Here is a 72,089-nt window from a genome sequence, read left to right as displayed (position 1 = left end):
AGTCGTTCTCACGGCTTCACTATAAGAGGGTTCTCATGAGAAGCCAAACCCTTCAAATAAGAGAAATTTCAACTACAATATCTACAACATTGTTCATCATCTAAACCAACTACATGAAGTCTTATTTTAGATTTTTGGATGAATTTGAATCCTTTGATGATATACTCTATTGTTCTAAAAGCATATCTGCAAAAACTAATCAATATAAAGTTTTAAGTAGGTGCTGCCAAACTTCTAACCTATAGAGCATAAGATAAATTTTAAGTAAGTGCTGCCAAACTTATTACCAAGGATTGGGGTGTAAGGGTTGTGATTTATTAAAAACCGTAGCTCTTAATAGTAAAGAATTGCGATTTTTGAGCTCACCGCAACCGTTCACAAAAGGCTGCGGTTTTCTTAATAAACGCAACCCTTCACTTGCTTTTTTTGCGCGCATATACTCAGCCCTTCCTTCCCTCCCTCTCATCCCTAGCTGAACCCGCCTCTCAATCTCTCTTCACACCACGCCCTTCTCTCTCTCAGATTCTCACTCACACCCGTGCCGTGCTCCGTTCGATTTGTCGCGCGAACACTGCTGTTGAGCTTGTCGGCGCCGGAGCTCCGTTCTCAATTACCTTGCGGCTGAGGTACTTTCTCTCCCCTCTCTTTTTTTTCAATGCTTTTAAGAAGAAGAGACTATTCAGTGAGCAGCCATGACTGGTAAATAATCTTCTTTTTTTGTGAATTTTTTCTTGTTTCATGATTAGAGTATAATTGACGATTCAATTACTTTATACTTGATATTTCAATTTTTAGCAAGTTTAATTCCGAATTCGAGGGATTCTGATGCGATAATTAATCGCTTAATTTGATGAAAAGAAAAGCAAATGTTATAATTAATCGGTTGATTCTACATATATTTAATTACTTTATTCTACATATATTTGATTAATTAGACGCAAATATCTTAGAAAAGCAAATATTAAATCATTTTTGTTTGCTGTAGACTATTTGCAGGAGCAGGAGATGGAAATTAAAGCCCTAGAAGCCATCCTTATGGATGATTATAAAGGTATGTGCATTTTTATTTTTTCTGAAATTAGAAAGTTTAATTGCTGAATTTGGAGGTTGAATTTTGGTCGTGTGTTGGTGTTTTTCGTTTTTGTACGGAGTAATTTGATTGGTATATGAACGATGCGTGTTTCAGTTTCTTGGTTGCTGTAGATCTCATCAGTAGTTTGAGACTTGTGTATTGTATAACAATGGTTGCTTTTCCTACGCTTAGGTCTCAAAAATGACATTTAGATTCCACATTACTAACACTATCAGGATGCCTGAGTATATTAAGATAGAGTAGAACGATTTAGAAGGTCATTGTGCACTTAAAATTCTTAACCTTGGAACTGCTATGATCACAATTGTCAAATTGTTAAAATTTGTAAATTGTAACAAATGAAAAACTGACCCTATTTTTTCTCTTTCTTGATTCTTACGAAAGCGATTAAGAAGCAAAACTCATACTAATTTATAATGACAACTATTGCTGTCAAAAGGAGGTAAAATGACAACTACTCAAACCTACTGTAGTAATCTTTTGACGCACCTGATATTACGCCTAATAGCTTTAATTTGATCTTTTGAAAGAAAAGCATGCAATATGAGCTTAACTAGAACACTTGTTATACAATATTTTTATTTTTCATGGTTAGCCCTTGTTTCAGTCCTTTTCCTCGTATCGTTGCTTGTGAATTGAAGTTCCAATTGGAATAATCTTGTGCTGATTTATCTTTAACAATTTTGTATAGTTGATTGTCTCTTAATAGTATTGCCATTATTTTTAACAAGTTTACTTTTGAAGGCTACAGCGTGCAATCTATTTTTTTTTTGTTAACATTTACAGAACATTACTCCTTTGCGCACATTTATGCTCAAGTGATTGGAAATGTTAAGATTGATGCTCGGTAAGCCAAAAAGTACTATGCAAGTAAGTACAAGGATTTTATATCTTTCAGTTATGTTTTAGAAATTAGAACCCTTTTATCCGAAATTGATTGTTCGAGAATAAACCTTATTTATCCCCTTTCCCCCTTAGTTGAAGATGATTGTTCGAGGAATTAGTATGGGCATTTACCCCTCTGGGATCATGGTGCTGGTTCCGTTGAACTGTTTTTTGCCTTTTATTGCTTGTTTCATTCTTAAAGTTGGTGAATTTAGTTAGTTGTTGATTTTGTGGGATCACTTAGCCTAATATGTACTTAAGTGGTTCTTTTTAGGGCTTTAATTGCTTGATCTTTAGCTAAATACATGCGGTTCATGTAATTATTTATGGATTTTTGTGGGATTTGCTACCCTAATGTGCATATGAGTGGCTATTTTCACGACTTTTATCGCATACTTCATGCAAAAACATGGTGAAATCATTCATGTGTTGGTATTTGTGGTATTTTTTAGCCTAACAAGCATTTAAGTGGCTCTTTTCATTGGCTTTATTGCTTGATTCATGCACAAATATGGTGATTGAATAGATGTGTGTTGTTGCATGTGTGGAAATGCTATGTTCATTTGTATTAATCACTTTGAATGTGTGATTTCGAAACACACCATGAAATTTCAATTCTTTTTAGTTAGATTATGTGTTTATTTGCTATTTGTTTTAGATCTTGTAATACTTTTTCGAATTTGCTAGAATTAAGATCTAATTTCTCATGGGTTTTTAGTTTGAGTTGCTGCCATCATCTTGTTGTTTTTTCCAACCATTGTTGTATCTGCCTCTTAGATATGATGACTTATAGTTGTATGAAGGGGTGGTGGTGTTTGGAGGCACTAGGTCATGTATGTTGTATACCTTTGCTGTTACAAACTGTTATCTGAAAGTGTCGTGTTGATTTTCTTTTCTCACTGGGTCTAACACCTCAACCCAAAGAAGAGGCACTAGGTATTGTGTGGTGTATCCCTTGTTAGATTACAGCATAACACTATCTGAAAGTGTCTTGTCAAAGTTTTTTTCCCCTCTTTTTCTTGGGTTTAACACGTGAACCTTCAAAAGATTTATATGTATGTATCATTTGTAATCTGCCATTACGAGTACTCTAGAACTGTTTTTCTTTTCTTCCTTAACTACTTTCTTTCAATTGGGACATAGGAGCATAAAAATTGTTCGTCAGACTCAATTTTAAGGTTCCTTATGTGACATTTTGATTTTAAGGTTTTTTGTGTATATTTATCATAGGCTAACTTGTTATTTATCATTGTAACTTTTCCGGTATGGAATAAGTGGTAGGGTGTGAACCGCTGTGCCCTTCGTATGCCAAGCCGGTTTGGTTTCCTGCAAAAGAGAACACGTAAGCTAACCTCGGGGATTGATCCGAGGAACGCCCCTCCGATGCCTAAGTCAGTAATGGGTAAACCGACAGCTCTCAAATATAGCATGATTGTGTTTGTGAACGTACCTTACGACTCAGATCAACGGGGTATTTACAGGAGCCGGTAAGAGTCATTGTTCAAGTATGATTCTGCTCTTATTGGTTGGACGTGAGTATATTCCTTTGGGATATACTTTTATCCTCTATTCATGTTTATCTTTCGGCCCGTAGGCGCATTTAGATAGAAACTGGATCAAGCCCAGGCCCATGGGTAATGTCCCAAGGAGGGATACAGTCTTGGTATTCAAATGAACCCAGTATATCGAAGTCAACGGGTCTGTAGTAAGAGTATTGACCGTGACGATTCATCATATCGGTCTATGGGGACTAGTATGGAACTTAGTCAGCCCCATACAACTAGCCCCCAAGCCGGTATGTCTGGTGAAGACGTATCCAGCTTAGTAAATATTAGACCGTCATAGGCATGACTGACATGAAATAGCGCGAAAAGGTTACCCGTTGCCTGGGAATCCCAATTGTCGCCTCGATGCGCGTGGCTGCTATCAGAGCTCATTATGAGAAGTTGCCTCACAGCTGTTTCTGGGCATCACAACACGTGGCGTGATCAAGGACGGGAAGACGAAGAGTCACGTAATCCAAACCGTGAATTTTTCTATAAATACGTTGTGGGTGACCTCCGCTCCTCACTTCTCATTATCCTTCATTTGCTTTGATTCTCATAACGAACTTTCTCTCTCTAAGCTGACCCTCTGCATCTTGATGGTTTTTGATCAAATCTCTTCTTCCGGCTTTCACGTACATGCGAATACCGGTTATTCCCTCTTCAAATTCCTTCTTATAGGTATTTCCACAAAATCTCTCCCTGTCTTTTATACCGTCTTATTTATCAACATGTCTTTAAATTCGGATTCACAAAATATATCTAAGAGTCCTTCCGTTATGACCGATAGCGATATTAACTCTGATAGTAGTTCTTCTAGCTCTGTTGGATATGTTAATTCACCGGTAATAGACCACGCCAGGGAGCTTAGGATAAAAAGTCAAAATGACTGTTGTACCTCTGGTAGATGTGATGATGAACCGGCACTGCGCGCCTCTCCCTTAAGAGTAGTAGTGGGGATCGGAAACGCACTAGGGGTGTCGGTCTTCAGCCAATATGGGACTATGGTAGGTCTTGCTAAACGCTCCCCAAAACTGTTTTCCCCCATTGAACCTTCTTCTTCGAGACCGGTAGGAATAGTAGAGAAAGGTGAGACTTCGACTAGGCCGCCACTAAATGTGGCGGTAGTGTCGTCCGTAGATTCGGACGAAGTAGACAGTGTGGTTCGAGTCCTGGAGTCTCAGGGGGAGTCGACAACTTAGAGGCTTAGGAGGACGAGGACCCTCCCGAGGTCATCCCGGAGGAGTCTGATGAGGACGGGCTGGCCGATCTTTACTTTTCGCCCAGCGAGGCCGGTAGCGCCGCCTCAGTAAAAGTAGATGATAGATGGGCCGCTGTCTAAAATGAAAATAAATTTCTTTCTAAGGGACCGGTATATTTCGCGTTTCCTGAGGGGTATAAGTTAGTCTTGCCGGCATCAGGTAGTCGGGTGACCGATTGTCCTTGCCGGCATGTAGCTATTTATGCCCATATGTTAGATTTTGGACTTCATTTTCCTCTGGACCCTTTCTTTGTGAAAGTGTTCCAAGCTTGGAACATCTGTTTGGCACAGCTGACGCCGCTAGGATGCCGAAATTTGATGGCCTATGCCTGGACTGTGCATTACAAAAGGTTTCCCCTGCGTCGTCAATGGACCAAGCCACGTATTGGAATGGAGCATATCGGGGTTTAACACACCGGGAGAGGCAGGCTTTTGACTTCTTCGGGGCCTCGTCTATTTCGGCACTTAGAGGCAGCAAGAAGATACCGGTGCCGCTTATTTGGCTACCTCACGCCAAATATGTGTTGAGTAACCTGGCCCTATCCGCTTTAGGCTTCTGCAATACTGAGCCGCATGGTGGGTCTATATTATTCTTTGTTAAACCGTTATGGGTCTTGTTTGTATTAGTAATTCCTTTTGCTGACTGTTTGATACATTTTTTCAGGCCGGGAACATCTGATCCGCGAGGCCCTTCATATTGACCGGAACGATCAACCCATCAGCAACATGCCGCTCAAACTCGCCCGCCGTTTTACCTCCATCCCCACTAGCGTAGGGAGCCGGGGAGGCAAGCAGGGGCCCGGGACTGGTAGAAGCTCTAGCCCGGAAGAAGAGGCGAGGGATGCCATGCCCCTTGCCCTGCTTAAATCTTCGCTCCTGCCTCAAAAGAGGAAGGCGGAGGCCTCGTCCGGGAAGGACGCGAGGGAGCCTAAGGAGGTGAGGAAAGCGTCGGCTAAAGCTCTTGCTACCGCCGAACGTGGGGTGCAGGATCCCAAGGGCTTGATGAAGGGCCAGGTTGAGGAGTTCGGCACCTCCTCATTGCGTCCCATCATCTACAAGCAGCTTACTCTGCCCGAAATGTTGCCTGGGTTAGAGCACTTTGCCAGGCCTCGCAAGGTCGGTTTCCTGGAGCGCTCTAAGATTGCAATGCCGGAGGTGCTAAAGAAGCGGTGATGCCGGTCCCCTGTGAAGGACGGTGAGGTCTTTCAGCCCAAGCTCAACATCCTTGACGATGAGTCTACGTTGGTAGATCGTCCGTTGGAGGGCCATGCATCTCAAGTATGACATACCGGTGGACGAAGTCCAGAAAGACGGTGGCTGCTGTCCATGCGCATAACTTGACTGTGGCAAGTATTTAGTATGTGCACAAGTTAAGTGTCGACTTTTACTCCTTTTTTATCTGTACTAACGACTTTCTTGTTGCTTTTTGCAGGCGGCCCAATCCAGTAAAGAGCTCTGTGACCTTTATTGGTACTTTCAAACCTCCTATTTTAACTAGCTGGAGGCCCATAAGACTTAGAAGGGCCCAATGGCCGTAAAGGAGCAGGAGCTGAAGGCAGCACAGGACGAGGTGAAGGCCGCCCAGGATGTTGAGAAGAAGGTTCATGACGCCTTGCCTAAGGCCGTATCCGACCATTCTCTGGTCTTGGCGAACAAGGATGACGAGATCCGCCTCCTTAGGGAGCAAATTGCTGATGCCAAGACCCGGGAAAACGAGGTCATTGGAGAGTTATGTTGCTCGGGCTCTTCATTTCGACACTCGGACATGGGTGGGACTCTTGTACACTTTGTTTTGGGCTACAAAATAGAAAAAATTCCAAAAAATAGCCGAGTCGGACACTTGGACACGTACCCGTGTCGGACATGGGTACCTGAGTCTGAGCAACATAGTTGGAGAGTACTGGAAGTCCATGGACTTCGTTTCTCGTCTGGCCAACCGATACAACTACGGTTGGGCAGCGACTATGAGGGGTGCTAGGCACGCTCTTCCCAACTTGGATTGGTCTCAGGTGGAAGAGGCTCATAGTCGTCGGGACTTCGAGCTCCCGGTCGAGGGTGAAGTCCTTGACTATGGAGTCACTGAGGCCGACATAGCCAATGCTGACCCCGGGTTTGAATTCGAGGATTGCCAGGTTCAGGAGGTTGACAACACAGTTAACACTGCTGAAGATCCGGTAATTGTGGTAGACAATCCTGGAACCGAGGAGCCCAGAGAATAGGCCGTTAGCTTTTCTTTCTTCTTTTGCGGTCTTGCCGCCTGAAGTATCCTCTTGTTATCAGATCTTCGATGCCGTCTTTCATGTCCTTACAGTCATCGGTGATGTGACCATAATCCCTGTGGAACTTGCACCACTTTGATTTATCCCGACCCTTATAGTACATCTTTCTGGGCCGCTGCCACTTGTCGTCTTTCTTATGAAGCTCATATATCTCAGCTCGAGACAACGTCAGAGGGGTGTAATTCCGATATCGGTCAGTTCGCCCTTCCTGACCCTTCTTTACCGTATTACTTTTCTCTTTTTTTCGGAGTTTTTCAACTTTTTATCTTTTCGATACTTGTCTTCCTTGCGATCCTTCTCCTTTTCCTTCTCGTCTCCTGTCGGCCTTTTAGCAGTTGCTGCCTTGTCGAACTCCTCTCCATGGATGAAGTCGTTCGCCTTTTCTAAGACTTTCGTTAGGCTAGTCAGCTTTTTGCGACCCAAGTAGCTTCTGAAGGCAGTCCCTTCTTTTAGACCCGTCATCAATGCTAAGACTGCTACCTCTTGTTGCAGGCGATGGCTTCCGCATTGAATCGCCCCACATAGTCCCTCAAGCTTTCAGAGTCTCTTTGCTTGATGGATATCAGCTCGCCGATAGTCTTTTCCCTGCGCTTGTTACTGACAAAGTGGGTAACAAACATGGATGTGAGCTGGCGAAAGTCGAAGACGGTTGCCAATGGTATGCTCTTGAACCATGTTTTTCGTTTAGTATACATCATCTGACTGAATCTGTTGGTGTGCATTGTTGGTGACTGAATCCCTTTAATTTCTAGTGTTGAACATTTGAGCAAGTTTTATCATGTTTTCTATTAGACATTGTTGTTCGCATTGTATTGCTTGGTCTAAGATTTGGCATGATTATCACACCCTTTATCAACACATTTTTACGTTTCTTTAACTGTCTGACCATTGCCACTCGCCAACTCCATTGTCTATATTGTATCTGATGGATGACCAGTTTGGTTTATCAACACATGATGTAACTAAGTGATATGTTTCATTAAGTTAGAGATATAATCCAGCTTATCTCTGTTTGGTTTTTCCTAATTTTTGTTCTAATGCGTATTACGAAACCTGTAGTTACTCAATAGAAGTGACTAGGAGCCTAGAATTAAAATTGTAATTTCCGATTCTGTCTACCAATGATTTGAAACTCTTGCTTTGAAACAATGACATAGTAGCATTGTAGAGCAGTTTATGTGATACTTTGTTTTTCTATTCTTGTCTTTCACTAGTGGAAAAATGAAGAAGGGCTGCGCTGAAAAAGGCCTGTAAGGCTGCGCTTTTTGACAGCAGCCCTTTCAATAGCAGCCCTTCACATTTTAAGTAGGGCTGCGCTAGAAAAGCGCAGCCCTTCCTACCAAAAAAAAAATTTTTTTTTTTTTGACATTTTTTACTCATAATCTCACATTTTCTGAAATTATACAGAAGAGAAACAAAAATAAACCCAAAACAAAAAAAAGAACGAAACGAAAATGAAAAAAAGGAACAAAAACTAATATACAGAAGAGAAGAAATTATAGATCTGAAAATACAAGAACATTAATCAAAACGAAGATGAAAATACAAGAACATTAATCAAAACAAAGAGAAGTATAGAAGAACATTAAATCAAAACAAAGAGAAGTATACAAGAACATTAATCAAAACAAAGAGAAGTATACAAGAAAATTAATCAAAACAAAGATTAAGAAATTATAGATCTGAAAATACAAGAACTACCCCCAAACATTAACCTAATAATGTTTAAATACATAAAACAAAACCCTAATACATAATTAAGGAAAAAAAAATTCAGAAAAACTTAAAATGCCTATTTGGAGGCTTAAACGAACTCGGATGGCTTAAAAAGCCTAAACGTCACGGCGTAGCGATGTGTTTGACTCGTTGGCCCGTTCCGCTTCCATAAAGGTATCACAATAGGCAATCGGACTCCGTCGGCATGATTCGTGCAAATCATTTCAGGCTTTTTGTCGCGTTTGTCGCATTTTCTGGGAGTTTTTGAGAGAGAAGAGAGGATGAGAGAGAAGGAGGAAAGGGAGGAGGGTTGTGAGAAGGAGGAAAATGGATGAGGGACGTGAGAGAGGAGAGAGAAGGAGGGATAATATATCTGAAGCCCGCTCAATATTTCAAAGCCCGCAATTTTTTTATTTCAATTTTTTTTAAGAAGGGCTGCGCTTTTCTTCAAAAGCGCAGCCCTACTTAGTCAGAAGGGTTGCGCTTTTAGGAAAAACGCAGCCCTTCACTTAGTAGGGCTGCGCTTTTATAAAAAGCACAGCCCTACTAAGTGAAGGGTTGCGCTTTTATAAAAAGCGCGGCCCTTCTGTTATGTAGGGTTGCGCTTTTGTACAAAAGCGCAGCCCTTCCTACGCAGCCCTTCCTTTTTTTTCCCCTAGTGTTTGTTATCTATCCTTGACTTTCATGTATCAATTCATCTTTGATCAGACTGAAGACGTGAACAAAGTTAGCAAATTGATAGAAACCGTGTAATAGCCCATTAATTAGTATCTCAATTAGAGCATTAAAAAAAGTTTCCAAATTTATTGTGTGTAAAATGAGTTCAGCATTGTGAAATAGTATGTGAGGATATTCATGACTTTAATTTAGTAAATATTGTATTATGCGAAAAAGATCTACTAATGTACTTCCTCTATTTCAAATTAAATGCACCAATTTGGATGGCACATTCTCCTAAGCAAAATTTCTTAATGTGAGATTAAGAAAAGGTGAGGGCATAATTATGTTTAAGTGGAGAGAAGAAGCTGGCCATCACCATCACTGTCATTACTTGACACCACCACTCAAACCGCCATCACCACCACCACCACCACCACCACAACCTCGCTACTACCACGACCACCACTCTTGTTGCCATCACCGCCACCACAACGACTCTATTGCCATGACCACCACTGGCTGCCATTACCACCACCTTCTTCCTGCCATTACCACCAACTTCTTGCTGCCCCCACCACCACCTAACCACCACTGCAACCATATCTTACCACCACCACCATCAAAATCCATTACCGTACCTGCTGCTAATTTCACGAAGGAAACGACTCAACGAGGGGAGGGTATAAGGTGGAGCAGCAGGAAGTAGGGCGGCAGCGGGTCGTGGGTCTCTCGGTGGAACTTTGGCTTCGGCAGTAATACCGGAGCAAAATGCAAGAGAAAGAAACACAAAGGGAAAGAGAGCAGCGAGAGAAAGTGGAGAGCATGTGGTGTGTTTTGGGACCCCCGATGGGTGGCGCACAGGTCCACCAGTGGCTGGGAAATGACGGTGGCAGGGTGCTGGAGCGAAGGTGATGGCGGTGAACCGAAGGTGATTTTGGTTGGAATGAAGTTGTCATTGGTTTTGGGCTGGTGGGGGAGGATATCGAAGAGAGATGATGATGATGGTGATTGTGGGCTATGTTGCTCGGACTTGGGTACCCGTGTACGACACGGGTACGTGTCCAAGTGTCCGACTTGGCTATTATTTGTGGAACTTTTAATTCTTTGGCTGAAATTGAAATGTCCAAGTGTCTTACCAATGTCCAAGTGTCCAGGATCGGACACGGGTACTTGAGGTGAAATGAAGAGTTCGAGCAACATAAATTGTGGGTGGTGGGTGGCGGAGGACGGACGCCGCCGAGATTGATGATGATGATGGTGGTGGTGGAGAGAAAGTTGGTGATGGAAGATGGAGGAGAGAGAAAGATGGCTAAAGGATGGAGTCATCGAGATGGGAGCATGGAGGAGAGAGAAATAGTGGTGGCTCGTCGGGTGAAGGTGGTATTGAAGAGAGAGGGAGTTGATGTTTAGGTTGATTAATTTTGATTAGGTTTTAATTAATATTATTTGGATAGTATAATATGTATTTTAGTTTTTTAATAAGGACATTTGGGTAATTTTAGGGGTAAAAATCATACTAAAAATAGAAAGAAGAAAATTGTTGCATTTAATTTTAAATTGCCATTTAAGGAAACTATTGCATTTAATTTGGAACAGAGGAAGTATTTTGTAAATAAATGTATAAACTTAGTTTGGGTTTTGTAAACCAAATTCACCCACTCATAAGTCATACTCCCTCTGTTTCCTAAATATCTTCCCTCTTTCTGTTTAAGTGCGTTTCCAAAAGATCTTTCCTCTTTTACTTTATTCCTTATTTGGATTTTTTTTCCCTTTTTACCCTCTCATGTCCTTATCATATGGTCCACCATTTCATTATTAATTCAATTTTACTCCCTTTCTCTCTCCTACTTTAACCCCTTTTAATTTTTTTATTTATCTTAACCCCTTTCTATCTCCTACTTTACTCACCCCACACCCCACACCCCACACCCCACACCCCACACCCCACACCAATTGATTCTCATTGGTATTTGTAGTAACAGTAACAAAGAAGATTTTTAGGAAACGGAGGGAATACTTGTGGTAAAAGAAAAGAACCCTAAAAAAAAAAAATCACAACTTAAATTAACTCTAATTTCTATTAGTACATGAGAATATTTATTGATCAAGTTGAGCAAGACAACCAAAAAGTGACAAAAGTAAAAAATGGCTGGCCAAGAGCCGGCCTTGCTTTACTAAAATAGCAAATTAGCATATTTATACTGGTAAACTAAGTTAGGGTTAACTGAGAGATGAGAGAGAAAATTGTAGAGAGAGACAAACCCTTAACTCCTCCAACCAAAAGCCCCCCCCCCCTTCTAAAACCGCCCTCACGGCAACTCATAACCTCCTCCAGCGTCATTGTTCCGCGCCGCCGCCAGGTAGGGTCAACAAGAGTGCTTTGAGTCCTTCCCAGGTTGTTGATGTTGGTCATCCTTTGAGTCTTTCCTTTCGATCCAGCTTCAAGGATAAGCCCGAATCTTTTTCCCTTTTGAGCCATGATGGAGGTGGTCCTCTAGCCATCCAAAAGGATCATGTCATTGTTCCTATTTCTGATGAAGATTACTCGGCTCTGAGTAAGCCATGGAACATGGCCATAATATGTAAGGTAGTTGGGAAATCCTTCTCAAGAGAATTTTTGAAGATTCAACTGGTTAAATTATGGTCCTTGCCGGAGAACATTGATCTTATCGCAGTTGGGAGAGGGTTTTACGTGGTTGTTTGCCCATCTTACCAAAAAAGAGCTTCCATTCTTGCCGATGGTCCATGGGTCATCCAAGGAGCGCACATTTGGGTGCAATGCTGGGAACCGGGGTTTCGGCCGTCACAAGCAAAATGTAGCAAGGGTGTAGTGTGGGTTAATTTACCAGAACTACCCTTGGAATTTTATAAACAAGAAATTTTAGTAAAATTGGGTCGCACCATGGGAGAGGTGGTGAAGATTGACGCGAGAACGTTAGAGGGAGGGAATAAGAGATTTGCAAGACTCTGTCTTTTAATGGAAGGAGCTATAAAACCTCCTTCAGGTGCTTGGCTCGGGAAATCCTTTCAACCTCTTGAGTTCATGGAGGGCCAGTGGTTTTGTGAGAGCTGCAACGTTAGTGGTCATTCGGGAAACTTATACCGGAATAATAGAGCTCCGGACGTCGTGAAGGGGGGAAAACTCCTTGAAAATTCCGAAGCCACGTGGGGGCCATCTGGGTACAAGAAAAAAGTCAATACAAAGGATAGGATATCTGAAAGAGGAAAGTCAAAAATAAGAGGGAAATCCCACAATTCTAGGTGGACCCCTAAAAAGATGAAAGAAAAAGAAACAGGAGAGAGAGTCGAAGAAATAGAAGGCGGCGCGGGTCAGATTGAAATGTCTCATCCTAGGAAACCTGTCGCTGTAGAAGTAAACAATGATGAAAATCCCTTCACTCTCCTTCAAAATCTTTCGGAAGATTTCATGGAAAATCCCTCACCCCCTCTGCTGCCGAAACGTGGCGTTCAGGGTACTGCTACCCTGCTACCCAGAAATTCTGACGGTTCCTCGTCAGGCGTGTGTTTGAACCAGTCCCCAAAAAACAGCTTAAAACAGATAGAAACTCAAACCCACCCAAATCCTAAACCACAAAAAACTTCAAACACTAGCCCAGCTGAAAAAAGTTATGAATTTTCCCATGGAGATCGAAGTATCCTCCCCTCCACCTCTATCACCATCCTTAAGCCCACCCTCTCCAGAATCACCCCCTCGAGTCCACCACATAAAGTCGATAGCCCCAATAAGATTTTTTACCCCAGCCCTCCCCCTCAAACCGGAAACTTCTCCACTTTTCGTGGATTACATGCTAGCGGAGGATCACGGGGAAATAATCGAAATATCACTGTTCGAAGTGAAACAAATGATCCTCGACCCCAAGAATGCAGACCCACGGTTCAAGGGGCTGTTAATGTACATTTCGGGTGTGGGGTTCTTTCCCGCTCACCTTCCCCAAATTCAAAATACAAACCATCTTCCCCCTGTGGTTCAGATATTCCTAAAGTGGCTAATGAGGAGAGAGGACGGAGCCGACAAAGAAGAACGCGATCTTCTTCACAACTTCGGGCTGTGGTTGGACCCTCGAAGTCTACTGCCTCACCATCGCCAAAAAGCAAAACTAAGGTTAGAACCGGTTGTATTCAAGGCATTGAGCAATACCAACGCTCTCCTTCTTGCGAACCTTCTACCCATGCTAAAACAGATGAAAATAATGGCAAATTGGGACGAGGTCACAGGAGGAAATGGCCTGCGGGAAGCCGAGGTCACTCTAAAACCGATGAGGAACATGTGGCTTTACCCCGAGACGGGCGAACCGGTCTTGCCGTGGGTGGAAACCGAGAGTGTAGTAGTGAAGTCACTCAAAAACAAACCCCACCTTCCTTTTGATATGTCCATAATCATGTGGAATGCAAGGGGGATAAGCCGCCCCTCCTTTAAACCAAATGTGCGACACTTGATTATGAATCACGAACCTGACATCCTCATATTGGTTGAAACGCAAGTTCCGAGAGTTTCTACGGGATGCTTGGTTAATGACTTGGGATTTGACTCATCACATCTTGTTGAACTTACTGGTAGAGCGGGGGGGATTCTCCTTCTGTGGAAGTCAAATAAAATCAATATCCACATTCTTGGGGAGAATCGTCAAGGAATATACGCGCTGGTGGAGGTATGTTCTTCTAAAACTTCCTTTATTATTACGGCCGTATATGCGAGCCCTCATCATGATATGCGTATGAATTTATGGGATGATTTGTGTAAATTTTCTGAAAATTTAAATCATCCATGGTTAGTTATAGGGGACTTTAATGAAGTTACTTGTCAAAATGAAAAATTTGGGGGTAGAAGGATTAATTACAGATAGGTCAATATGTATGTGAATGCCATGAATTATTGCAAATTAATTGACTTAGGGTATAACGGGTCTAAATTTACTTGGACTAATAAGCGCCGAAATAACCCAATTCTCGAACGTTTAGACCGGGGGTGGGGTAACGGGGCTTGGTGTTCAAAGTTCCCGAATGCAAGTTTGTGGCACCTCCCGCGGGTTACTTCCGACCATTGTCCTCTGTTTTTAAAGCTTGATAACCCAACCCCTAGGCATGGCCCTAAGCCCTTTAGATTCGAACCCATGTGGTTTAGAGATCCATCCTTTGACCAAACTGTTGATAGAGCGTGGGAAAGAGAAAATACCAATGCGCAAGGAAGGTTAGAAAATGTGAAGGACTCTCTAATTGAGTGGAATAAGGAAGTTTTTGGGAACATATATCTTAGGAAGAAAAGGGCGTTTAGAAGACTTGAGGGCACTCAAATAGCGTTACATTTAAACCCAACCTCACCTTTCCTACAAAACCTCGAGGAACATTTAGAGAAGGAAGTTAAGGAAATTTTAGATCAAGAGGAGTGGCTTTGGATTATGAAATGTAGGGTGGATTGGATAACGGAAGGGGAGAGAAACGCAGCTTTTTTCCATCGAAGTGTCATAATTAAACGTGGCTCAAACCGCATTCTTACCCTTAGAAATGACGTTGGGGAAAATCTGACCAGACCGGAGGAGATTAGGAATCACCTTAGGAGTGCCTTCCTGAACCTTTATACTTCTGATCACTTAGTGAGCCAGAATGATATGCATTTTCAGTATGGTGACCTTAATATTACCCAAAAGCCTAGCCTTGACGAAATTAAACTAGCTCTTTTCTCAATGAAACCCCTTAAAGCCCCGGGGCCTGATGGTTTCCATCCTGTATTCTTTCAGAAAAAGTAGGAGGTTGTGGGCCCCAGGGTGTCTCATGACATTCAAAATTGGTTTGTAAGCGGGAGGATCCCGGATCAACTTTGCAAAGCCCTAATCTGTCTCATCCCCAAACAACCATGCCCGGAAATGGTAAAACACCTGAGACCTATAAGCCTATGCAACACTCTTTACAAGCTGGTCACCAAAATTATCGTCAATAGGTTAAAGCTTGTCATCCCCTAGTGGATTTCCCCGAACCAAAACAGCTTTATGAAGGGTAGGGGACCGGAAATTAACATAGCGGTGGCTTCTGAAATTCTTCATTCTCTTCACAAAAAGAAAGGAAAATGGGGTTGGTTCGCCCTAAAAATTGACCTTGAGAAAGCGTATGATCGCATGGAGTGGAGTTTTGTTAAAAAATGTCTGCAGATGCATAACCTTGACCCTGCTTCAGTGAACCTAATCATGAATTGCATTTCCAAGGCTTTGTCCTCTGTGCTTGTTAATGGCCAAAAAACTATGTCATTTGCTCACTCAAGAGGCCTTAGACAAGGAGACCCTATGTCGCCATACTTGTTTAATATCTGCCTTGAATACCTGACAAATCTTATCAATCAGGCCACTGAGTCTAAGACCTGGACCCCCTTTTGGGTGGGTAGGAAGAAAGTCCCGATATCTCATCTAATGTTCGCAGATGACCTTCTGTTATTTGGGAGGGTGGATGAGTCAACTGCGGGGGCGGTCAGAGAGGCTCTTCAGATTTTTAGTGCGGAGTCAGGGCAAAAAATCAATGAGGATAAAAGTAAACTAATATTCTCCCCCAATACACCTACGGTTCTCCAGGACCTTTTCCAGGAAATAATTAAGGTCAAGAGCTCTGAAAACTTAGGTCTATACCTAGGCCTTCCTCTGTCCCATAAACGACCAAAGAAAAGAGATGTAGAATTCGTGGTTGATAAAGTTAGGAAAAGACTAGCATCATGGAAATCAAATTTCTTGTCAAGAGCGGGTAGGTTAGTTCTTATCTCCTCAACCCTGAATACTATCCCCAGTTACTACATGCAAGCTAACTTTTTCCCTGTAGCTACCCTGGTCGAACTTGATAAAATCTGTAATAACTTCTTATGGGCTGAGACTAAGGGGAGAAATCGTATGCATTTGGTCTCAAAAGACAACACCTTTCTACCCAAGAAGCTTAGGGGCCTAGGAATTAGGAATCACCGAACCTTAAATACCTCACTCATGGCTAAGCTTGGGTGGAAAATGTGCCAGGGCCCTCCAAACCTTTCTCAGGAGTGTATTCTATCAAAATATGTCAAAAATTCGGGGGTCACCAATTTTAAGAATGGATCCCATGTATGGCAGAGTATTGGGAAAGGCTGGCATATCCTTGAGAATAGTTGTCAGTGGAAACTAGGTAATGGGTTAACAACCTCCTTTTGGGATGATGACTGGTTAGGTATAGGCCCTACCCGTACCTGTGTGGTTAGTCCCTTGTCAGAAAAGGAATCAGATGTGAGTGTCCGGAAAGTCTGGAACATGGGGGACTGGGATGGTATCACCTTCTCCTTGGACCTTCCAGAATATATTATGAATAACATTCACAGCTTTCACTGGCACCCAACGGAAAACCATGACACCCCCTTCTCTTCTCTTGTGATAAATGAGACCTTCTCCTTGAAAATGGCCTTCCAAAAACTGAAAAATAATCAAAGTGACAACACAAGGAGTACATCATGGGTCTGGGGAAGCCAACAACCACCAAAAATAAAGCTCTTTTTATGGTTAATCTGGCATGATAGAATCCCCACGCAAAAACTTCTATATAACAGGAAAATTGTCCCTAATTCGATTTGTAACATGTGTGATTCCTATGAGGAGGATGTTTTACACGTCCTGAGAGACTGTGAGCTTATAAGAGAAGTCTGGAGTGCAATCCCCTTTGAAACCTTTGGAGATACCACCGAAACTGAAAATTGGTTCATTAAGAACCTATCCAATCATGAAACTTTCAAAGGTATTCCGTGGGCCATCCTATTCCCTTTGATTTGTTATGCTATCTGGACATCCCGTAACAAATATCTCTTTGAAAGCATTCCCATCCCCCACCCCTCTCAAATCCTTCAGCGTGCCTCTGCTGCGGCACAAGAATTCAGAGCCATAATGCCTAATGTGTCTAACAAAACGAACCTTGATCCTAATCCCTCCCCAATTTCCTTACTTCCCCAGAATTGGTTGGTGCTCCACACTGACGCCTCCTTTATCTCACCTAAGGTCCCTGCTGTAATAGCAGGTTGTTTACGTACGAGAACGGGTATTTGGGTGGCGGGTTTTCAAAAAAGAATTTACACTCATAGTGCCAAAATGTCTAAATTGCTTGCAATAATTCATGGTATGAAAATAGCTATTGATAACAATTGTAATTTAATTCTGATATGCTCGGATTGTAAGGAGATTGTTACGTTACTGAACCAGGAGAAAGAGTCTACTGATCTATATGCCTATGCTTTGAGTGAGTGTAGGGAGTATCAACAGGTGTTCAGGAATGCCCGGTTCGTGTTCGTGAAGCGTGAGGGAAATCAAGTTGCGGATTGCCTAGCTAAAAGCTGTAGAACTAGTGATGATGGAATTAATGTATTGAGGAGACTTCCCTTTCCCCCTAATGTCTGTAATGAATTACTTATCTTGGATTGTAATGGGTGCTTTAAACCCTAACTAGACTTAATTATGTTATGTTATGCATGCCTTTTTAACCAAAAAAAAAAAAAACTAAGTTAAGGTTTTCAAAAAATTAAATCAGTTTTTTTATATTAAAAATTAAGTACTTTATTAAGACCAGCCATAATAAAGATTGATTGAATCAATTCCTAAAATCACGTCTTCTAATTTAGGAATGATTTTTGATTTAGGTGGTCCACTTGTACATGATTGAAGATTGTAATTGATTGAATTTTGCATGATTAGAGGAGTGGTTAAAATTTTCGGCCAATGCATTAGTGAAATGCGTGACACATGGCGATTTCTGCTAGTTGGACAATGCTTTAATTGATAAAACTGTCATGTAGGATTATTTAGGTTGAGAGTGTCGAATTTAAGGGGTAAATTGCGAGAGCAGTTTTTAAGGTAACAATTAGGACAAAAAAAAAGGTTTATTAGTATATACTTCTTGCGTTTCATAATACTCGCTACACTTTTCATTGCGGAAAGTTTCACATTACTTGCTACACTTCCTTTTTGGGCAATAAACTCTTTCTATCTCTCTCCTCTCACATGGATCCCTTATCTTTTTACTCTCTACTTCTCTCTTCTCCAAAAATTGCCTAGGAGAGTAGGAGTCCATGAATTGGGGAGTGTAGCGAGTAATATGAAACGGAGGAAGTATAAACATAGATATAAATATAGATGCACAAACGCACCTATGCAATTTTTCTTTGTTAAGCTTGGCATAGAACACGACAGTGCATTCATGAGTAAGTTACTTCTATATTAGACTCAGTAATCAGCATGAAGCCCTCAAAAGTGATTTTTTTACCGAACAATAGTAGACTGTAGACCACTTTGATTTGTGAAGCTCCAACAGATCATATAGAAATAAGAAATTGATGGAAGAAGGAAAGAAAGAAACAAAGAGTGTTGCTAACATTTGATATTGATGGAACCTTAATTAAAAGCACTGCCCTCAATTCCAACAACTTTCATCGTCAAGCTTTTTCCCATGCTTTCCTCCAAGTCTTTGGTATTGATGGCACCATCGATGCCATTTTGGTGTTTCATTCTTTATCTAGTTTATTCATTTACCTGCTCTCGAATTTTAATTAAAATTTTGGGCGTTGATCATTTTTGATAGGTTATGTTTATACAATTAAATAAATGTAGTATCTTTATGTGGATTATGCAGTATTTTGAGTAAGTTATGATCTATATCTATATGATAGTGTTCAAACGTCAAATTTGGATTCAAGATTATAATGTCATTGATCATGTTTATCAGTAAAAGATTTACTGCTTTAGTATAGGTGGTGTATTTCCTGCTTTGTAGTGCAATGGAGTAAATCAGATTTTTGGCTGATTTTTCCTGTTCTTTAGTAATATTTTGTCGAAATACGTAATAGCTTCTCTGTGATTCGAGGTTTAGATTTGTATAGATGATACTCCTATGTAATTCCTCATTATCTATTGTCATGATTTGTGTGAGAGGCATTGAGGTAATGGGGAATGGCATTGATATGGTTTTTACCCTCGAAAATTTTAGGGTTTTAAAACCGACGTCTAATTGTGGTTTCATTTTGGTTGCCTGTTCACTTTCATCAAGAAAGAACTACTTAACCTATGAGTTTGAACGCAAAAATTGTAATTACTGCTTTTCATTGATTCACTCAAGTTATTTTCAAATTATGAGTACTTCACTGTACTTGAACTAAGTTTGTTGTTCATTGGAATACTGATGCTCTTTTGCAGCATCATGATTCATGGTTCGACTGATCCTGCAATTCTTGTGAATACGCTTGTCCACTATGGGATACCTTTCGAGGTTAGCTATCTGTAGTGTTTTGGCCTCTTGTTATGTTTTTAATTTGCATTACATATATGTATGCTTTATTGGAGCTTATGATTTGCTTTGATCTTGAAGCCAACTTGTGTAATCGATAATCCTAGCCACTAAGTGAGAAATACTCTACTATGTCCTTTTATGTAATATGGCAATGTTAGAAAGTCACTGTTGTAAAAGGGGTATGTGACAAAGTGCGTGAACATAGAGAATTAGAAAGGAACTCCCCATTTCCTTTATTAATCAGTCTAACTTACCTTCGGTCGAAGCACATCTCAGGTGTCCAAACTTTCAATCAATCATCAATATACTCTGCATTTATGCTTTCCCTCTAATTTTGTGTGTGGAATAGTTAGAGGTATTTGTGGTGCTAAGGATAACCTCCTCAAAGTTTTCACTTAGAAGATAAGATGATGTTGCAAATTCAGTCTCTTCACTTGTAAATTGTGATGCGCAAAGAAAGGCCCACCTGTCATAGAGCTGCAGCTGGAGCTTTCAAGGGGGGAGGGAAGAGTTGAGGTATATATGCTGCGTGAGGCAATTAGTTTATGATTTTGCCACACTTAGTGTTGTGGCATAGAAATTGCTAATTTATTGACCAACCGCTACTTAGACATGGCATGTCTCATAGTTGGTTGTTGTTATGGCACGGGTTGACAAGTCAAGAAATACGACCTGTGAGTGTAAGATTCTCATTCAATTCTCCAATAGGAGTACATTACTAGGACACATTAATGGACATGAGCTCTTGCTTAGCTGAATAGAGCAATCTGATTGGTGAATGATCACATGCTAAGGGTGGCAATCCCATCTCTCAACCAATCCTGGGCTTTCTTGCTAGGTTAAGCACATGGAAAGAATTCACTCATAAGCTATAGATACATACACCCACTTTTTATGATTTTTCACACTCAATCTAAAACCAAATTTTCTCTCACATTTCCAAACCAAAACACTAACTTAAGCTTTGATCGGAAAGGGTGGGGAGGTTAAAACTAACTTCAGCTTTGGAGGGAGGGGAGGAACCAACCAAACCTCGGGAAATATATTGTATTTTAAGTATAGAAAAAGGAAGGTTGTAATATTGTTAGTGTAGTCTCTCAATTCATTCGTCTACTAGAAATCAAGAGGTCAACAAGTCCTTTGACTTCTACACTCGAGAACACCTAGGATGGTGGTTTCCTTGGTGAAATTAGGATATGTCTAGGATGATAGTTTCATTGGTAAAAATCTGATAGGATTTACGTAGCTAACCCTTTTTGTGATACTCGGGGTTGGGAAGGAAGAATATTGCTTTGTAGTGCCAATGCTAATTTTGGCTCAGTGTTGTAGTATTAAGACTAATATATTTGCTAGCTCGTCATTTCATCGACTACTTCTTTTGTCCTACTGCACAAATCGTTTATTCGTTTACGTCTATTTTAGTCATTCAATATTAATTCCATGTCTACATGTGGAGTGTGGACACTTCTCCACATGTACATATGCGTTTTTCTTCCGTTTTCTTCTCTCATAAAAGTTGCTACAAGAAAGCTCCTGGTGCTAAAGTCAAAGATGATTGAATTTGCAAAGGGTCATGCTAAAGACCTTGGAGAGGGTGTTGAAGTGCTTTCGGGTTTTGAATGTCTCCTTCAAGCCTTGTCGTCAAACGCAATTTTCTAGTTGCACCAGAGAGCATTGGGCACCTCATCAATTCCGATGCTGTTTCATTGTGTTTATGAGAGAAGTTTCTGTCCCTTAAATAATTTTTTTTTTTAAAAAAAAACACGAGTTAGTTCCACATACTTAGCGGCAGAATCATTATGTGTCCACGAATTGTGGCTACGGCAACTCAATAAATATCCTCATCTCTTCCCACATGATTGCTTTAAGCTTTTTTTTAACAAAATTAACTATTATTATCTATTAGTTGAGTAAACTTTCACAAAATTATTAGCACTAATATTTCGGAGTACATGGATTGCATTCACTTATCATTCGACCATTTTATACAATTATTAAAAAGACAACTAATTTTGATTTCAAAATCTATTTGCAATTGTTGAAAGAATACATATTTAAAGAACATGAAAGAATCAAACAAAGAGCTAATAAAAAAACATGTGCACATAATACTTGGGTAACAAAAAACTAGATAGTATCATAAAAATAAAATATAAAAGAACATGATATAATGGAACAAAGAATACCATATTGATTATAAAAGAATCGTAATTAGTAGAAACACAAATCTATAAACAATAACAATAATGAATAAAAACTTAAAAAAAACGTTATTTCACCAAATACCCCCGACAAATCAACAAATTCACAATATACCCTCAATGTTTAAAAAATGCACCATATACCACTAAGTTTTCGAAAACGTTCACCAAATACCCTTTTTGTAACTGTCGTCATCTTACTGTTAGCATTATTTACATCTTTACCATCGTTAAACCCTAACCTTAATTCTAATCTAACCCTAACCCTAATTCTAATCTAATCCTACCCCTAAACCCTTTCCCTAACCCTAACCCTAACCCCTTGGCAGCCCCCACCCAGCCCCCACCCCTCACCGCTCCCCCTCACCGCTCCCCCTCCCCCCTTTTCGTTCACCAGTGCAGCACCCCCACCCTTCCCCCCTCTTCGTTCACCGGTGCAGCAGCCCCACCCTTCCCCCTCCCCCATCCCCCTCCACCGCAGCCCCCTCCCTCTGCCAAGCCATCCCCTCTCCCCCATGATTTCCCCAACCCCGACCCCCGTGACAATGAAGGAGGAGAGAAAAGCACGTTGCAGGAGCAGCGTCGACGCGAGCAAGGTGGTACGCCTGGTGGTCGAGTGATGGAGCAGCAGCACAAACCAAAGATGGCGGAAAGCAGGAGCAGTGGTGGTGCTGCAGTGGTAGGAGAAAACAGCACGTTGTCGGGAAGATGGACCGGAGGCAGGCTAATGGGGGGAGGGGGGGAGGGGTTGCAGCGGAGGGGAGGGGGAGCGGTGCTGCGGCGGTGGGGAGGGGAGGGGTGGGGGCTGGGGTGGGGGGCTAGTGTAGGGGAGGGGGTGGGTTAGGGTTTAGATTTTAGGGATTAGGATTTAAATTAGGGGTAGTGAATAATGATGGCAAAATCGTAAATAAAGCAAACGACAACCTAACGTCCGTTAGAAAAATGGTATATGGTGCACAGTTTTGAAAACTCAGGGGTATATGGTGAATATCTGAAACATTGAGGGTATATGGTGAATTTCGCGATTTGTCGGGGGTATTTGGTGAAGAATCCGTAAAAAAAATTATATTATTAGACGTGTTATTTGATTGTAAATTATTTGTTCCCTTGACTTTATAAAAGTACATCATGTTTATTTTAATTGTACCTTATTCTACTATTTGTTTTCTATGATCCGTGTTCTTTTATAAATTAGACATGTTCTTTTTACAGAGAAAGTATGCTCTTTAAATTTTAATTGTATGTTCCTTTATAAACTAGACATGTTCTTTTATAAATTAGACATATTTTTTTCAAGATGTATGTCAAATACGGACAAATAGATTATATTTGAACATAGTAAAAAATACTTCAAATCTCAAGACAATGTGGATCGAAACAAAATTTGGATTTTGTTATGAAAATTGCAGAGGATGATGTTCTAGTAAGTGTTTTGTGCATCTTTTCTTTTTACCTAGACAATATGTTCTTTTGATGTAATTAGGTATGTTCTTTTACTTTGTTTTCCGTTATTTTCATTATGACATGTGTTCTTTTTATAAAATGAGATGATTCTGAACTATGTGTTCTTTTACCTAGAAAATATGTTCTTTTAACGTAATTAGGTATGTTGTTTTATTTTAATTTTTCATGTTATGACCTAATTCTTTTTATGAAATGAGATAATTTTAAATTATATGTTCTTTTTACCTAGATAATATATTCTTTTAAAGTGTGAGACACCCATCAATCTGTTTGGCCGACTACCTACTCGCCACTCCTAGCTGACGATATAGAAATGCCAAAGTCGTTGATCCCCATGAATAAGTATGCACTGAATCAAGGTCATCCAACTATATGATGTTATGCGGAACGAGCCTGGTACCACTGTTATCAGTGAACAGTGTACATCCAAGTGTGATGAGTAGAAAAGCGCGGATCTTCACATCAACGGGACGATCAACACTCCCGCCTCTGTCAAAGATCTCGCTAACAGTAACGCCACCGTTCATCCAAATCGATCCTCGGTCCTAAAGTACCTCATCACGACAACTGGAGTAGCTCCTCAAAGCGAACATACAACTCATTAGACGACAAACCACCCCTCACTATCCGACCATCAACAGGCACTCGTATAATCTGCCAAACGTTATGCAACATGATTGTCATCTCCCCGAAAGGCAAGTGGAACGTGTTCGTGTCGGGCTGCAACGTTCTATAAACGCTGAAATCAATGGGAAGTCCAGGTGCGAATACATGATGAACGGGAGATGGGAAATACAAGACACATGTATACGATATTGCGACTGGGGATCGAAGTTCCAGTTCTTCAAAGTATCAACCGCACCAGCACGGTTATGGCACATCATCACTGTAGCAGCATATGGATCATCATAGATACGTGCACTGAGGTGAGTCGGAAAACTCGGAATCACGCGCTGCCGTCTAGGCATAGACTCCGTAACTAAGCAGGAAGTATCTCTAGCAACTCTGGCCCTGCTCGAAGTCCGACTACGTGCGAAACTTGACGATTCCAAAACGAAACTCCTTCTTCTACCCTTCCTCACAGTCACACGGGAAGTGGCTTCCTCTACGCCACCACTCAGGGCGTTCTCCAACTCCTCCTCATCCTGGGTATCCCAACCCGGACTATGAGGCGCATCCTCTGGAATAGGTTCCGGCCTAACGCGCTCTTCTGCTCTCACCCTCCTACTCGAGGCATTGGCACCACGAGATCGAGTGTGTCGGGACCCAGATCCCTCAAAACCCACACTCTCGTCGCCTAAAGCCCTCGGCTGAGCATAATTTTCAATTTTTTTAATTAGTCACTATTTAATTAATTTACACTATTTAATAGTGATCGTAGCACATTCGTCGCTAATTTAATTATTAACATTGATATAACATGATAATTTCACAAAATTAGTAACATACTTCATCTAATTAATATAATTATCCATTATTAACATACTATATTTAATTAATATAATTATAAAATTATTAACATATTACATTTAATTAATATAATTATAAAATTATTAACATATTACATTTAACTAATACATCTTATAATTTAACTAATACATCTTATATGTTAATACATCCTAATTATTAACATATTACATTAACATATATAAAATATAACTACTTATTCAATTATTACCATACTAATAGACTAATACATCTAATAATTTAACTAATTACATTTAACATACTATTCCCTCTGTTTTCTAAAGATCTTCCTTGTTACTGTTATTACATATAACAAGTAAAAGGGGTTAAAGTAGGAGAGAGAAATGGAGTAAAATTGAATTAATAATGTAATGGTGGATCATATGATAGGGACATGAAGGGTAAAAAGGGGAAAAAATTCCAAATAAGGAATAAAGTAAAAGAGGGAAGATCTTTTGGAAACGCACTTAAACGGAAAGAGAGAAGATCTTTAGGAAACGGAGGGAGTATATCTAATTATTATATTAAAATTCTAACATAGTAATTAACATGTTAATATTACTAAATATTCGAAATTTAAAAAAACATTTCACAAAAAATTAGAAAAGAAACACATAATAATTACTAAATATTCGAAATTAAATAAAACATGTAACAACAAAAAAAATTTAAAAGCAACGCATCCAACAAACGCATAACCAAAAAAATTCGAAATTCAAATGCTGGGAAACGAGCCACTTTTTTGGTTCCTCCACCGAGGAAACGAAATAGAGGAAACGAAAGTGTTTCGTTTCCATGAAACGATACTCTTATTCGTTTCCTCCACCAAGGAAACGAGGATCTACTTCGTTTCCTCCATGGAGGAAACAAAAAAAAAAACGTTTCGTTTCCTTGATGGAGGAAACGAAAAAAAATGTTCGTTTCCTCGGCAGCCAAGGAAACGAAAATTACAAAGAAACGACCGGCGATGGTGGCCTCATTTTCCGACGAAATTACAAAGACAATAATGGGAATGGTTCATTACGTGGCTTGAGGATTCTCCAACTTCTTTCAACTTCTTTCTTGGACCCATGCTCCTCGCTAGCGTCCCGGCGGTGATGGTGGTTGAGGTGGTGTTCGTACTTAGCTGGATCTCCTTGCAATGGTGATGGTGTTCTGGCGATTCTGTTGGTGGTGGTGGTGGTGGTGCAGTGGTTGTGATGGTGGTGGTGGTGGTTGTAGTGGTGGTTGATGGGAGGTTGGAGTGAGGTGAGAGAGAATAATGAGTGTGAGTGAGCGTGAAAGTGAGAGTGAAGAGTGGAGGGGTGGTATAAGTAAGGGTAGTTTAGGAATGTAGTGAGTAAAATATGGACTATTTTTAGTATTATACGGGCGGTAATTATTATTATTATTATTTTTGGCCCCTTTTCGGGGACCTGTGGTAAGATGAATTATTTCTGGGCTACCCTCGCACAGGGCCCCTTCCCCAACAATATTCAAATTTTCTTTCACCAAGATTCGAACCTTTGTCTCCCATGTGGGAGATAGAAAGCCATACCATTAGACCCAATGATCCTTGGTATTTTACGGGCGGTAAATAGTAACACCCAAGATTAGAGTTTTTTTTTAGCCAGAAAGAAAACTAGGGAGGAACCCAGGAGACGGGCCACCCTAAAGCATCCTTACGGATGATTTTGGAAAAGGAATTATCCAAAGAAGTAAAATAATAGCACAAATTAGAGGTTGCATGCCCTTGATGGGCCATCCAGTCTGCAGCACAATTTGCTTCTCTATACACATGTTGAATCACGAAAGACTCAAATCTTTGAAGATCTAAATCAGCATCGTTAATTAAATTGAAGATAGACCAAGGAATCTTCCACACCCTTTTAATGGCTTGGATAACCGAAAGATTATCCCCTTCAACAATAATATTTTTAACTCCAAAAAACAAAGCCCCCCGAATGCCCTCCCTCAAACACCAAGCTTCAGCAACTAAAATAGATAAATTGGACGGAATAGAACTAGCCCCACTAAGTAACACCTTCCCTTCTTCATCTCTTAAAACAAACCCATACGCTGCCGAACCATTCTCCAGAACTGAGCCATCAAAATTAAGCTTAGCAAAAGTAGTCGGGGGACGCACCCAAGCAACCTCAGACCTTCCAGCTCTATGACCAATACCTGGGGAAGCAGGGATAAAATCCTCCCCACTCTTACCCTTCTCCACTTTATCCCACTTACTAATGAAAGAATTAATCATTTCCCCTACAGATCGAGGAGAAATAGAATCCTGGCGAAAAACAAGTTGATTCCTCGCATACCAGATAAACCACCAGAAAATACCTATAATCCGCATTTGTTGAGTTCCACAGACAGATTTTAAAGAACTCACATAAACTACAAACGAAGATGACGAAACTAAGCTCGGAAGAGAGAAGACCACACCCAAACGACTTAGAGACTCCTGCACATCTTTCCCAAAAGGGCAATCTAAAAAAAGATGATGATCTGACTCAGCATGAAAATTACAAAATACGCACTCCAGCGGTAAAAAAACATGGCTACACTCTAATCTCTTCTTTGTGGGTAACCCATTATGACAAATCTTCCACAGGAAAAACTTAATTTTAGGAGGAATGTCCAACTGCCAAATCCACCTAAAGGGAACTTTAGCAGGAGGGTTCAACCCATAACCTTGGTTAGAGCCACTCCAGACTTTACCGAATACTCACCATCTGCCGTTAGGGCCCAAAACACCTTATCAGGCACCACATTAGCTGGGACAAACATCTTAGAAATGACTGCAACTGTCGACTCAGGGATAACTTGGGCAAGCAGATTCTGATTCCACTTCACATGCTCGAGTAAAAAATGGCTAACTGTCAAATTCTCAGTGCCTTGAACAAGCTCATGAATACACGAGATAGGGAATTTAAATGCCCAATTATCAAACCAGAAAGAGATATCTCTTCCATCCCCAACTGCCCATCTATGCCCTTGCTTGAAAGGAGTTCTCAAGTGTATTAATTTACGCCATTGCCAAGAGACATTAGCCTTAACTTTATAAGAAAATAAACTATCCTGCTTTAAGTATTTATGTCGGACTAATTTAACCCATAGGTTGTCAGGCATTCTAATAATCTTCCAAAGGAGTTTCATTTGAAGAGCTTGATTTTTAATACGCACCTTACGGACACCTAGCCCACCATAGATTTTGGGTTGACAAACTTTATCCCACCCAATTAGATTAGGAGATTTAGAATCAGCAGGATTATTCCATAAAAAATTTCGATATGATTTGTCTAATGAAGAGAGAATAGCCGGGGGGAGAGAGAAACTCTGCATTTGAAAATTAGCCTTAGTAGCTAGACTAGACTGAATTAAAACTGTCCTACCTGCTTGGGAAAGAGAATTGGCCCTCCATTTAGTTAATTGATTAGTAACCTTCTCTTGAATCGAACTTAACGTTGAATTCTTAACTCTACCACACACAATAGGGCAACCTAGATAATTTCCTAATGAGAGAGAGTTGTCCATTTGGAGAATAGATTGAAATTCAAGCAAGAGCTCTAGGGGGGGGGGTTATTATCAGTGCATTGAAAAGCCGACTTATGAAAGTTCACAAGTTGACCTGACATAGAACAATACTTATTTAGAATTTCTTTTATAGCCTGACAACTCTCAGTTCTAGCTTTCGCAAAAATCATAGTATCGTCAGCAAAAGTTAGAAAAGGAATATGTACCCGAGAGTGCCCCAAAGAAACCCCTACTAATCTTTCCTCAGGTGAACTAGCTTGGAACAAGAGACGAGAAAGAATTTCTGCACATAATATAAAGATATAAGGAGACAAAGGGTCTCCTTGCCTAATTCCCCTAGTGGGGAGAACATTTCCACAGGAATACCATTAACAAGAACAGAAAAAGAAACAGTTGTTATACATTGTTTCATCCAAGTAACCCATTGTTCACAAACACCCAATTTTCGAAATGTTTCAAAAACAAAATCCCATTCCAACCTATCATATGCTTTTTCCATATCGAGTTTTATAGCTAACCAGCCTTCCCGACCCTTCTTATTTTTGAAAGAATGAAATACCTCATGAGCTAAGAGAATATTATCCTGTATTAATCTTTCAGGGACAAAAGCCCCCTGTAAAGGATGAATGATTTTACCCAGTACTACTTTTAATCTATTAGCCAATATTTTTGAAATAATTTTGTAGATAGTAGAGCAAAGACTTATTGGCCTAAAGTGGTTTGGATTCGAAGGGTTGTCAATCTTAGGAATTAATGTAATAAACGTATGATTTATCTCTTTGAGGATTTTGCCTGAATGAAAAAACGCCTTAATAGCCCTCACAATCGAATTACCAACCAAGGACCAATATTTTTAAAAGAAGTAGGGGGTAAAACCATCCGGACCTGGAGCTTTATCAGGTGCTAAATCAAAAAGCGCCTCTTTAACCTCTTCCTTCGTAACTTTTTCACATAGGGAAGCATTGTCCTGATCCGAAATTATCCTATTAAGTAATGAAAAATCTGAATCTGGATTGAAACAACAACTAGAGTTCGCAAGAAACCTTTTTTAAAAGCGCTTGTGAAGCATTCTTCTATCCTTTTAGGGTGCGTTATTATACTATTAGTAGGATCCATAATCGACGTGATAAGGTTACGATTACGCCGAATAGACGCACAAGCGTGATAATATTTTGTATTTGCATCTCCAAGCTTTAAATTATTAGATTTAGCCTTCACCTTCCAATACTTACTTTGAAAATCGAGAAGCTTAGTATGTTTATGTAACAAAAGATCTTGTTGTTTACATAATAAGGGTGATAATCCGCTTTCCACAATCTGGATTTGTAGTTTGCTTAATTTACCTTCCACTATCTTAATTTGTCGAGCAATATTACCAAATCTAGTGGTAACCCATTTCTTAGTATGTACTTTAAGTAACTTACATTTCTTTAGTAAACAATACATATTAGATCCCACAAAATGATAAGACCAAGATTTTTGAACAATAACTTCAAAATCCTTTCGAGAAGTCCACAACCTATCAAACTTAAACGGGGGGGATTTTAGAATATTGGGAAGCTGTAATTGAGTTGAAATGGGGTAATGATCTGAAGAGGTAAAAGGATGATGCTTTATTTTAGCACCAGGAAAAAGATTAACCCAGGATAGAGAAGCTACTCCCTTGTCTAACCGTTCAAATAAATTACTAGGACTATCCCGAGATCTACGCCAAGTAAAAGGATTACCTTGAAACGGAAGTTCCAATTCTTCCAAACAATCCACAGCTGCAAAGAAATTAGTCATATATGCAAGCCTGGAGAACGAAAATGGAGCTCCCCCTTTCTTATCTTGCTGGGAACTCAACTCATTAAAGTTTCCTAAAACTACAAACGGTCCATTAATATTATTGAGAAAATTAATTAGCTCATCCCAAAAAACTTGCTTAAGATTATAATTCGGAGGTGCATAAATAAAAACAAGAGTAAAGCTAATATTTAACGCCATAATCATAATATTACATGCCCAAAAACGAGAAGATTTTATAATAACAAATATTTTAAACGGATTACAAGGAACATCTTTCCACAAAATCCACATACCACCTGCTAAACCAACTGAAGGAATAAAATCATGATAAGTGAAACCACTATGGCGAATCCACCCTTCAGAAGGAGGGGTGGATACCTTAGTTTCACACAGCATCATAATGCTGACATTGTTTAAAGAACAAAAAGATTTTACTTCTTCCAAAACAAGAGGCCTTCTCGACCCTCTAACATTCCAACAACTTAGAATCATAATTTAACAGATGGTATGGAAAACAACCTTTACTTAAGGCCTGCTCCTCTTCAGCTCAGAACTGGCTGAATCAGCTTCAACCACCCCCTTCCTTTTTTTAGCAGAGCTAGATGAAGAGAGATGCTCAGATAGACTAGCCCCTGCAACCCCCATGCACTCAATGTGTTTCACAATTGAATGATCAGAGTAAATAGAATGGAATGAGTTATCAGGCTGGGAGGAATACTCCTCACACATAGCATCATCAACTGGCTCATCGATAGTATAAGTATCATCATCAATATCCGAGGGACCATGAACCTCAGCAAAAAGATCATTGCCTTCATCATCATCAAAAGGAGTAGCAGGCAGCATAGCAGAGGCACAAAGATCTTCAGGATACACAACCCTGAGAGGGGTGGGACTACAAATAGCAACAGAGGGGAGGGGCTTAGACTTGACTTCCCCTAGGGGCACTAATGAGTGCTCAGCCACAGGGGAAGGAGCACTCACAACAACATCAGAAGGGAGGGGAGGGAGCACAGCACAATTACTTGATTCATCATCAGAGGAGGAAACATCAACAACCAAATCCTCAGCCAAAATACCCTTACCTTTATCAGCAGCCAATGGGAGAGATAACATAGTTTTTTGAGACACAGTTTGCACTTTAACATCCGAAATAACAACACCTTTGGTACCAGGAGCCTTAGCAACAGCAGAGAAAACCTTTCCAGGAAATTTCTTAATACCAGAACCAAACACAGGACCAGGATGACCCAAACGAGGTCTTGAGACATGCCTAGGCCTAGCCTCCACCATATTTGCTTGCTCAGCTATGGTGGAAGGCATGGCTTGCCTATTAGCATTACCCAAAAACTAAGCTAGCCACTTTTTCTTAGGGTTTTGCAAAAGTAAAACCTTTCGATCAACTTTAGGAGGAGAGAGAACTGGACAAAACTCAATAGTGTGAGCTTCACAACCACAGAAAGAACATCCCACAGAAAAGTCTTCATACCAAATTAGATACCCACAATCAACACCACCAGCACGTTTAATCTCAGCATACTCAACAAGGGGGACTGTAATATCAACTCTAACACATGCACGAGCAAATCTAATTTTATGCCTTAAAAGAGATCTTGAATCAAGTTTAATCAAGGACCCAACATAATTAGCAGCTAACAGATTAGCTACAGATTCGAAATTAAGTAATTCAGTAGGAAACGGGGGATTCTTACCCATAGGTCAACATATTTGATTTCCTCCACAAAGGGGTCAAAATGAGCCCTCCAGGGATAAATGACAAAGAGCTCACCCATTACATGCCATGGCCTCTCAGACCAACAAGAAATAAATCACCAGGATTAGCAAACCTAATTAAAACCCAGTGGTTTCCCATATCAAGAAAGTCTACATCATCTTTACAGAAATCCCAATCTGCTCTTGTGTGAGAAATAATAGTTCTAAGATCAACAGGTTCACCAAGCATCTTGCCCACAAGACATGACTGAGATAAATCAACAATGTCACGCTGTACTTGCGGAAGATCATCTAAAACAAGCACCTCAGGGAAAGAAGGGGGACCAGGGGGGTCAAGAGAAATAGCATTTAGATCATCAGTACCACCCTCACCCACAGAAGCATCATAATTAGGGTTGAGACTGCTAGTAGCAGACTCCTTAACAGCAGGGGTGTTATTTAACACAACATCTTTGAAAGAAAGGGAAGAAGCCATGCAAACACTTAAAAAGAGAATAAAGAAAAAACTGGAAATTTTCACAAACTTAAAACAATATGGAACAAATAGAGAGTTTGAAAGTGAATACCCAAATACCTGAAGGAAGCCAAATTTATAGCCAAATTGAAATCTTGATATTTGCTGATAACCATACCTTTCTGAATTGCCACCACTGAAGCATCTCATCGCATTAAATGCTAATACTAACTTTATGGTTATAACTTTATGATTAACCAGCCAAGCTCAGCACGCCAAAATGAAACACCAAGAGAGAGAAAAGAAACCCAGCAGGACGAAATGATGAAAGGAAAACAAAAAAAATTATGAATACTCACACTCAATTGGGGAAATAAATGACCCATTACATCCCCAAAAAAATATTTAACCCTAACCCTAGCCCAAAATTTGTACTTGCAACCGAGATGTTGAGTCCACGTAATCACAAAAGGAACTCTAATCACCACTTCAGAGTACTTTAGAAGAGAAATTAAGCAACAGCTACAACCATAGCCTTGCCTATACTTAGGGTTATAATTACCCAGATAATTAATACTTTTCGAGCGATCAATACGCTGAAAGAAAAGAGAAAGCAGAAAAACCAAATTTTCGGATAATCGCAAAACTATAATTAATCCTAATAGCAGAGCTTGAGTGAAAAAATTGCATTTAGAACATTGATTTGAGGCTAGAAACCAGAAAAATTGATTTGGGGATTTTTTCTTGTGAGCTAGGGTTTTGCGGGCAAAGGGGCTAGGGAGCGAAAACTTTTTGACTCTCTCTCTCACTTTATCTCTCATCTTTTTAATGGTACTATCTATGTTCGCTAAGATGTCCCCAAGATTAGAGTATTTGCTTCAAACCTTGAGATATTTCGGAGGGTGAAAACAAATTTACCAAAAGTAACAATAAAAAAAGCAAAATAATTGGTAAAGAAAACTTGTCTCCTATTTTGGTGGAGGAGAAGTTAGTAGCTAAATTTCAGCGTATAATACTAGTGGATTTTAATCCATGTTACTGCAGACTACTAAACTTTCCTCTGCGTTTTATTCTTTGCATTCTATCGTTTGGGCCAGGTGCACACAGCTAACTGTGCACCTGGGTACACTGTCCACAGATTGGAATTGCTAATTTTGTTTTAATATTCAGGAGGGAAGATTCGTTTAGAGTTTGAACAATAATATGCATCAAAAGTTCTATTTTCTTATGTCTATATGAACATGGATCTTTTGATAAATAGATCAATAGAAAGTGGGAAATGGGAAAACCATCCATAGAGTGGTGAAGGGTGCCTGGATACTGATTGTGTGTTGAGTGCACTATGGTTCAAGCTAGTTTTGTGTGTTTAGTTTGATCTTTTCTACCCTGTGTATCGACTTTAGTTCAAGCTGGCGTTCTGTAAATATGTGCTGCCTGGTCATTATAAGGTTTAAACCCTAAAAAGATGCCAAGATCACCCTGTATTCCTTCCACTTTGCTTCAAGTGTTGGTTTCTTTGGCTGAAATTAGTAACTGTTGGAAATTGTAACTCTTGTTTGTTTCCAGGCAACTTAGGCCCTGTTCTTTTGTTGAACTGAATTGAACTGGACCGGAATTCATCTTTGACGAACTGAACTGAAATTAATTTTGCTAAACTCAATTCAACTGAAATTAGTGTGCTAAACGGAAGTTAATTTGCTGAATAGAAATTAATTTTGTTGAACTGAACTGAATTGAAATTTATGTTGCTGAATTGAAGTAAAATGTACTGAAATTAAGCTGAAAAGATTAGGGTCTTAGTTTCTTGATAGATGTTGCAAAGATGCATTGTAATCAGGCCACAATATGTGCTTCAGTTGAAGGAATTTGAATTACAGTAAAATTGGTTTTAAGAATTCTCGGAAGTTGTTGGCTTTGATCTAGTTTGCTGTAGAATCTCTTTTTGCTTTTGTCTTATTACTTCTGTTGCGACTTGCTATGTAGGTTACTGGCAACTTGGAAGAGATTGTATGGATGAAAATGGAAGGCTTGGGCATTGAGAGATATTTTAGTGTTCCACATATGGAAGGGTTAGTTAAGAGAACAGTCATTCTAGACTCTAGTTCTTGACCAGCTGACCTTTCTATGTGGTATATATGGTTTATGATCAGATTTGGGAGTGATCACATTGATCGAGGTGACGAGGTCACCTTGTCAAATTTGCAGCAGAAAGGGCTGAAAAGCTTTTTCCAGGGAAATTTGATTTGCGAGTGCATGTCGGAGACACGGTATGTAGAATATTAGTTCCCCTGAACATTTTGTTTGTTATGAACTTTCCTTTTAACTTGCTTCACAGCTTAAATAACATCCACGCTGTTGTTTCTGTTAAGATGCTCTGAAAATTTTGATCCATGACTCATCTTTCCTGCCACTTTAACCGTATCTTTTGCAGCCAAATTATATCCGAGCAGCAGAAGTTGGGGGAGCATTGGCAATAGGTGTTTGCACTGGCATCTTCAGGAAGGAGGATCTGGAGCAGGCTAGCAGTGGAGGTTCTGTCATTCTGCAAAATATTTCTATTAGTGAGAGCTTTGTAAATTTGCTGGGTCTTTGAAGTTGGTTCCTAGCTATTCAGTACTTGTTATTTGACATGATTGCTATCATACCTTACTTTATGTAATTAGTCTTCCCTAATGGATTTACTCAATATGCTTGGGTGGAGTTACAATTTTCAGATCATACAATAGAATGATATTGACTCCCATTTCAAAATTTTCATGAATTTTTAGCAACTTGTTCATGATCAGCTGAATAAAGTTAGTTGAATATGGTGAATCTTGAATCAATATCCGGAATTTGTATCTCGATTTGTAATACTTTGCAATTTCTAAGGTGGTGATGTGCTAAAAGATGCGAAAACAGAGTATGACAGTGACCACTGACCACTACAACACAACGCAGGTGATCAAAAGCTTTTTTGTGCACTATGTTTGCACTGTTAGAGGCCTTTTTAGATCAGGTTGCATGAAATTAGTTCGAGTCTTTTCACTTGTTCATTGTTGAACATAATCTTGCAAGCAATAAAGTGACCCTTCATAGTGCCAAAAACCAAAGATGATAAATGAAAAAGCAGTTTAAAAAATAGTATAGGAGCACTCAGTTGATGCAGTATCTTGACAATTGATTTATGGAGTAGTTTCAAGTCTCAATCAATCCTAGTTGTGGGTGTTCTATTAAATTATAAGTTAGGGGATAAAGTTTTCCATTTGCCATTTTTATAAAATTATTGTTCATTGACATCTCACAGCTACTTGTAAGTCACTAAACTGTATCTTCTTTGTATCCTTTTTAGATACTCATTTATCCCCTTTGATAGAAGTACAGGAGGCTAAAAAGTAAAAACTGTGTCCAATTGTTTTTTGAACTTCTTTATAAGACTATAAACTATAAAGTATCCATAAAGATACAAACGGGATTATGGAGTATCCTCAATGACTTTGAAGCTTGAATGTAATGGTAATTCTTGAATCTCTCCTTTGAACTGTTTCTGCATCTGTCACTCTAATCTATCTTGTCAGAGCCAAAAAGTCTGTTGATTTCACACTAAAGTGGCGGAACAAGGGAAGAAAGCAATGAAAAGAATACTGGTGACCTTTGACATAGATGGAACCATGATCCAAAGCACTGGGGCCAACTCTAACCATTTCTATCTAGCTTTCTCCCATGCGTTCCTGCAGGTCTTCGGAATCCATGGTACAATTGACGTTATACAGGTACTTTATTATCACCTAATTTTTGGGCATTTCATCTGCTTACGAATCATATATCCACTTTATGGCCGTTTTTGTTTTATGTATGATCTCGTCAGTTTTTCATTGTTTAATTGGTCCCGCCTTAATTTACTCTGTTAGTTGGGGTTGTACTGATTTTGATATATAGTACTTAGTTTAGAGTAAAAGGTAAGGTGCCAAGTTTTGGTGGGTGCTTTCTTTACATGGATTGTGTTAGGTTTGTTGTGATATGGTACATTTTACTGATGAATAATGTTGTTGCATTCCAAAGAGTGGTCGGAATTGTCATAACTGAAACGACTATCTGACTACATGATTATTTCCTACTTTGATCATTCCTGTAATGTTTTCCTTCCATCCTTCTAGGCATGTTCAAGTTGGAGGTGTTGGGGTAGAGCAACGAAATGTCACGATGTTGTGTTTCCCTTAAATTGCTGCTGGGTTTTGGTTTTACTCAATTGTGTTAAGGCACAACTTTGTGCCTGCTTACTTTGATCAGGACCGAATGATTAAAGTTGGGAACTTGACTGTTGATTGCTGTGGCCCTCTTTGCTGTTTGCGTACTTCTCCAACTTGTGTTAACTCATTACCTATAATCCTCGTTTTTTAGGATTACTGGCAGCTAATGACTAGTGAGTGTGTGTTGTTTATGGAATCCTAGTGTTTTTTTTCCAGGCTCATGGTTTGACTGATCGTGCAATTCTCGTGAATACGCTTGTCCACTATGGCATATCATCTGAGGTTGGTAGCTTTCTGCTATTGTGTTGTTATACGCTTTTATGAGATGTTCATAATATTATTACTTGCTTATTGTTGGCTGGCTGAGTGCTTTTGATTGATATTATCTTTGTTGGAACTTGGGTATTGTTTCAATGACAGTCTTTTATGTGATGGGGCAATCTTAGAGGGGTGTCAGTGTTAACTTGCTTCCGGTGGGTTAACCAAGTTTTTTCCCTTCCGGTGTCATTAGCTTTAATGAATTTTGAGCACTTTGGTTTAGAAGAAATCTCTAACTTTTAATAGCATTCTAGTTATGATTTCTCTGAAGGATTTATGTCCTCGACTTAAATGCAATTACTAATATATAATGGATCGTATTATAGAGATAATAAGTTCGTTATATTGGGTCGTCTATACGTCTTGCTAGAGAAAGCTATAGAACTTCGGATTAGTAAATAAATAAACCCGAAGCCCGATGTAACGGATCCTACAAGATCACACATTAAACTTGGATCAACAAAAGAAACCTAGAGCCCAAGAGGGCCCTAGGGTGGCCGGCCAAGAGAGGGGAAAAGGAGAGAATTCTGAGCTAAATATATCTATATATATGGGGTTAGGCAGAAAAGAAAATACATCAGATATCTCTTATTATTTTTTCTCTCCTATTATCTCTCTTCCAAAGTCACGTGATACTCCATAAACAAAGAAGAAGTTTTCTTCCTTTCCAACTAGCATTGGTGGAGTGTTGATCTGGGTTGGTGGACTAAGTAGAGGAATCACATCTGAGATTCTCAATCCGGGTTATTCAAGCTTTGTGGAAATCACGCTACAAAGGTTATTTCTAAACTTGTATGTGATCCTTAATTGTATATGCATGTGATCCTGATTTAAGTGCTTATGAATTTGATTCATGAAATTCTGCTTTATAGTACTTATAGATTCCTACAGTGGTATCAATTTTAGCATCTTGCATATAGAATTTTGGTCATAAAGTTTAGTTTATGTATGATTAATTTTAATTTGATTAAGGGGAGGAATTAAATTATGGATTGAATTATTAATTGAAATTTGTTAAATGGAGTTTTAATTACTTGCTTTCTCAATATTTAATAGCCGAAATTTTTCACCTCCTAAGCCCTAATTTTCGAAATTTATAAAATTCTGATTTTAGATCTTTAAATTTCGAAAATAAATTCATGTTATTAATCAAACTTTCATGCTTAAAATCGTTTATGTATGAAAATAAATTCATGTAAAAGGTGTTTTATATGAATTAGTGATTAATTATATGAATAATCTGAAAATTAATTAAAATAGAGATTTTAAAATTTAATTTTCTGTATTAAGCATAAAGAGTTGTGTTTAATTTAATCAAGATCACCTAATTAAATTTACAAGAGGTTGTAATATTAATATCTTTCAAGAAAAGAAAAGAAAAAGAAAAGAAAATTGAAGGGAAGAAGAGGAGCAGCCACCGTGGCTGCTCCGGTGGTCTTCCGGCGAAAAGTCGGGGTCGGTGAAGTTTGACTGTCGGCGAGTAGTCGGAGTCAGCGAGGGAGGTGGTGGCAGCAGCCACACGCGACGCACGTTTGACGTGCTGAGCAGTGTGCTGCTCGCCGCCGCAGGTTGAGCGCCGGCGTCCGACGTCGGCTCGCGAAAACCGCCGGTGAAGTTGTCGGTCAGGTGGTCGAACTCTTGTTTTGTCCGGCCGGTTTTCTGCGTGAATGGCAGCCTTGGGCTGTGATGCAGTTTCACGTTTTCTAAAAACAAAATTAAAAAAAAAAAAAAAATTTCTTTGAAAAGAAACGTGCCTCATATCAAGGCATCAGCGTTTTTTTTTTTAGTATTATTTTATTTTGGAAGTTTTATTTTGAAAACAGAATTTTGAGAAAGATAAGTAAATTTCAATTATATTGACTTGGTCATAGATTTCAATCCATAATCTGATTTTTTAATCTAATTAAAATTAATTAGGCTAGTTTTAAGGGATAGAATCTTTAGGTGATTAGATATTACTTAAAATTTTATTTCTTGCTTTAATTAAGAATATTTGATATTTTAATTGATTGACAAGATAATATATGATATTATTATGTGGCTTTTATATTATGATATATTTGCTATGTATGACTAGTATGGCCCAAATTAAGATAGAAAATACGATCTGCGTATCGTTATGTATTCTTGTAATTTTAAATACGATCTGCGTATCGTTAAGTATTTTTGTAATTTATTTAATTTAGTTATTATTTAAATTATTTTTGATACTTATGTAATCCAAAGAAGAGCCCATCAAGAGAAGGCCCATGGAAAAGTGGATGGAGATCCATGAAGAGTCCAAGAAGGAGCCTTGATGCTTAGTTCTTAGGATTAGGGGCCATACTAGATCATTTTATTTTCGCATTTTATTATTTTTAAAATGCTTATAAGTTTATTGTATGTTGTTTATTGATGCGCTAGAGTTCACTAATTCATAACAACATAATAAACTTAGGCCCCGTAAATATTAAGGTTTGCTTTTCCAAACATAAAGTACTTATAAACCCTTAATTAATAGTAATAGGTCATGCCTCCGCAGGTGTTTATCATTAATTTTGGGATATAAGGTAAAATTGCGAATTTTACAACTTAGTTTGGTTGTCCTTAACAAAATTATCAAAAGCGTTTTGAATTTTGAAGCAAGAGATAGTTAAACATGCGATGTTTATCCATCTAAACAAGAGTTATAAAGTGTTATAATTAGTAAAAGAGTTTACTTACCTTGATAATGTAACGTTAAGATAAGGCCTCCGTCTGTTAGTGTTACATGTTAATAGGATCTTGTAAAACACTTATTCATAGGGGACTTTAATTTTGAATAGGTGGTCAACCTAGAAACCTTTTGCATGTTTTAGGTTGCTTTATAAACATAAATTTGAACTTTGCTTATTTTTCTGTCTTAGATATCATGTCTAATAACAACAACAACAACTCCGGTTTCAACATTCATCCTTTTCTGAAAAGGACAGACTGAATGGTGAAAATTTCCTTAATTGGGAAAGGACCTTAAGACTCGTTCTGAGGTTTGAGGGTCGAGAGGACGTCTTAGATACCCCGCTTCCTGTAATAACTGATGAATCAACTGACGCTGAAAAACGTCGTGCAAAACAGGCTAGTGATAAGTCTATACCAATCACTTGTTTGATGGTAGCAGCCATGGAGCCGAACCTCCAAAAGAGGTTCGAAACCAAGGATGCCTACACGATCATGCAAGAGCTGCGGGCCATGTTTAAAACTCAGGCCCGAGTTGAGCGGTATGAGACTAAAGGGAGATCTTGAATGTCACTTGAAGCCGGGTCAAGCTGTTGGCCCCCATGTTTCGAAATGATGGGTTTTCGAAAACATGGAAAGACTTGGGTTCCCTTATAGGCTCGAGTTGGCTACTGACATTATTCTCCACTCACTGCCTGATATTTTCAATCAGTTCAGAATGACCTACAATATGAATGAGTCTGAAAAGACTTTGCAAGAGCTGCATGGATTGTTGGTCAATGCTGAAAGGAACATCCCTAAGGTTGAACCAAAGAAAGAGGTTCTGTTGGTTCAAAAGGGAAAGGGTTTCAAAAAGAAATGGGCAGGAAAGAAGGACAAAGGCAAGCAAGTTGCCACTGTCGCTGAAAAACCTAAGCCAACCGCCAAGCCAAAGGTCGCTGCGGAAAGCAAGTGCTTCCACTGTCACAAGATTGGACACTGGAAGAGGAACTGCCCGATATACTTGGAGGAAATAAAGAAGTCTGGGGCTTCACTTCAGGTATATATGTTATAGAAATCAATTTGACTTCTACTTCTTTATGGGTATTTGATACCGGTTGTGGTTCTCACATAGTTAATGATGTGCAGGGACTAAAAAGAAGTAGGAAGTTGGCAAAAGGCGAGGTAGAGCTACGCGTTGGAAATGGAGCACGTTGTTGCACTTGCCTCGGGAGCTATAGTCTACACTTGCCATCTGGGCTTATTTTAGAATTAAATAATTGTTATTTCGTTCCTACAATAACTAAGAACATAATTTCAGTTTCAGTTTTGGATTCTGAAGGTTTTTGTTTTGAAATAAAGAACAAATGTTGTTCCATTTTTACAATAATATGTTCTATGCCAGAGCTAATTGATAAATGGTTATATGTGCTTGATAATCATTACAGTCTATAACATAGATAGCAAGAAAAGAAATCAAATGATTCTAACCTAACCTATATTTGGCATTGCCGAATGGGTCATATAAACCAAAAGCGCATTCACAAGTTACAAAAGGACGGTATAATTCCATCATTTGATTTCGAATCATTTGATGTATGTGAATCATGCTTAATGGGTAAGATGACAAAATCACCATTTACTGGAAAAGGTGAAAGGGCCAGCGATCTTTTAGGACTCATACATACAGATGTATGTGGTCCTATGAGCACAAAGGCAAGGGGAGGGTTTAATTACTTCATCACCTTCACTGATGATTTGAGTAGATATGGCTATATTTACTTGATGAAACATAAGTCGGAATCTTTTGATAGTTCAAAGAATTTCAAAATGAAGTACAGAATCAACTTGGTAAGAGAATAAAAGCACTACGATCCGATCGTGGTGGTGAATATTTTAGCCAAGAATTTGATGATCATCTAAAGGATTGTGGAATTCTTTCACAATTAACTCCACCAGGAACACCACAGTTGAATGGTGTATCTGAAAGGACGAATCGAACATTACTAGATATGGTTCGATCTATGATGAGTCTTGCTGATCTTCCGATTTCTTTTTGGGGATACGCTCTCGAAATGCTGCACACACACTAAATAGGAGCCCGTCAAAGGCTGTAGAAAAGACTCCATATGAGTTATGGAATGGAAAACCTCCAAACTTGTCTTTTCTAAAATCTGGGGATGCGAGGTCTATGTAAAGCGGTTACTATCAGACAAACTCGCACCCAAGTCAGATAAATGTCTCTTTGTGGGATATCCAAAAGAGACAAGGCGTTATTACTTCTATAATCGTCAAGAGAACAAAGTGTTTGTTGCTCGCGATGGTGTCTTTCTTGAAAAGGAATTTGTTTCTAGAAAGACAAGTGGGAGTAAAATAACACTCGAAGAAATTCGAGATGAGCAACAACTTGACGTGGCTCACACCATGTCAGAGACGGCCCAACAAGACGAAAGTCATGTTGAGGAGATAACGTATTCAACGCGTGAACCTCCTACCGTCCCATTCGAAGTTGAATCAAGCAAAAATCTTCAAACTGTTGAAGAGAACGTTTCCTTGATGCTCAGACCCCGCTAGGTCAAGTAGACCAAGGATTCAAACAAAAGGTTGGTTGATTTCCTAATGACTGAAAATTCTGAAATTATGATTTTGGAAAATTCAGAACCTACTACCTACAAACAAGCTTTGACGAGCCCAGACTCTGAGAAATGGCTTGAGGCCATGAAATCCGAGTTAGACTCCATGTCTGAGAATAAAGTTTGGACACTGGTTGACTTGCCTGTGGGGTTAACCCTATTGGATGCAAGTGGGTGTTCAAATTGAAAACAGACAAAGATGGAAATGTCTATGTCTACAAAGCAAGACTGGTTGCAAAAGGATTCAGACAAGTTCCTGGTATAGAATATGATGAGACCTTTTCTCCAGTAGCAATGCTTAAATCAATTCGGATACTTTTAGCGATTGCTGCATTTTTCGATTACGAAATTTGGCAGATGGATGTAAAAACCGCATTCTTGAATGGGTTCTTGAATGAGGATGTGTACATGACGCAACCTGAAGGTTTTGAAGATCCAGAAAATCCTAAAAGGGTTTGCAAGCTTCAGAGATCCATTTATGCATACTGGGAATAAAAATTGGTTTCATCAAAAGCGAAGAAGAGTCTTGTGTTTACAAGAAGTTTAGTGGGAGCAGCTTAGTCAAGGAATGGTTAAAAGTTGTTTCTCTATGAAGAACCTTGGAGAAGCTGAGTACATACTGGGAATAAAAATCCATAGAGATAGGTCTCGAAGGATGATTGGGCTAAGTTAAGAAACTTATATTGATAAGGTTCTTACAAGGTTCAACATGGAAAACTCAAAGAGAGGTTTCGTTCCCATGTCACATGGCATATCGCTTAGCAAGAGTCAGTGCCCGACTGAGGCTGATAAGTTAAAGCGAATGAGTAGCATTCCTTATGCTTCGGCTATAGGGTCTATCATGTATGCCATGATAAGTACTCGACCAGATATTGCATATGCCTTGAGCATATGTAGTATGTTCCAAGCAAATCCAGGAGAAGCACACTGGACTGCAGCTAAGAGCATCCTTAAGTACTTGAGGAGGACTAAAGCTATGTTCTTAGTATATGGGGGACAAAGTGAGTTGGTTGTTGAAGGTTATATTGATGCAAACTTCCAAATCGACAAAGATGATTACCGCTCTCAGTCAGGGTATTTCTGTTGTCTAAATGGAGTAGTAGTGAGCTGGAAGAGGTCAAAGCAAAGTTTATACGGATGAGGACGTGGCTGATCCGCTAACTAAAGCACTACCTCAACCCAAGCATGAGTGTCACGCTAGGGCTATAGGCTTGAAGCAAATGTTAGAGTGGCTTTAGATTGTACTAGGTTTAGAGAAACTTATTACAATGTAAAGACATGGCTTTGCTATTTATGTTTATGATAATAAAATTTTGTCTTATTTAATTTTGGTTTGGTATTAAATAAAATGTCCAAAATATATCTTGAATTCTATGATTTTGTCAAATATGTGATTTGATGAATGAAACACCATAAGTGAACAGAATTCATAGAATGTTGAAGTTCCTAATCTAAGTCATTAAACTGGACATAAATGACTTAATAAAGGGATTAGCATATAAGATTGATTGATAGCGTCGTTTCATGGGCTATGGAAACATAGAAATGTTTAATCAATCATATGGATATGTATAGTTGATACATAGTCGAGCTTGACCTACTTAGAAGTTTTATAACTTCGAAATATGTTAGTAGATTCCTGAGGCATGAGTGGAACATTACTTAGCCCAATGATTGGTATAACTTTGATACTGTCAAACGTCATGCCGTAAAAGGGGACTATAAAGGCAGCATTCAGGTTGTGCTAAAAATTGAGTGGGAGTATTGGTTACTACAAGATTGGAAAAGTCCTCCTATATGAGATAAGATAGGTGTCTTGGCCCCTTGAAGAGTGAAAAATTGAAAATGCATGGCCGTGCTCAAATGGATCATGTTTGTTGGACAATTTGAACTCGGATTTCAAGGAATAATTTGAAAGCTAGTATGGATGATATAGAAATATGATCATATTATCAAATTAAGACATTAAGAGACTTGAGGAATAAAAACATTGCACACTCATCTCGGACAAGTTGGAGATTGAAGGATTTATGTCCTCGACTTAAATGCAATTACTAATATATAATGGATCGTATTATAGAGATAATAAGTTCGTTATATTGGGTCGTCTATACGTCTTGCTAGAGAAAGCTATAGAACTTCGGATTAGTAAATAAATAAACCCGAAGCCCACTGTAACGGATCCTACAAGGTCACACATTAAACTTGGATCAACAAAAGAAACCTAGAGCCCAAGAGGGCCCTAGGGTGGCCGGCCAAGAGAGGGGAAAAGGAGAGAATTCTGACCTAAATATATCTTATATATGGGGTTAGGCAGAAAAGAAAATACATCAGATATCTCTTATTATTTTCTCTCTCCTATTCTCTCTCTTCCAAAGTCACGTGATACTCCATAAACAAAGAAGAAGTTTTCTTCCTTTCCAACTAGCATTGGTGGAGTGTTGATCTGGGTTGGTGGACTAAGTAGAGGAATCACATCTGAGATTCTCAATCCGGGTTATTCAAGCTTTGTGGAAATCACGCTACAAAGGTTATTTCTAAACTTGTATGTGATCCTTAATTGTATATGCATGTGATCCTAATTTAAGTGCTTATGAATTTGATTCATGAAATTCCGCTTTATAGTACTTATAGATTCCTACATTCTCTCCTTGGCTCTTGTTGCTACTTCTGTCTTCGACTATAAAACGAAGGTCAGATGAGTGTACTTAAGTAAGTCCTAGGTGGCGCAAATGAAATGTTGTGTCTTTCATGCCACTTTGCATTGGTCAGGCTGTAAGAGCACCATTAACAATGATAAAAAAATCATCCCTCTCTCTCTTAACTTTTTCTGTCTAAAAAATATCATCCTACAATCTTTTCTAAAATTATTCCTCTTAAAGGTGATCAAAGAAGGAAAAGATCATCCGCATCTTTATCGAAAATAAAGTTGGTCAAAAATATATCAAAATGGGTCTCTATTTATAAATCTGTAAAAAATATACTTAGATGTTAGTGATTTTATTTAATTTTTTTTTGCATGGTATTTTCTGAATTAAAAGCCATTTAAAAATTTAGAAAAAGCTTTTATTCATCTCTCCTCCAACTGGTGGCCCGTCATTTGCTGCAAACAACATGAACTCTAGTGTTGTCAGTTGTGCGTCATCTTCCGCACGGCTGGTCGTGAGTTCAATCATCCCATACCTTATTTCTATGACAATCATCTTACAATCTTTTTGTTTGTTTAGAGCAACATTAAGCATGATCTTAAAATAAGATCATGCACACAATCTTAAAAAAAATCACCCATAATCATGAGTGAGAATAAGATTCAGTGTTGATTGGGAAGGAAAAAAAGATGTAAATACGATCAGGCGTGAGAGTGAGACCCACCACCTGATGTGGCGAATTTTGTTGTTGATTTTCCTTCAGTCAAAACGCGGTGTTTTGGCTGACGGAACATAAAAAAAAATTAAACTTGCTGACTAGTCGAATGCACATGTCAGAATTTGACAAGTGTCAAATTCTGACAGGATAGAGAAATAACACAATTACAAATATTATAAATGCAATATCTTGAAAAATACAAAGCCAAAAAAATAAAAAATTACCAATGACTCTATATTTACGAGCTCTATAAATAGAAACCCATTTTGTAATATTTCAGACAAAATTCCTTTTCTAACTATTTACTAATTTCCTATAATTTTGCTTATTTTATATGAAATATTTTTCATTTTTACAATCTAAAAAAATAATAAATAATATCTTTGTGCATTTAATTTAGTTAATGCTAAAAACACTAATTATATGTATACCGAGATTTCAGTAAATTGGCCTAACAATCGAGTGAACCAAAAACACTATACCGAGATAATATGTATCGTAAACTTCATATGAAGAAGTGTTTTTGGAAGAGTTGGTATTTTATGTAAATTTGGAGGGGATAATGCAATGCATTGAAATTTCTGCTCTACTCGTTTTCCCCTTCACTTCCACGGCATGCTTGGATCGGGAGTAATAGTACATTAATGGGGTAATTGACACAAAATGAAGATAAAGTTAGGTAATAGGTACTAGTAGAATAGATGATGTAGATAATACAAGGAGAAAGAGATAGAAGGGGAGAACTATTACCTTCATTTTGGGGGTAATAGTAATACATTGTCGAAATGAGGATAATAAATATTCCTGTAATGAACTGGATATTTGGGACAGTAAAATCAAAGAAGATGAAGATGATTTTGATTGATAATAATGAAAATAACAGAAAATAAAGATAGATTATCAAGTTTTCGAGTGACTTGACACACTCCCAAAGCTAACAACTAAAATGAACTCTCCAATATTTTTCTCCTAATCTCCTCTATTTATAGTCTACTTGCCTTATTCCCCTAGCTCACATATTAACTAGAGTATATTACTAAAATACCCCTGCCCCCTAGGCTAGTCTATTACAATACCGGCCCGCCAAACTTCCACCTTGTCCTCAAGGTGGATAGAAATCATGATCATCTTCGCCACCATTGTGAAGAAGCAAAACTGTCAATTCTTAGTGTTTGAAGCAGTCAACAATGAGCTTGGTACTACCACTTTTGAAGTAGAGTAAGTGAAGCTCCTTGGTCATTAGTTGCAGTTGAAGAAAGGTGCTGGATGAATTTGACTCACTTGGTGTTAACAGAAAAAGTGTAAAGGGGTGGGTGGTGTTGTGCAGATTGAATGGGTATGGATGTTGGAGAATTTGGATGGGGGAAAACTAGAAAGAAACTGTGCTGAAAAACAAAAGGTTGGGTGGGTTTTAAAAAATTTGGGTTAGGCTGAGACATGAATATGTTAGACAAGTGTGGGCTGAAGATTTTGGTTGTAAAAGAAAGTGGGTGTTTGAGTGGAAGGTGTGAAAAATTGGGTATTAAATATTAAAATGAGAAAGTGGGCCTACTATTATCCAGCTGCCCACATATGGGACTGGTATCATGCAAGGGGATGAAATTAGACCATTGAATTTCATAGAAGGTGAGATGGACACGTGGGTTTCATCAATTTTGTTTTCAAACTTGTGGCTATTTACAAGATTGCCCTTAATAGTACAATATTTTACAATTTTCTCAATTCTTTCATCCACAACACGTATCATCACCCACCTTACATCATCATTACTTATGTCATCTTGTTTGCCATTTACCATATTACCCCCATTAATATCAGCCATATTGGACTTCCTCTCCAAGCCAATAAAATCTTCGGCCGTATCAAAGACCACCAACAATAAAATCTTCTGGAACCATCGCTCGCTGCAACTCCCATCCTCGTCAAAATCGAGCCGCGCTCCATCGAAAAAGCCACCCGCACTTGCAAAATCCCCTGGACCACCTCCAGATCCGGACCCCACATAATCTCCTTCATTTCTCCTTTCATCCCTTCGTCTTTTAGCATCGGAAGCCAACCAACAAACACCACCTGCTGAAATTTTTCTGGTGCAACAACCTTTATCTGTGCTGCTCCTCCCTTCAGCATCTCCAGTGCAACTGAAACCACCAGGACCACCCCCGAATCCACAACTCACAAAGCTTCTTTTATCTCGTCTACCTCTTTCTTGCCTTTTAGTGCCACTAGCTGATTCATTTGTTCCTCTTCCCGTGACACCACCACATCCGCCCCCCATATAACCACCTGCTTGTTCGTCGTCGATGTTACCACAAGTCGAAGAAAACGTAGCATTTACAGGTTGACATTTATCCAAAATTGGCACCATCTCTTCCTCCTCCATCTTAGAATCTATTGGGTTATCTTCATCCTCCAGGCCCTCCCGTGTCCGCTTCAGTTCCACTTGGATCCGAGAGAAAGCTTCATCAAGTTTTTTCTCCATTTCTTCTTGGAAAGTCTTGAAACTTCTACTAATTATTTCCCTTACCTTCTCCGAGCATTCCTTTGCTATATTCTGTATTTCTGACATTGGAGCTCCAGCCGACTCCATTATAGTTTTTTTTTCTTAAAGAAAAATAATAATAATGGAAAATCACTAACTCATAATCCCTGAATCTAACTGCTCTGATACCATTTGTAATGAACTGGATATTTGGGACAATAAAATCAAAGAAGATGAAGATGATTTTGATTGATAATAATGGAAATAACAGAAAATAAAGATAGATTATCAAGTTTTCGAGTGACTTGACACACTCCCAAAGCTAACAACTAAAATGAACTCTCCAATATTTTTCTTGATGATCTTTTCTTTCCCTAATGTCCTCTATTTATAGTCTACTTGCCTTATTCCCTAGCTCACATATTAACTAGAGTATATTATTAAAATACCCCTGCCCCGAGGCTAGTCTATTACAATTCCCTTCTCATATAATTTATACTTCATCTCATATATCACAAGCTCCATCCACCTTCATTCTCATCATTTTTTCTTCTATACCGTACCTTTTAATACATGAGTACATCATCATCCATCCAAGCATGCCCTCATGTTTAATGGAGATGTGCTATTTATAGATGGTCAATGTAAAGGTTGAATATGCCCAAAGTACCTATATAGAATATGAGATGTGAAGTGGGAGTTGGAGCCTGTTGCTTTAGACCATTGCTTAAGTTTCACCTATATAAAGATTTTCATCTATCTTTGACATATTCATTACCTTAGCAAATCATTACTGCGCGATTTTTTATCATGTTCTCTTATGGTTGTATCTAGGTTGCTACTGATAAGCTGTCGGATTTGATGTCAAAGATGATTGAATATGCAAAGGCTCACGCCAAAGACCTAGGAGACGGTCTAAAAGTGCTTCCAGGTGTTGAACCTCTTCTTCAAGCCTTGTCATCAATGGATAATGTGATCATTGGATTGGTGAGTGTGTATCTACATGTGCTCTCTTCTTGATATCTTTGAGAATTTTGCACTCAACTTTACTTTGTGGTGAGTTTCTTATTGTAGAGCACTAATCCTCAGCTTTGGAATTTGAGTCTATTATGCCTTTATTGTGATTTATCATTTTTCTTAGGATATTTCTTCCATTTTGTGTTCGAATGCCTATAATATAAGTAGGTAATTCCAAGGACCCTCTGTTTTGTAGCATTGTGTAAGCGTGCAGATTCAGCATCGTACATAGTTACTCTTACTAGCCACTATGACTATATACACCATGAATGGCTTTCAATGGTACTCAACTTATGAGTCTGACTTTGCATGTCCTGTCGTTTTCTTAAACCTTTAATTGCCTTTTATTCTACTATTAGGTTACAGGTAACGTGGAAGAGACTGCATGGATGAAATTGGATGCATTGGGTATCAAGAAATATTTTAGTGTTCCGTATTTTGGAGGGTTAGTCCAAAAAACTATCTAACATACATGTTAACTGTGTTTAGGTGAATACTATAAATGACGATAACTTATTTTCAGATTTGGGAGTGATCACATTGATCGATGTCACCTTGTCAATATTGCAGCAGAAAGAGGTGAAAGGCTTTTTCCTGGGAAATTTGATTTCCGAGTGCATGTTGGAGATACAGTATGTGGAAATTTTACTCCGTAAAGCTTTGCTTCTCATGAGTTTATACCTAATTACATCATAATCACCTCAGTTGCTTGCTTTTGTCTCAAAAAAGAAGGATGATTTAGTTTCTTCTGAATTATGTGGATATTCTCTTCCAGCCAAATGATATTAAAGCAGCTGAACTTGGGGGAGCTTTGGCAATAGGGGTTTGCACGGGAATTTTTGGAAAGGAGGAGCTGGAGCAAGTCAGTAATGGAAGTGCCATCATTCTCCAAGATCTTTGTGATCATAAAAGCTTCTTTAAATGTCTAGGTATTTGAATGTAGTATTCTTACGTATGCTATCGCTTGAAACAATACATAGTATGACAATAATCGTTATGTTATCATGGAGCCATGGGATCATGGAGTTTAAAAATATTTACTATGATGCTATAAATTAACAATTCTGTGACTGTCATCTCTCTACATTTGTTTTATTTTTTATGGCTCCTTTAAAGCATGGAATCTGCCATATTTTTCTTTGCTTGGCTTGCTAATATCGCTATGTAGTATACTTTATGTTCTATGCACCTCCCTGATTTTGGTGGAGCTTTAGGCTTTATCAATTTTTGGATTTTTGTGGTTTTTTTTATAAAAGAAAATAAGCCTCATCTTCAGTACTCCTATATGTACTCCTTTTTCAATTGAAGTTGACATATTTCTAGTGTGTGCTTCTCTCTGTTTGTTTTAAAGCTGGGCTCTGCACCTTTTGAACTATTCATCTAGTTTTCTCTCTCCCATTATCCTTTTGTTAAACATATTATATTAGGACGGAGGGAGCAACGTTAGGGGTATTAACAAACTAAATTGAGACTGAGCTTGGATACTGGGTAGGCTTGGCTCGACTAGAAATTGAGTAAATCCCGGCTCGGCCCAAGCTCAAAAATATTGGCGACGCTCGAGTTTGAAAAAATCAAATATGACCTTGTCTCAATTTGATACTCGAGATCCCCAAATATAAGCTTAGGTCGGCTTAAGGCTCGACTTGAGCTCGTGTCAGTCCAAATACCGTGAGTTAGGTATTAGGAGAAGCCTTTTGTAGAGAACAAATGTGGGACAAATTCAAATGATGAGTATAGTCTTATTGTTATGGTAGTAATCTCTATTATATAAGGGAAGGGGGGAGCAATGGTGTCCTCTTTTGAAATGCCTATTTTGCCCCATTCCCTTTCTAAATTACGAAAGGAATGTCAAAATCATAATCGGCGCTCAAAAAAAACTACCGAAAATTAATTTACAACACTCACTCACAAATCACTTAAAAGAAGAAACTTTACAAATCATTCATACTATTGAGAAAATCACGTTATAAAAATCACGCAAATCACTCAAATAATCAGGAAATTTTATTAAAACTTAAAATTAGCATACAAACTAAAACTAATAACCTAGAACGTCAATACATACAAAAACATTTACAAAAATCTACTTACAAATCACTATTCTCAAGAACCAATCACAATTAATGGTGGGTCATGATAAAAAAAATAGAAGTGTATTTGTAGTGAAATTGAAATTTAGAAGTTAGACAAGGAAAAAAATTATCTACTTTTTTATAGTGTTCCCTATATATAATGAAACTTTTACATATATTTGGACCTATATTTTTTCTATTATATAATAGCGATTAATTATCAAGGTAAAAAGATTTATGTAAAATATCATTCAAGAATTAAAGTACAACATATCTCTATTATATAAGGGAAGGGGGGACTTATGGTATCCCAGAATAAAGAGACTATGTTATCCCCTTCCCATTTTAAATTATAAATTCACATACAAATCAAAGGGGGCTTCAAACAAAAATACAAAAAAATATAATTATAATAACCACTCATAAGTCAACTAAAAAAATTGCATAATTCAAGTTATGCAAAAATGAGAAAACTTTACAAAAACATAAAAATTCACTTATAAACTACAACCTATGAAAAAATTGACTTGAAATCAAAGTGTCCGTTTTCTTTACAATTTATGAAGTACTGTACTTAATTCAAAAATCAACTAAAAAATTTTATATTAGAAATCATAAATAAATTCAATAAAATTTTTATTTTGTTCATAGATTTAACTTTGAAAAGTAAAAGAAAAAACAAAAAGATTGGTGAGAGACTTAAGTGCAGAAACTAAACCAATCAAATTTTGCAACTAAAAACAATCATACTTCGTATGTCTAATGTTCAAATTTTGACTCTTATGCCGAAGAAAATCAAGTTTCTATTTTGAAAAAAATTTAAGCACGCATCGCTGCAAAAAAATTCTAGTATTTAATAGAGAAAAGAAGGCTATTGTTTACCTCTAAACTTATATGGGACATTTTATATTTGGCATACAATTTCTTATTTCTCATGTTTTCGAACTTGTTCATGAGCTTACGACATTGTGTTTTGTGTAAGTGACTCCCAGACTTTACTGATGGGTTGGAGGCATAGACATGACCCATGCTCGTCGTAGATGTTGCACCTCTAGAACTTCCAAACAATGTAAAATGAACTAAGATTCGATTTGCAAAGGGTCGTGAGTTCCTTTTTTTTTTTTGTGAACAACGGTAACTCAAGTAGATTAAGAAGTCATGGCAAAAAGCCTAACATAGTCTTCTATTACAACATCCTGACAATAATTAGGGGGATCGGAAAAATGCCTAATCACATTCAAGGAATTAAAACCGTTCCTACATCCATTGGTGAGCTTGTCGGCCACCTGGTTGTCTGATCTTCTAGTGAATATAATTCTCCTCTCTTGAAAGTACAGGTGTAGCTCCCTACAATCCATAACGATCTCACTATATAAATCATGAAATAACTCTTCATGGGCATTGATCAAGTCAATTGCCTGCTTGCTATCTGAATGGAGAGTAATATGAGTGATATTTGCCTTACTCGCAACTTGTAACCCTTTGCGAATAGCCAATAACTCTGCAAGCAGAGGATTAGAGGCATAGGAAAAACAATGAAAACCCAAAAGCCAATTTCCCTCATTATCTCGCACGATTCCTGCAATACTTGTTTTGGTCACATTGTCCACAAAAGACGCATCGACATGGATATAAACCCACGGGTGCGGGAATCTTTCCCTAACATGAGCATCAATCTAACGGGCAGAAGTAGTAGTGGGGAGAAAGTATGCAAGGAACTCAATAGCACGGTTACGGGCATTGGCTAAGGTGATATTTGGCAGGGGGTATGGCATTTGATCAAACACAAAACGATTTTTGTTTTTCCAAAAATTGAAACATCAGAAGGGTAAGAAAGCGGCCCACTCAATGTCCTTGTATTTCATTTGCAGGTTTAGGCTTTCAATAACCCACTTACTCACTCGGTCTTGGGCTCATTAATCTTTTGGCCTGACACTATATAAAAACTTTTCAAATTTTCCCGAAGGGTGAAGGTCATAGTCTCATCCACCCTACCAAAAATGAGCAAGTCATCAGGAAAGAGAAGGTGAGATATGGGCACTTTATCTTTCCACACCCAAAAGGGGGTCCACATTTTTACCATACATGCTTGATTGATAAGACCTGTTAGGTGTTCTAAGCATATATTGAAATTCAAAGGGAACATTGGGTCACCTTGCCAAAGTCCCCTAGAGTGTTGGAAGTGTTTAGTCTTCCTACCATTAACTAGGACCGAAGAGCTAACTTTGTTAATGCAATTCATTATAACTTATAAGTGATATAGAGTGGGGGGTCTAAGTGATGTCTAGCTAAACATTCCCTAATAAAATCCCACTCTAATCGCTCATAAGCCTTCTCAAGGTCAACCTTGAGGACAAACCACCCATGATTACCTTTCTTTTTATGCATTACATGAAGGACCTCGAAAGCAACAACCAAATCGATTTCAGTGCCCTCCCTTGAATGAAACCATTTTCATTTTGAGAAATCTAGATTGGAATAAGGGGTTTGAGCATGTTAATTAAAATATTTGTCATAAGTTTGTACATGATATTACAAAGGCTAATAAGTCTAAGTTGCTTGACAGTGTCGGGGTTAGCCTATTTGGGGATTAAGCATATTAGGGCTTGACCAAGATCGGAAAGGATGTTCCCATTAACAAACCACCCCCTAATAGTCTCATAAATGTCGGGAACTACAACGTGCCATTCTTTCTGAAAGAATATAAGGTGAAACCCATCTGGGCCAGGCTCTTTTAACGGCTTCATAGTAAAGTGAGCTTTTTTAATTTTCAAATCATTTGGGGGGAGGGAGATAATGTTGACCTGGTTCGGGGAATGCTCTAGGGCCACCCATGTGAAGTAAGCTTACCTGTTGGGTAAAGGTCAACATAAAAGCTTCTAATGAGAATGCTTAGAGCTAGAGGGTCAAAGACTTGATTCTCATTATTGTCTTTTAAACATTGAATATTGTTATTATATCTTTTTATGAGCAGAATACGATGAAAAAGGGTCGTATTCCTATCATCTTAGGTGGACCACTCTAACCTACTCTTGGCAAGCCATAACCATTCTTCTTGGAGAAGGACGCCCAAAAGCTCCTTTGGGAAATTTTCCTCAAGGTCAAGATGGTATGTAGAGGTCAGATTAAAACTTAAATATTCTGGATACCCTTAAGCCTAGCATGGAGACGCTTCTTTTTTGCATACACATTCCCAAGAACTCTCGAATTTCACATAGCTAACTCGGACCCCACATTCCATAACTTACCCTTAATGCTAGTTTCCGCAATGTTCCATGCTTTAAATACTACCTCTTCGAAGGTCGGGTCCTGGATCCATATAGGGTCAAAACGGATATGTTTCTCACCCGACACAGGGTCAGGATTATCAAAACAACATAGGATCGGGGTATAATCAGAAGATATATAAGGTAGGTGCCAAATACTCGAGTTCGGAAAACTTTGTACCCACTCCTCATTACCAAACCCACGGTCAAGATGCTCATAAATAGGGTTAGATTTCCTTTTATTTGTCCAAGTGAATTTTGGACCATTGTGACTAAGATCAAGTAAGTTGCAATTATCGATTGTTTGTTTGAACAAAGATGCTTTTCGGTTATTAATCGGATCCCCCCCCCCCTTTTCATTTTGAAACATAATTTCATTGAAATCCCTAATACTAACTAAGGCATATTAATACTTTGAGCAACATAATACAAGTCATCCTAAACAAGTTTTCTAATATTAAACCTAGGACTAGCATAAATTGTGGAAAGGAAAAAGGGTGTTTTAGAAGGTACCTCTACCACCAATGAATTCCTTGGGAATTCCTATTAATCACATGGATGTTTACTCGAGTCGAGTTCCATAAGATCAAAAATCCCCCCCCCCGCGTAGCCAATCGGGTCGGGAAGGTACCAAGAATCAAATGGAGGGCTCCCTATAATATTGGTCGTATGAAGGCGGCTGGTTTTTGAACTATTATGTCCGGCCGGTTATGGCTAATGAGGTGGAGGAGGTTTGGCTTAAAGGTAGATCGTGTTATGCCCCCCGCATTCCAAAAAAGAGCCGACATATTATATGGGAGGTGGGGCTTTCGCTTGAGTGCTTGAATGACCCCAACTGATTTACATCCCACGGGTTGACTTGCTCCCCCGTCATGTGACAAACCCACCGCTGCCATTGTGGTTTTACCCCCATAATCGTGGAAGCCTTAGGTGTTTTGCACCACTTTTCACGTCCCAATTCAGTGTGAGTCATTTGCTTGAGCATGTGGAGGATATCCATCCCCATTAGGGCCTTAGAGTTTCTTTATGAGGTCCATTCCACCGCCTCGAAGCGTAGCCAAACTCGAGTTCTCAGTTGTGGAATGAAAGGTGCGGGGTCCAACCAGAGGCTTAGCCTGAACAAAATTTCCCTCTCCCTGTCTTCTACTCCTACCTCTTTCTTTAGGACCAATTTAACAAAATCCATAGACATGGAGGGAGGTGTGTAACATCTTGTATTTGTGGAAAGTAAGCGGGCCCTAAGAGACCCCATTGATACATGAGCCGATTTTCGGTTGCCACCGTTGCCGGACTGAGTATAATGGCTTTGACCTTCGCAAAGGATAACTCGTTCAGAACTTTCCCCTCTTGTCGAAGGTAGAAAATCATTCTTTGGTCTAGGTCTGGGCAAAGTGGCAGCATCGATTTGACAAAGAGGCATGGGAACCTCCATTCTAGCCGATTGACATGATGGGATAGGGAGTGGGAGTCGGGTGGTGATTCTTCCGATGAGGGGGTGAGAGTGATGGTGGGGTGAGGTCTGACTTGCTGGTCGATTTTGGCGAAGAAACGCGTGGGGGAGGAATGGGTTCATGGCGGGAGTGTTGGAGAGAGTTGGAGTTTTTTTAGAGAGAAGGTGGGTTTTCTGGTTGGGTAGTAAAAGGGGGAGAGAGAGAGAGGGGGATGGGTGGATTTTTGAGGGGGGTTAAGGGAGCATTTTTTGATCTGGTGCTTTTTGGGCTCGGAGATCGAGTGGCACTTTTTGCCTTTTTTGTGGCTGAGAAAGAGAGATTTTCAAGGGGTATGTCAGCCAAATCTTGGAGAATGGAAAAGGAGTTCTTTTCATGAAGTTGGGTTGCTGAGGTTTGATGAGACCCAATAGGGAGGGCAATTTTGGGGGCTAGGGAAGTTTCCCCTGTCAGCGATGTTAACATATCAGTCCCAAGAAAATATTTTTTTGGAGTCCATCTTTTTGGGACTATTATTGACCATCTGAGTGTTCATTTTTATTTAAATTAATTTTTAAAGTGCTTCCGTGTTTTTTTTTTCCCGTCAACCACTACTCACCTTTTTCCCCTTTTTCCAAGCGTCCTTTCACCATGCCTAAATTGGTTGCATTTGTTACAAAACCACGGGACCTGCGAAGGTTATGGGCTGATAGAATTTCCCCAACCATATTCCTTTTGGGGGGTGTTTCCCCTCCTCCACAAGTAGACAAACATTGTCATGTCTTCTCCCTTCCCCTTTAATGGTGGATTGGTCGATCTTCAAGAGTTTTCCCATGACTTTGCCAATTGTCTCTAGCATTTTCTCCTCGAAAAACTTGACCGGTAGCTCATGGAGGCTAGCCCATGCCGCTCCTAGTTCAGGCAAATTTTTTGATGGGAGAAAGCCCGGTTCCCATGCTTGGGTCCATAGAGGGAAATTCTCAATCATCCATGGTCCCCTAGACAAGATGTTTGTTTTCTCTTTCACAAACCCACACTTAAGGGTATAAAAACCTCTCCCCAAGGCGAGAAGATTGGGAGTAGTTGCAAGCTTCCATAGCTTATTTACTTCCACTACTAGGTAATCTTTTGATAGAGACTTACCCACAACCTTGATGATTATAGCCAGAACCCAAGGTTCACTAAGATCTGCATACTTCTACTCAGAGATGGCCAGATGGGGATAAAGATTTTGTAATCTTGAGATGGTGGGGAGCTAGAAGATGGTAGGAGATTTGAGGGAGAAAGGATTTGGGTGTTGTACCATCGAGGAATCTCCATTTCTTAGCGCCTAGCTAAAGGTGTTTTCAATAAGGGCATATGTAGGAAGATTTATGGTGGTAGTTTTGGGTAATGGATGTAGAGGTTGAGAGAGGGGTTGGGATGGTGAAGGGGGTGGAAATGGAGGTTCTGGGGGTAAGGGCCTAAGGGGTCCGGAAGGGGCAGGTCATCAATCGCACACTATCTCAAAACACTACTCTACTACTACTGCAACTGGTCTGGTTATCAATCGCACTCCATAGCAGGCACCATTCTAGGCCAAGCAACACCCCCAATTTGTAGCATTAACTTTTGTCATGTATTGTTGTATACTTGTATAACCAAAGGAATCAAAGAAACAATCAGGTAAAATATTACTTTATGTTATTTCCCCGCCCTTACCGTCAACATTAAGACCTTGATTGCTACCACTTTCAAGATGGGAAGTGTTCAATATTCTTCCATCAAATACTGACAAACCATTTGAAAAAAGAAATTTAACTTAGTACACCTTACGCCATCAGAAAATAAAACAAATCCCCACACCAATTTTGTGACCGATTTAGTGGTAACTAAGGACATTTGCGACCTCTAGAATCGGTAGCTAAATTTTTTTGCGACCAATTAGCGGTAGCTAAACTAATATTTTTTTTCAAAAAATTTTGGGGGTAGCACAAGTGGCTCCGCCGCTGGCAGGGGTGCGGGACTCTTGATAACCTGCTGAAACCTACTAGCTACGGAGGTGGAATCCACGGGGAAGGGGGGTTTTATAGTCGTGAGGGTGGTTCTCTCACTTTCTCTCTCATTCCTATCACCTTAGTGGGTCGTCAGTTCCTTAATACCATTTGAGCAACTCATTGGTCGTCAGTCTAAATATTTTGTTGCCAGAAAATTGAATCTCTACAAACCAAAAGAACAATAATAGCATGGGAAAACTGAATAGGAACTTATAAATTGTGCTAATCTTATTATCTTAGTACCTTGACAATTGACATATAGAATTAGTTTTGAAGTCACAATCCCAGTTTTGGGCAGAGTTTTAATTACAAGTTGCACATAAATTTTCCAACTTTTGCCATTTAAAAGAGGCATAAAGTAATAAAGAAAAAAACAGGGAATTTGTTACATCATCAACATTTGACTTTTTAGTGCTAATTGCAGATTAAATCAATTACTGTACCTTATTCTGTACTATTTCTGATTACTTCTTCAACCTCTCTGGCAGAAGTTCAGAAAGCCAAAAACTAATTATATGACTAAGCTATTCTTGAAGACTTGATTAAACAATATTATCACTCATATTAAGTAATCATAATAACCCCAGAAAGGAGCATCTGGATTACTATCCTTGGGCAGGCTTTGAATATAGAGGTAAAATCTTGACAGTTCCTCTCTTGAAACTGTCTCTGTATCTATTACTTCAGATTCACTTGTCAGAACCCACAAATCCTCTGACTTCACTCTTCTTAAGCCTCTTCTGCAGAATGGGCACGATTCTGATCTTGTATTCCTATAAAAAGTTTCAAAATTTAGAAAAATAATGAAGAAAATTAGCCAACTTATTCTAACAAAGAAAAATACAAACAAAATTACTCTTTTGTATTCCTTTGATTTCGTTGTTCACTGACTACTATTTGTTGCTTTTACCGTATCTGAGGCTTTAAGCTAGAAAAATCAATGTAAGACCAGAGAAGTTTCAAGTTTACTAAACAGACTAAAAAAAACAAGTTAAAGACTAATTTCGATAAGTTTGTATACGGAAAATTCAAGTAGAAACAACAAAACTTAAGTGTCTTGGTCAACTATCTATTTTCGAGATTCTAAAATCTGTATGAGTATGACGCGTTTATGTTTTATACTCTTTCGTCTTTATTAGTTTATTTGTTTTTTTTTCATGAAGTTTTAGGAAAAATAATATTGTGGAAAAAGAAATTATTATTTTATGTTAAAGTTGAATATATATATGATGGAAAGTTAGTGTCCCATTCCAAAAATAAAAACAAAATGGGTAAACTAATAAGAGACATCAAAAAAAAAATACGGGTAAACTAATAAGGTTAGAGGTAATATTTGCTAGGTCACACTCAAGAAATAGCTTCTATAAAGAGTCATGATAAACATCTAATTATTAGACGTTGCCAAACATCTAACAGTGGATATTTCGGTCCTTTTAGTAATTTATTAAAGATAGTGGTGTCTTTTAGTGTAAGGAAAGTTGGTGGCAGCAGACATGTCATGCTCTTATTTATCTAAATAATATTACTTTTGCAATTTTCGAACTTGTATATCTCAAAAATTAAATTTTGAAAAAAATAAAAAATTTACCAATATTTATATATATTTTTATTCTCTACCAATAAACACCCATTTTGATATAAATCATATCTTTATTTTACCCTTCTCTGACTATTATGTAGATATGTAGAAAAAATAATACAACACTATTTGTGTAAAACACTATTTGTTTATACACAAACACTATATGTTGTGTACACAAATAACATAATATAGTGTTTGTGTATAATCAGATAGGGTTAGTTGTAGAGAAGAAATACATGTGAATTTCATGATAAACATATAATTTTTGTGCGTATAAGAAATAATAATTGTGTACGTACATATATTGTTTGTGTACGTAACGTATGTTGTTTATGTACACAACATATATTGTTTGTGTATAAACAAATAATGTTTGTGTTGATTTTTCCACAAATCTAAATAATAATTAGAGAAGGGTTCAATAATAGTTAGATAAGAGTAAAATAAAAATGTGATGAAATTATATCAAAATTGATGTCTATTTATAAAGGATAAAAATATATGAATATTGGTATATTTTTAATTTTTTAATTTTTTTCAAAACACATTTTTGGGATATTAAGTTTCAAAATTGCAAAAGTAATAACTTTTACACAAATAAGAACATGACGCGTTTTGCCACATGATTGTTAGATGTTTAGTAAATGTCTAACAGTTAGATATTTATCACCCCTCTTGTATAAATTAGATCATAACAAAGTTCCATGATGAATTAAAAAAGTTCATTTACCATACACATGAGTGTACTTAGAGTCTTAGACCATGATAAACCTATATGTTTCTAGAGCAGAATATCCACGAGAGTACATGACTATATGCGTACACCTGGGACATAAATTGCACAACATGACCACATAAATAGACATGAAAAAAGAGTAATTGAGTTTTACCAGTTGCGGTAACAGTTGATACACATCGCATGACAGCAACCAGGCAAAACCATTTTAGTAGTTGGCACCAAACATATGCCACATTCTTCTTCTCTTTCTTGATCAAAAGTACTTTGAAGCCTACCATGCCCTATTAATTTCTCTTTTTCATCACTTCTTTTGGTCAAAGTATTACTACTTTCTTGCTCCACCAAGTCATTGTAAAGCCGTCTGAGAGATGGAAGTATAATGGCTGCCAATTTTGATTTTTTTTTGTGTGTAAAAACCAAGTTAGCTCTACATAAATGCAGAAGTAGTGGACCACTATAATAGTAATCTAAAATCATTAAATGATAACCGATTTTCTTGCATGATAATGCAACACTACATACCATAGAAATCCCTAACTGTTGCCTTGCTTCCTTGCATAGACTTACGGGTTCTTCCATCTGGATAAACCTGTGTTTTGAAAAATTCAATGAGTTTGAATATTGATCAAACTAGCTTCAATATTCTTTGGTTGGAAAATTCTATTTCCTATTAAGAACTTCTCCAATTAATACACATATTTCGAGAACTACTCCCTCCGTCCCATAATATATTGTCTACTTTATTTTTTATGGGTCAAACTTTAAAACTTTTGACTGACTATTCTCATTTGTATATATAAAAAACATATTCATGTGAGATCTTGTTAGATTCGTCTCAATGTGTAATTTTATAATATCTTTTTATATTTTTTATTAATGCGGAATTGAAGATATTAAAGGTTAAAGTTACGTTTTAGAGACCGTGTAAAAAGGAAACAAACACTATATTATGAGACGGAGGGAAGGAAAGAGTATGTTTTGTTTGATCCATAGACTTTTACGTTTGACTACTATATCAAGTTTTAAAGTACTAAAAGTTGACAATTTTTATTATTACAAGAGATAACAAATTGCGAGTCAAAGTAGAGTATGTGAATACTGTAAAAGTATAAAATGTGTAGATTAAAAACACGATAGACGGAGGAACATTTTTGGGAACTGAAAACTTTCAATTCCTTGAACAAAACATGAATTTCTATTTCCTACCTACTAAATAATGCGCTCTTGGTCAAAGACGTATAATAACATAAAAAGATAGAACTTGTACCAATTTTTGCTATGCTAGAGATATAGCAAGAGAAGTGGAAGAAAGACTAACCTCATATATTAGAATGTGGAAGATATTAAAGTAATGTGGGAAAAAGCAGGAACAAGAACCATCAAGCCATTGGAGCAAGAGGAATAACATAGGAGAAAATTGATTGTACACCAATTTCATATGAAGGCTACCACCTCCTTTTGGCTTAGGAATTGAAGCCACCCTATAAATATTTCCAAACAAAAATAAAAATCCAAACTAAAGTGAATAATTATCATATTAATTTCTTACTATTAAAGATTTTTGTTTTTTGAAAAAAGTATTTTTATCATTTTTTCTGAAAAAATACTTTTTGCAAGATTTTACTTACAGGGCATTGGCATGTTGTATATCAGCTTCTAGTTCTTTGAGTAAATCGTTGTATGAAGACTTGCCTAGTTGGTAATACACCATTTCCATGTCCACGCACTTTCTCTCTCTAAAAAAAAACTTCTTTCTCTAGATAAACAAGTTTGATCTTCACAAAGCACAAAGGTCTTTTTTTTTTTTTTTTTTTGAAGTAATTTGTTGATGATCTTCTAGGGAGTGTTTGGGAGGCTTTCCAAAGTTTCTGTTTTGGGGGGGAACAGAGGGAGAAAAACTAGCTGAAAATATGCTTAATATTGGTGAGAGATTGTGTATAGTTTTCTTATTAAATTAAGGTACCAAACAAGGATTTGTGCTCCTCATTATCTTCTTGTGCTTTGTAATATGTTTCTTTTTGAACAAGGAGATTCTATGTTAGTATAAATAATTGTTTAGGTGGTAGAAATATTTTGCTAGTAGTTGTTGGTTGGTGATTCTTTTTATACGGACCATACAACTTGTTAGGAATAAATATTTTTTTTTGGATAGTATTTTAGGAATTAATATTAGTTAGAAATTTAGAATCTTTATGTGTTTATAATGAATAGTATTGGAAATTGTATGACTTTAGCCCTTATTAGTTTTCAAACTTTAGTCTTCATCTCCCGTGTGCGGTGTGCTAAAAAGGAAAAGACTTTGGGGGGGCCGGGGGGAGGAAACAGAGCCACTAGCCAACTTCCTTTGATATAAAAAAATTATGATTACACCTAAAATAAAATTTAATCATTTTGCTCTTTTGGAAATTAAAGTATTCCTATTGATTGTTTGTTGTTAAAAAATATTCTCTTGTTTTTCATCATATAATACTCCTTCTATTTTATAACTAACTTTCTATTTTTATTGAAAATACAAGAAATAAAAAAAAATGACATAATTATTCAATATCGTCCCTAGTGGGAAGTGAAGCTCTTTATTTGACTTTTGGTACAAGGAAGAAAGTTCTTAAGCAGAAACATGATTATTAATTAATAATTGAAGTAAACCCATGATATGGGGTAAGGAGGGAAATATTGTGGATGAAAATTGAAGTAAAGAACTTTATCGAACGGTCTTATATAGAAATAGAGAAAATTTCTTGTGGAATAAAAGAAGTATAAGAGTATTTTAATAGTTTATTCTTACATATACACTATATGTATTTCAAAATTGGTCAGAAGAATTCTTCTAGGCTTCTTTCACATAGGGGCCCCAGAGGCACATTACAAGCCAGACACCCCCCACTCCCCGTAAATCTCAAGCAAATGCTTGAGGTAGGAATTGAACGCTAGACCTTGCTATATACTTCCTCCGTTTCTTAATAAGTGCAACATAGAGAAAGTGGGGGAATACCAAGGAATGTAGAGAGAGAAAGTTGGGACCAAAATAAAGTAGAGTAATTCAAGTAATGAAACAAAAAAGTTGTGGTCCCCTCTTACTTTTTGGTGGCATATTTGTAATATATATTGAACTTTTTTTTCCATTTTGAGCTTGGTTGCACTTATTGTGACTATTCCAAGTAAGGAAAATGTTGCACTTATTAAGAAACGGAGGTAGTATATTATTTTTCAATTATTTACTAATTTTAATTTCGTTTCAAATACATTAAAAGAATTTATAAGTAATACATTATTTCATTTGTATATTCTTTTTAAATAGGCTAGAAGAATCCTTTGAGCTGCCTTCCCACGGGGCTCCCCTCCTAGAGGCCCTTACAACCATACAGCCCCAATCCCCCCAGTCCCTCCTTAAGGCTCCGTTTGGTAGGGCGTAAAACGTTTTCCCGGAAAACTGTTTTCCTCTATTTTCAGTTTTACATTGTTTGGTTGGCAAAAGAGTGTAAAACCATTTTCCCTTGGGGTAAAATTACTCTCCCAATAATGGAAAACCATTTTCCTTTCAAAATGAAGGGAAAACTATTTTCCTTCTCTCTCTTGTACACTCCTCTCACTACCTCCTTACTTTGCCTTTCATTTTCCTTTCATTTCATCATTTTTCTTACATCGAACCAAACAACGGAAAACTAATTTTGGAATTGTGTTTTCCATTGTAAATTGTTTTCCATGAAAATCATTTTACACTGAAAATGTTTTACGCCCTACCAAACGGAGCCTAAATCCTTAGCAATTATTTAGGTAAGAATTTTTTTTTTTTTTTTTGACATCAAGAAAATTTACATTAACTAAAAATGAGATTACATCCTAAGGATATTGCATCCATTCTAAAAAACAAAGAAACTAAAGCAAACGAAGCATTACATGCTCTTAAAAAACAAGTACAATGATATAAAGAAATAAAGCTGCGAGAAATCTGCTTGCAACGGAGGTCATTAAAGTTGGATAACTGGATGACTTTGTTGCTGATAGGAAAGGAGCGACAAAGACCTGAATAGAGGAGTGGGAAGGGTGGACCTGCTTCACAATCGGGGCGACAAAGAAACAACGAGTTAAGAGACTCGCAACAGAACCAAGTCACAAACCTGTGTGACTGAATACCCTCTGGAATGGGTATTTCTGGCTTTTCCGGTGAGGAGAAGCTCGAATGCGTTGACGTGCTATAAACCCAATTAACAAATTGGGGAGCCGTCTTCAGATTTCGTTTTGTCAAGGCAATGATCAAGAAGGTCATTACCAAGCGAGACAGAGATCTAAGCATTATTAGATCTCGAACAAACCTCCGATTCACAAAATCGGAGAGAACAAACCCCAGCCATGAAACCACTAGCCACACCAACCTGAACCAATCGTACAGACCAGACCCAACAAAGTGACGACAAAACCTACCTCCAACAAGGACCAAAAACACCAAGCAGATGTTCATATTACCACTACCAAGAACAAGACAACACAGAAAACACCTAGGGCCAACACTAATTACTCGACTCGAACCGGGGACGGGGAAGGGAGGCCACCAACTAGAACCGCAACACTGACAAGGGGAGGGGGAGGGGAAGCCTAGGACAACACCACTAACATTGACCACAGCAACACCACTAACAGTAACCGGGGAGGGGGAAGGGGATACTAAACCAAAACTAACGTTAACCAGGGGGATGGGGGAGGGGAAACCAACTGACTCAAACCGAAAACAGGGGAGGGGGAGGGGAGGCCAAACGCCAACTAAACCTAACCCTAGGTGATAATTCTGTGTCGACAAACGAGAAACAGGGGGAAAGGGATCCGAAAACAACCGGCTGAGGGTGGACCTGGACATCTTGGTGCCGCCACCGCCGGAAAGGAACGCGGCGAACGCAGAAAAGTACCACGAACGCGAAGACCCGAGATCGAAAAACTAAACAAGAAAGCGAAATAACGGCTAAAAAATTAAAGGAACTCGCCGGAGGCCCGCCGGAAGCCGAAGCGGCGCCGGAGCTCCGGCGAGTTCCTAGGGTTTGTGTTGTTTTTTTAGAGAGAGGGTAGAGCGTTTAAGAGAGAGACAGAAGTTTTTAATGAGAATTAAAGAAAACGAAAAGAGTTAGGTAAGAATTTGAATCATAGAATTTGCTAGTAAAGATGGAAAAATTCATCAGTTAGCCAATTTCAATTTCTAGATTGTTTCATTTGTATTGGAAATGCTTTCTTACTACTAGTGTTACGTTTTCGATCCTTATATGTTGAGTGAAACTACAATTCAATTTTAACCATGTTAAGAAAGTCTAGCAAGAGAGAGTAATTTCATGAAAAATATATATCCTCCAGTTCTATATACATGTAACATTTATGTAGTAACTACTATTCATTTAAGAGCTTTATTTCATATTAATTATGTATAAGAAAAAATATAGTAAAATATGGTCTTATTTAATTCGTCTTAATGCATACTTTCATAATATTAATTTTTTTATTTATTTTACATATAAATAATTTTAAATATTACGAAATCAAGTAGGACACTAGATAGCGTATAAGTATAAAATATTACATGTATTTAGAAATAGAGGGACGATAAAAATTGGTCATTTTTGGTTGGAAAATTGTCGCCTTTTCAACATATTTATCTATATTTTCTTTAAAAAAAGTTTATTACCTTCTATTTGACTAATGCTACATTTATTTTGACAATGACTAATGCTACATAACGCTGTTTATTGATTCAATGATTGTATTATCTAGTTGTTTCTCAGCTAATTATTAATTAATTAATGTGTTTATTAGCAATGGCTACTTGGCTAGATGAAGATAAGGCAATAATAGGAAGTCTGCCTTTCAGATTATTTGGATTTATTACTCCGTCAAATCTTTGTTGTTCATCAAGAATCTACTAATGTTGCTGATTTTGTCTTTATTTCTATTTTCTGCTAGTTTGTTAGAAGTATATAATAATCTTTGGGAATGAGTCTAGTGACCCAGTCTATTGATGTTTGGTCAAAGGTGAGCGTGAGTTTTTGATTCTACGCAAAAACTTTGTTTTTTTTATCATAGAAAAAAAAATTAGGATAAGATACCCTACCATAAGAATAGTTACAAATATAAATTGAGCAGCAAGTGATATTTTAATAGTGTTGGCATTATCTTTGATTTCAAAGATTATGAAAACGAATCTCACCTTTTATAAGGAGGGATCCCCAATTCCCCTCTCTCCTTACAAGTGACTTCATCTTACCTTAAAAAAAGGTTATAAATAAAAACTTCAAGTACAAAAATATATACTTCCTCCGTAACAAAAAAAACGCAAAATTTGTCATATTGGGATGTAACACAGAAAATATAAAATATTGAAACTTGTTTTAGTAAATTTTTTTCAAAAAAACTACAAAAATGCCATTACTTAATAAAATAATAATTTGATTATAACACTGTAATTTTAATTATATTTTAAATACAAATTCATTAAACTTAATCATTCTACACTACACCACCACCCTCCACTCATCATCACCGCCCATCTTCTTTTCATCACCACCACCGACCTTCGTCTCTCTCTTTCGCCTATCTCGCCACCACCAACCTTCACCACCTTTGTCTCTCTCTTGCTCACTCCTTTGGGTTTTTTAAGGTCCAATTTTCAAGTTTCTTGAGGTTAGAATTTGGGTTTTTTGGGGTTCGCATTTCTGGTTTTTTTAGAATTCAAATTGTGGGTTATTTGGGGTTGGAATTTTTGCGTTTTTAGGGTTCAAATTTTGGGTTTTTAGAGTTTGAATTTCTGGGTTTTTTGGGGTTCGAATTTCTGGGTTCTTTTGGTTCGAATTCTTGGTTTTTTGGTATTCACTACTAGAATACCCTTACCTTCTGGATGCTTTCTGCTTGAAGCCTCGACATAAGTGCTAAGTGGGCCAAATTAATTCCGCAGTACCTCGACGCCTAAAAGTGTCGAGAATCTTGCCTACGTTTTTAAGTGTCCGCATTTCACGTGTAGGGCACGTGAATTAGCTTAAAATTTCAGAGCTAATTAAATGATCCCGGCCCGATCCCGCGCTTAAAATTTCAGAGCAATTAAATGATAATTAAAAAAAAGAAAATTCCCCCCACTTTCCCTCACAAACGAGCTACACGCGAAAATATTGTAGCACCACCTCTAAACCTGCGATGGTAGTTAACGAAAAACCCTATAATCATCTTCTTCCCAATTCGCTCATCAATTGCTCACCATAACCGTCTTCTTCATCAGGTATGCGTCTTCTTCTCCTTTTTTTTCCATTCCAATTCTTCGAATTTCTCAATTCGCTCATCAATTTTGCTCCTTTTTTTTTTCGTTCGAAGTGATCTTTGAATTTCACTCACGAATTTCACTCCTTTTCTTTTCGTTCGAAGTCTTCGAATTTCACTCCTTTTTTTCGTTCGAAGTCTTCGAATTTCACTCACGAATTTCAATCCTTTTTTTTTCGTTCGAAGTCTTCGAATTTCACTCACAAATTGCAAAGCGGCGAGAATTTGAGCAAAGAACAAAACTTTTTTTTCGTTCGAAGGTATGTGTGCCTTCTGTAATTTGTCTCCAATTGTTGTTTTTTGATGAATTTTGTAAATATTAATCTATTTTTTCGAATTACAATAGGTTTTTGTTATATTTTAGGTTTTATTAATTATAGATCGCTGCCTCATATTATGTTCATGTGGATGTTTCTCAGAAAATACCAGTTGGTTACAAGTCTCAATTAATATAGGGAGGCAAAAAAAATTCACATTATCAACTATACACCTAATACAATCCCTTCGACCTTAAAGACATAGTATTGAATCCAACCATGAATAATTCTAGATTTCTGAACTTTAAGTTTTCATTGTGAAGTCAAACATGGTAGTCACTTGTCACATATATGATCAAGGGTTTTATGGAAGTACTCTCTTTGTTATCAAAGGGGAAATAAAGGCCATGTACACCTGGGCACCTGGCCCACTTTCTTCGCTTAGAGAAGGAACCCTTGCTTATCCTATTTTGAGGCATTGAGGTATTATTGATGTTTGAATAATCAATTAGAGCTTTGAACACCATTTTCATGTTTACTTTAGGCTTGTATGTTACTGAGTTGGTTGGTGTCTTCTGCAGGATATTCTTCTTATTATTGGTGCTTCACTTGTAATTATGATGCATAACTACTTACATAGCATAGGATTGCCATGATGAAATCTTCATGCGTAAAAAGTTTGGATTTATGGTTAATTGATTCATGCATATAGAACCCATATGAGATGAAAGTGTCTGGATTAAAGTATACTAGAAGTAGTTATTTGTAATTACTGATTTTCTGTCAGAATTTGAGCTTCACCCTTTCGTACTGGTTTTCATTCTGTCCCTTTATCCAGGTCAAAGTGTTTGCACAACCTCCTTACAAAATTTTGTCCAAGCTTCATTTATTGCCGTCACAGCAGATAGAATAAAAGGTTAGTTTAGTTATTTTCTTTCAGATGTTGCTTACTAGAAGTAGTTATTTCTTGGTGATGTGAATTCTAGATTTCTAAACTTTCTTAATTTTCTATACAAGGAGGTTTTGTTCTTGGATGATTGTAGTTACTGCTATTTAAAACCATTCATAAGTCTTACATATGATATTTGTTTTTTCTTTATAGAGATCTTTGCTAATTACAATAGTTGTCGTGAAGCAGATTGCAGGTGGCCAAAGGGGATTAATCTTATTCCTTCTGTAGCACCTTTGGGTGGACTAGGTACTTTACCTAAATTGTCTCGCATTTTCTTTAATTATTGTCATTGCTTCTTGTTATAAGGTGATTTATTTTAGAAGTTGAGTAATTAATATCATAGTCATTCCGTACCATGAGAGTAATGATTTAGCATTTATTTCAAGATATATGTTCATGGATTTTTTTAGCTTTGTGGTTCTTATTTGTAATTGTTTTTTTTTTTTTGTAGACATGGATTCTAGTTGTTTAAATTTACAAAAAGGCCATCCTGCTTATTATGATGGTTGCATGAAATTTTTAGAACTTACTAAAGAGACTCTTGTTGAAGGAAAAACACGATGTCCATGTAATAATTGCAAGTTAAATAAATGGTTTAATCTAGAGAAAGTAGGAGGCCATATTTTATTGTACGGTCCAAATTGGATTTTTCATTCTAACCATCAAGTGGATAACAACTTAGAGTTCCCTAGTGATCAAGCAAAAGTAGTAGGTCGAGATGATATTGATGGGTTACTAAAAGCAGCTTTATTGGTAGTCCACAACCTACTAATGAAACCCCGTTAATAAGTGAGTTAGATTCTGATGATGAAGATCTAAATGAGATGCATGAAGAGGTAAATTTTCAATACGAAGTAGATGATGAATGTGCATCAACCAACACCAACGTAGAAGAGGCAAAGTATAAAAGACTCAAGGAAGCTTCTAACGAGAGTCTATATGAGGGGTATACTACTTTTTCAAAGCTATCGTTTCTATTACACTTATTTCACCTTAAGTGTATGAACCACTGGTCTGTTGAATCATTTAATAAGTTGCTTGAACTTCTATTAGACGCATTTCCTCATATTATGGAGTTCCCGTCGTCTTATTATGAAAGCATGAAGATAATAAAAGATCTAGGATTAGGTTATGAGAAAATCCATGCATGTCCAAATGATTGTATGTTATATTGGGGGGAATACACAGACAAAAGTGAGTGTCATATCTGCCATACATCAAGGTGGCAAAATCTGAAAGGCAAGGAGAGTGATGCAAATGAGAAAAGTAATGAAACGTGTAAGAAGGGGGTGCCAGCTAAAGTAATGCGGTATTTTCCTCTCATCCCTAGACTAAAAAGGCTTTACATGTCATCTAATACCGCAAGAGATATGATATGGCATTTTGATCGGAAGAACGAAAAAATTATTAGTCACCCATCAGATGGAGAGGCTTGGAAAAGATTTGATAACAGATATGAAGATTTCTCTATAGATCCTCGTAGTGTTAGACTTGGTCTAGCAAGTGATGGTTTTAATCCATATCATCTCATGAACACTAATTACAGTACATGGCCAGTTGTTCTGATTCCATATAATTTGCCTCCTTAGCTTTGTATGAAGTCATCTTCATTTATTTTGTCCTTGATTATTCCTGGAAAATATGGCCTTGGTATTGATATTGATGTGTACTTGCAACCTTTAATCCATGAGTTAAAATTGTTGTGGGAAGGTGTAAATGCTTTTGATGTTTATAGCGGAAAAAAGTTTAAACTACGAGCAGCATTACACTCCACTATAAATGACTTCACGGCATATGTTATATTGTCAGGTTAAAGTACAAAAGGTTATAAAACTTGCCTTTCTTGCGCCAATTTTACCGAATCATATAAGTTTGGTGGTAAAATTGTCTACCCCGGATCATGTAAATGGTTGCCGATTGATCATCCTTTTCGTTTTCAAGCTAATTTATTTGATGGAAAAAGGAATATGGTCTTGCTCCTGTTCCTGCTAGTGGGACAAAAATTTTGAAGCAACTAGAAGAAGTTAATTATGTTTTCGGGAAATAAAAAACAATTTCTAAAAAAAGAAGGAGACAAGAAGTTGGGACATCTAATAATAAATTGAGGATGATGAAGGTGAAAATGAAGATGAAAAGGTTCTTTGGAAAAAGAAAAGTATATTTTTTGACTTGGAATATTGGGAACATAATCTTCTGAGACATAATTTAGATGTTATGCACATTGAAAAGAATGTGTGTGACAATTTATTAGGAACTCTTTTAGACACAGAAAAGAGTAGAGATGATAAGAAAGTAGGGAGTCTCTTAAAGAACGAAACATAAAATCTCATCTTTGCCTTCAATCTCATCCTAATCGTGTTAAAGAGTATATGCCTCCAGCTGCCTACAATATGTGTAAAGAAGATAAAGAACGATTTTTGAAAGTCTTGAAAAAGCTTAAAGTTCCTTATGATTATGGATCAAATTTGCAAAGATGTGTGAATATGAAGGAGCGCAGACTTATTAATATGAAAAGTCATGACAATCATAGCATCATGCAAGACCTCATTTCGGTTGCTTTAAGAGCGTCAAATGCCACAAAAGTTACTGACTTACTTGAGGAGTTGTCGTACTTTTTCAAGAAGATATGTTCAACTGCCATTGATAAAGGAGAGTTAGATACCATTCATCAAATCTTGTGTTGACCCTTTGTAAGATGGAGAAAGAGTTTCTACCAACATTGTTCACACTTATGGTTCATCTACTAATTCATTTAGTTGATGAGGTTAAACTTGGCGGACCTGTTCATTACAGATGGATGTATCCTATTGAAAGGTTAATATATCAAATTTCAATTACTCTTTTAAATTTTCTTTATCATTTTGTAATAAGAAACCACCATCAACTTCTTTTCTAATTTTTCCAATCACAACTTCATTATTTTCGAAGGTACTTGGCCTTTTTGAAATCTCATGTTAGCAATAAAGCACAGCCGGAAGGGTCCATAGTTGAGGGTTCCTTTTATGGGAGACAATTACGTTTTGCTCGTGATATTTAGAAAGTGTTGAGACCATGTTCACTAGACCAAAAAGGAATGATGATGGTGTTCCGCACATCAATAACTATTTATACAACTCATGTGGTCGTGTCGTTGGAAAGAGAGAAAATGTTCGTCTTGATGACAAAGTTTAAAGCAAGCACATCGCTATGTTTTACTTCATTCGGATGAGATGAAACCAGTATTTGAGTAAGTATCATTATGGATTGTTTAGTGAATGTATCTATAATTAAAACGTTAACAAATACTTTTTTCAAATTCTTAAGTGATTTCTTACAACTAAAGCGACAAGAGCATGGAGTCGCAGCTAATGAATATCTCGAAAATCAGTGGAGGCTTCAGGAATTCTCCGATTTGTTGCAGAACCAGG

The 72,089-nt window shown here is 38.0% G+C and overlaps 3 protein-coding genes across 3 annotated transcripts; 2 read left to right on the top strand and 1 right to left on the bottom strand.

Moving 5' to 3' along the window:
• Positions 1-14,570: 14,570 nt before the first annotated feature.
• LOC125494012 (uncharacterized) lies at positions 14,571-15,203 on the top strand. The gene has a single exon (XM_048637508.1). The coding sequence runs from the start codon at positions 14,571-14,573 to the stop codon at positions 15,201-15,203; it is 633 nt and encodes a 210-aa protein (XP_048493465.1).
• A 20,103-nt stretch (positions 15,204-35,306) lies between these two features.
• On the top strand, positions 35,307-50,137 carry LOC104897241 (hypothetical protein). The gene is made up of 6 exons (XM_010684083.4): positions 35,307-36,104; positions 36,798-36,863; positions 48,885-49,037; positions 49,427-49,512; positions 49,591-49,699; positions 49,843-50,137. Exons 1-6 carry the CDS (start codon positions 35,964-35,966, stop codon positions 50,002-50,004), a joined length of 717 nt encoding a protein of 238 aa, XP_010682385.2. The 5' UTR covers positions 35,307-35,963; the 3' UTR covers positions 50,005-50,137.
• A 7,936-nt stretch (positions 50,138-58,073) lies between these two features.
• On the bottom strand, positions 58,074-62,381 carry LOC104897242 (hypothetical protein). Its single transcript, XM_010684084.4, has 5 exons — positions 61,818-62,381; positions 61,508-61,670; positions 60,712-60,778; positions 60,341-60,572; positions 58,074-58,641 (listed from the first exon to the last, which is right to left on the bottom strand). Exons 1-5 carry the CDS (start codon positions 61,904-61,906, stop codon positions 58,428-58,430), a joined length of 765 nt encoding a protein of 254 aa, XP_010682386.2. The 5' UTR covers positions 61,907-62,381; the 3' UTR covers positions 58,074-58,427.
• Positions 62,382-72,089: the final 9,708 nt, after the last annotated feature.

The sequence above is a fragment of the Beta vulgaris genome, chromosome 6 (assembly GCF_026745355.1).
Source record: "Beta vulgaris subsp. vulgaris cultivar EL10 chromosome 6, EL10.2, whole genome shotgun sequence".
NCBI lineage: Eukaryota > Viridiplantae > Streptophyta > Magnoliopsida > Caryophyllales > Amaranthaceae > Beta > Beta vulgaris.
Note: the sequence above shows the minus strand (reverse complement) of the source record. Positions and strands in the feature narration are given on the sequence as shown.

Coding starts and splice junctions, on each gene's coding strand:
- LOC125494012 (XM_048637508.1), top strand. CDS start 14,571: ATGTGGTTTAGAGATCCATCCTTTGACCAAACTGTTGATAGAGCGTGG.
- LOC104897242 (XM_010684084.4), bottom strand. CDS start 61,906: ATGGAAATGGTGTATTACCAACTAGGCAAGTCTTCATACAACGATTTA. Junction 60,779..61,507: donor TCCACATTCTAATATATGAG/GTTAGTCTTTCT, acceptor TTCAAAACACAG/GTTTATCCAGATGGAAGAAC. Junction 60,573..60,711: donor AACAGTTAGGGATTTCTATG/GTATGTAGTGTT, acceptor CAAAATTGGCAG/CCATTATACTTCCATCTCTC.
- LOC104897241 (XM_010684083.4), top strand. CDS start 35,964: ATGAAAAGAATACTGGTGACCTTTGACATAGATGGAACCATGATCCAA. Junction 36,105..36,797: donor GTACAATTGACGTTATACAG/GTACTTTATTAT, acceptor TTTTTTTTCCAG/GCTCATGGTTTGACTGATCG. Junction 36,864..48,884: donor ACTATGGCATATCATCTGAG/GTTGGTAGCTTT, acceptor GGTTGTATCTAG/GTTGCTACTGATAAGCTGTC.